General features: G+C 42.8%; 6 protein-coding genes across 13 annotated transcripts in view; 3 read left to right on the top strand and 3 right to left on the bottom strand.

The window, feature by feature from the left end:
* LOC147864329 (splicing factor) overlaps positions 1-2623 on the top strand; it is a 5638-nt gene extending 3015 nt beyond the window's left edge. Inside the window, exon 2 of the mRNA XM_087320075.1 lies at positions 1-2623. This exon is cut by the window's left edge and continues 1545 nt beyond it. Coding sequence (XP_087176201.1) covers positions 1-2316 — 2316 coding nt within the window. The 3' untranslated portion in view covers positions 2317-2623.
* A 1573-nt stretch (positions 2624-4196) lies between these two features.
* Positions 4197-5632, top strand: LOC147864328 (uncharacterized). Its single transcript, XM_087320405.1, has one exon. It carries the CDS (start codon positions 4305-4307, stop codon positions 5202-5204), a length of 900 nt encoding a protein of 299 aa, XP_087176531.1. The 5' UTR covers positions 4197-4304; the 3' UTR covers positions 5205-5632.
* An 8438-nt stretch (positions 5633-14070) lies between these two features.
* On the bottom strand, positions 14071-16809 carry LOC147864327 (uncharacterized). Its single transcript, XM_087320577.1, has one exon. It carries the CDS (start codon positions 16346-16348, stop codon positions 14768-14770), a length of 1581 nt encoding a protein of 526 aa, XP_087176703.1. The 5' UTR covers positions 16349-16809; the 3' UTR covers positions 14071-14767.
* Positions 16810-31341: 14532 nt separating this feature from the next.
* LOC147864326 (uncharacterized) lies at positions 31342-32010 on the top strand. The gene has a single exon (XM_087319745.1). It carries the CDS (start codon positions 31342-31344, stop codon positions 32008-32010), a length of 669 nt encoding a protein of 222 aa, XP_087175871.1.
* A 6423-nt stretch (positions 32011-38433) lies between these two features.
* Positions 38434-41498, bottom strand: LOC147864325 (uncharacterized). The gene is made up of 4 exons (XM_087320581.1): positions 40609-41498; positions 39684-39849; positions 39223-39404; positions 38434-38972 (listed from the first exon to the last, which is right to left on the bottom strand). The coding sequence occupies exons 1-4, from the start codon at positions 41032-41034 to the stop codon at positions 38775-38777; spliced, it is 972 nt and encodes a 323-aa protein (XP_087176707.1). The 5' UTR covers positions 41035-41498; the 3' UTR covers positions 38434-38774.
* Positions 41499-58484: 16986 nt separating this feature from the next.
* LOC147864324 (uncharacterized) lies at positions 58485-59795 on the bottom strand. Of its 8 annotated transcripts, XM_087319232.1 has the most exons (4): positions 59641-59795; positions 59363-59475; positions 59021-59280; positions 58485-58913 (listed from the first exon to the last, which is right to left on the bottom strand). In XM_087319232.1, exons 1-4 carry the CDS (start codon positions 59732-59734, stop codon positions 58862-58864), a joined length of 519 nt encoding a protein of 172 aa, XP_087175358.1. In that variant the 5' UTR covers positions 59735-59795; the 3' UTR covers positions 58485-58861. The 8 variants fall into 8 exon arrangements, 4 of the variants coding, with proteins under 4 accessions (XP_087175358.1, XP_087175355.1, XP_087175356.1 ...); XR_015529756.1 differs by having other exon boundaries at positions 59021-59275; positions 59363-59795; XR_015529759.1 differs by having other exon boundaries at positions 59021-59255; positions 59363-59795.
* Between the last annotated feature and the right edge of the window lie 12294 nt (positions 59796-72089).

Genomic DNA, 72089 nt, shown 5'->3' with positions numbered 1-72089 from the left:
ATTTTGCCGTTGCTCATGTCTCCTACTCTTGAAGATCAAGAAAGGCATCTCCTTGTGAAGGTTATTGATAGGGTGCTTTACAAGCTGGACGAGCTAGTGAGGCCGTTTGTGCACAAGATTCTTGTGGTTATCGAGCCCCTCTTGATTGACGAAGACTACTATGCACGTGTTGAGGGGAGGGAGATTATTTCTAATTTAAGCAAGGCAGCAGGTTTGGCAACAATGATTGCTGCGATGAGGCCCGATATTGATAATATCGATGAGTATGTGCGTAACACTACTGCAAGAGCATTCAGTGTTGTTGCATCGGCCTTGGGAATCCCAGCTCTTTTGCCATTTCTGAAGGCTGTTTGTCAAAGCAAGAAATCATGGCAAGCTCGGCATACTGGTATCAAGATTGTTCAGCAGATTGCTATACTTATGGGTTGTGCTGTTCTTCCACATCTTAAATCATTAGTGGAGATCATTGAGCACGGTCTAAGTGATGAGAATCAAAAAGTGAGGACAATTACAGCCCTTTCACTTGCTGCACTTGCGGAAGCGGCTGCTCCATATGGAATAGAGAGTTTTGACTCTGTTTTGAAGCCTCTTTGGAAAGGTATCCGGTCTCACAGGGGGAAGGTTCTTGCGGCATTCCTGAAGGCAATTGGATTTATTATTCCTCTTATGGATTCAATGTATGCTAGTTATTACACAAAAGAAGTGATGGTGATCCTGATCCGAGAATTTCAGTCCCCAGATGAAGAAATGAAGAAGATAGTCCTTAAAGTGGTGAAGCAGTGTGTGAGCACCGAGGGGGTGGAGGCCGATTACATTAGAACAGAGATTCTGCCCGAGTTCTTCCGCAACTTCTGGGTCAGAAGAATGGCCTTGGATCGTAGGAACTATAGGCAGCTTGTAGACACTACAGTAGAAATTGCCAACAAGGTTGGTGTGGCTGATATTGTTGGGAGAGTTGTGGAGGACTTGAAAGATGAAAGTGAACCTTATAGGCGAATGGTCATGGAGACAATAGAGAAGGTTGTGGCTAATCTTGGGGCCTCGGATATAGATGCACGCCTTGAGGAGCTGCTCATTGATGGGATTTTGTATGCATTCCAGGAGCAAACTAGTGATGATGCCAATGTTATGCTTAATGGATTTGGTGCAGTAGTGAATGCCCTAGGCCAGAGAGTGAAGCCCTACTTGCCTCAGATATGTGGAACAATCAAGTGGCGGCTAAACAATAAGAGTGCAAAGGTTAGACAGCAGGCTGCTGATCTCATTTCTCGTATTGCTGTCGTCATGAAGCAGTGTTCTGAAGAGCAGCTTATGGGTCATTTGGGTGTGGTTTTGTATGAATACTTGGGTGAAGAATATCCTGAAGTTCTCGGATCAATCTTGGGTGCTTTGAAAGCTATTGTAAATGTGATTGGTATGACGAAAATGACTCCCCCTATCAAGGATCTCCTACCTCGCTTGACGCCCATTTTGAAGAACAGACATGAGAAGGTCCAAGAAAACTGCATTGATTTGGTGGGGCGAATTGCTGATCGAGGTGCTGAGTTTGTTCCTGCCAGGGAGTGGATGAGGATATGCTTTGAGCTTTTGGAGATGCTAAAAGCACACAAGAAGGGTATCAGGAGAGCTACTGTGAATACTTTTGGATACATTGCAAAGGCGATCGGCCCACAAGATGTGTTAGCAACATTACTCAACAACTTGAAAGTTCAGGAGCGGCAGAATCGTGTGTGCACAACAGTAGCTATTGCAATAGTGGCTGAGACATGTTCACCCTTCACGGTCCTTCCAGCCCTAATGAATGAATATAGGGTTCCTGAGCTTAATGTGCAAAATGGTGTGCTAAAGTCCCTCTCCTTCTTATTCGAATACATTGGAGAGATGGGCAAAGATTATATCTATGCCGTTACTCCTCTCTTGGAAGATGCACTGATGGATCGAGATCTTGTTCATAGGCAGACGGCAGCATCTGCAGTGAAACACATGGCATTAGGTGTGGCCGGGCTTGGTTGTGAGGATGCGTTAGTTCATCTTCTAAACTATGTTTGGCCCAATATTTTTGAAACCTCTCCTCATGTGATCAATGCAGTGACAGAGGCTATTGAAGGTATGAGAGTGGCTTTGGGTCCAGGAGTAGTGCTGAATTACTGCCTTCAGGGACTATTCCATCCAGCAAGGAAGGTTCGTGAAGTTTATTGGAAGATCTATAACTCTCTATATATTGGTGCTCAAGATAGTTTAGTGGCTTTTTACCCGGTTTTGGAGGATGAAGGTGACAACATATATAGCCGCCCAGAGATAACGATGTTTGTTTAAAGGAGGCTAATACAGGATTGATCTGGTGGTTGTGATTTCCATGTTTCGCAAAATTGACTTAATGGATAACTTTGTTATATGGATTTTTATGTGATCGTTTAGGTATGCTTGATTTGATGACTGACTGTTTGATGTTGACAGCCAGTTGCATTAGCATAGACTTTTGTTCGTTGTAAGCTCACTTTGGAGTTTTCAACTGTTGTTAATCTTGATGTTGTGACCTATAAAGGAGTAACTTGACAAGCTATCATTTTTATGTATGTAAATGATATTGATATGGCAATATACTAATTATAGATAACAGTTACACAGGGGAGATGGGTTTTCATATGGAATAGATAAAGTGATATTGGAGATAGCATTTGTAATTTGTGTGCAACAAAAGATCTGAGTAGCATGTAAATTATAATAGGAAGTTGGGTCTGGATTATAACATAAAACATGAATATAGGACATCCTCTTTCATGATATATTAGTGTGGCATGCATAGTTTCTTTTGAACTCTATTGGAATGCCCGCTTAATAGAGCAAAGTATGGTACTGCAAATTCTATGCTTGATAGTTTCTGCGCAAATAGTAGAGTTAATCAGCAGATATGTGTTAACAAATTGGATTTGATATGCCTGGTGAATTAGATCCGACATTTTAACAAATTGGATGTGCCAATGTTTTAGCCGTCTTTGATAGTCAGCTATAAAGGCTGGTTAAACTTGTATGTAAAGCATAAAGAAGGGAATGACCTCCCTCTTTCGCTTCATTTATCATTCTTACAAGTGTCAATCGCATGTATAGTTTTCAAACCTGGAACTTGGGACACATGAGTTTTGTCGAGTGTTATAATGATGTGCATGTCATATGGTAATTTGTGTCTTTGCTTCTCTATTGTAATTTTAGCACAATTAGACACGTAGATGATAAGTATTGAGATTTGTCACACCTAATTCTTAGAAGTAAGAATTTACTTGTATTATTGTACAAACTTCAATTTGTCGATTGTAATTTTAGTGCGAGTAGACATGTAAGTTGTAAGTGTTGTTAAGATTTGTCACACCTAATTCTTGGAAGATGAATTTAATTGTATTTACTTTAATTTTTCATAATGACTTATTGATGACTTGGAAGATGATGTGAAACCCAATGGAGGAGAGACAAAAATGCATCCTGAAATTAGTCAATTTCTACACTATAGGTTGATTCCACATCTCAAATGTTAGACTCTAGTGCTAAAAGCTCAAGTGCAACATGCATACCTTTGGGTATCAAAAATTTGACTCCAAGGTTCAAAGGTCAAGTGTGAGATACTTAAGATGAATCCTATAGCCCACTTTCCCCTCCCTCTTGCAAGTCTTGTCAATAACCACTTTTTTGGCTCATATAGGATTCAAATCTATGGACTTTCAATGTTGCTAACATAATGCAAGTTAACTAGCATACCAATATATATATCCTTAAGTGTACTTTTCAAGCTTGGTGGTTTAAACTTTACACCGTAGCATTAAAATCATTAAATTGTTTGCATTCCAAGTCCTATTCTCGCCATAACTTGAAGCCCCATCACGTAGATCGCAGTAAGTCACCCATGGACTTTAAGAAGATATCGTTGTCTATCTATCTCCTCGCTCTCTTGACAAGAAACCATCTATCTGTAATTGGAGGAAGATAGGCAAAAACATATAGGGGTGTTTCGGGCGTGAAATATGAAGAGAAAAAACTCGAGTATATCTACCCGACGAATACCATTGAGGCTTTTTGTAGGCGACACCCAGAAGATTCGAACTCAGTTTTTAGTTCGGAAAAGGGCAGGGGTATTTCGGTAGATTTGGAAAAAGCAAGTGAGAGAGGTATATGTGTAATTCTGAGAAACCAGAGAAGAAAGATAACAGAAGAAGAAGATGAAGAAGAAGAAGAAGAATGAAAACAGATTCTGCTGAAGAGACCGCCATAGCCAGCGCCATGGTGGGCGATATGATGTGTACAAGTGCAGCGTTATGAAGAGGAATTGGGTCTTCACCAATCTCTCCCACAAGGTATTATATATCAACAGCCCCCTCAAATCTCTCCTACCTTTGCAGATACAAGATACCTCTCGTTCTGTGCTTTCCTCCTGCCACAAGCATTTCATTCCCAAAGGTAATCCTACGATAAACCCTAGAATGGAAACCCCTCTGTCTTCTTCCACCGAAACTGCCATCCAGGAAGACCCATCCAAAGATGGCCCACAGGCTGAATTATGCTCTAGTGAGAAAACATGTGTTTCTCCACAAGATTTAGGCTCCCCATCGGCGCTATCAGAATGGCTCGCTGCCCGCCTTGCGCACGGATCGGAAATACTTTCCCAATGGGGAAAGGCCCAAGGTACCAAAAGAGTATCTAACCTATGGAAGGAGCTCTTAGAAGGTGAGATCTCATTGGAGGATTCGACCCCACCCAAGCGGACTGTCCACGTGGCATGCGTTAAGATCACTGACAATAATGGCAACATGTTGCTTGAATCGCACCAAGAGATGAGTGACGGTTCGATTCGTCAAAGGAATCGGCCATTATCTGAAAAGATGAAGCCAGGTGAGTCTGTGTACTCTGCCTGTTTACGAGGTATCCGAGAAGAGCTCGGCTCCACACTGGGGTCGGCCGAATGTGTTGAAATGAGAAGGCACACTTACCAGAGGGAGGAGGAAGAAAGAGAGTCATTTACATACCCGGGTTTGATGACTCGTTATGTTTTGCATCATATGGAAGCCGTGATGGAACACCTACCTTCCAATGACTTTGTTACTGAAGAGAATGAATATACTGTAGATAATGTTGGGGACATGTCGAGGTCTTTGGATGATGAGAATGCACTTGTTGGTGTGAGAAGGCACTTTTGGAAATGGATTCCTTCTTCCTAACCTAACAACATGTCCAAATTTGACACGCCCATCTTCGACCCTGGTAATGACAAACTCTGCCTAAAATTTATTGAAATTATTTTATGGAAACATATATGTGTTGATTATCAATACATATATTTGTTGATGTTTGAAGGTACAAATTCTTTTAACTGCAATTGTTTTGTAATTTATAGATGCATGTATCTCGGTTTCAAGATTTAAGAGGTAATTTTCCAAATAATTCTTTAAACCACTATGTTTCTTTCATCAAACATTTATCGCCATCCTTTCTATTCACTTATAATAACACTATGATGGCTTCGTATGATTCACTTTAAACCACTATGTTTCTTTCATCAAACATTTATCGCCATCCTTTCCATTCACTTATAATAATACTATGATGGCTTCTTGTATCAATGATTTCAAGTTTTCAATTGCTATGATTTTTGCTTGTCGGTATCTAATGACTGATCTTCTTAGGGAGGGGTACTTCTTGGTGGTTCTCCTAGAGTTCTTAATGTCCTTAATCCCAAAATGGAACTACAATTTGTAGTTAAGCATAGGGAATACTTGGAATAATGTAACCTGAACAAAATGGTGTTCACTCTTTGCTATAGAGTAGAGTGATATTTTGTTACAGAATGGCTTCAAGCTCAACTCAAGAGTTAAATCTAGAAATTGAGCAACGCAGAATTGAGCATGTATCTATGTGATGGATACCTAACTACCCAGGAAGGCTTCTGAATTAATAGGGTAAGCATTAATGAATCTAAGTTTTTGGTGGGGGTTCTGGGGCGTTGCCGACATCCCAAACAGAAGAAACCCAAAATGCCCTTGATCGATGAAAATAGTCTTTAGACATAAGAATGAGCGAAAATTTCCATGGAGGGAAGTCCTGCCAGATTAGTTAAGACTGCTTGTAGGATCGGATAGAGTCACTGGGAGAAAATCTTTGTTTCAAAACAAAATGGAGAAGATATTCAATACGCTCTCATCATATATGCTGATGTTAGGTATTTGACATGAGTCTCAGAGTGAAGTGCGCGAGGAAACATGTCATCCTGGATGAAAAAGTGTGCACTTCAGGTAGGGTTTCAATAATATCAGAGGATATTGCAGATGAAAACTTCTCAATACTTGAGCACATCTCATTAGAAAGTTCTAGTGTTTTCACTCATCGTGTATTGAAAAATGAAACCTGAATTTCAGTGTTGTAAATCTATTTTTATGATCATGAATGAGGATCTGGACTTCAGACTGAAATTATGAAGAGTTTTTATATTGAGCATGCCATCAAACCCATTATTCGAGACGTGATCATATAACCTGTTTATATGTTTATAGATTTATATAATACAGTAATCATTTGTGGGGACAGTTAAGATCTCTTATATAATGTAAAATGTTTTTGCACTTAATGTTGTCAGGACATTAGGGTCAGAAAAACAATCGATGTGTATCTCATTCATTGGTTAGGTACATAACTTAGCTTTGTGTATATCAGTCAAGCCCATGGTTCCTAGATATTCAACAATGTCAGCTTTCAGTTGGGAGGGTGCATGTTTATATTGATACTCTTTTAATGCCTCAGAATGACCCGCGTGAATTAATGGTGATGGATGCGTATACAATGCATTGCATGGTTAAATTGTATGTGAGAGGTGACAAAGGCATCTTCAAAATGAGCTCTAATCTTGTAATTCAATGATAAAACTATTAATTGATCAAGAAGAATATCATGGTTGTAGGTTTGGGAATCCATTCAAGTGTTACCCATCAAGATTGGCACAATAAGAGAATGTGAATAATATGTCTAGTATGACAGGTTGGAATGAACCTCTATAAAGCAAGATAACAACTTAATCATGGGAAAAGCAAAGGGATCTCTATTGTGTATTGACCAAACTTAAGTGCATTTTATGACAAAATTCTTTCTTTTCTGCTTTTTAATTATGGTCAAATTATGCTTGCACAAAAGAAATGGTCGAGTGATTGGAAATATCCAAAAAAAACCCATTTTAGAATTACAATTGGTGATCGATCCTTTACATCAAGTTAAAACTTGGTGTTCATAGGGCACACATTCTCTCTTCATGAATACGCAATTGTAACCTACTTTTTAATTTCATAGGTTAAACGAAAAAACTAAATTAATATTAGTGTGCCTTTTTTTTACTAGGCATAGTATTGATCTTTTCAAGAACACCATATTAGAGGGGTGTTTGTTCGCATTAGCCCTTTAACCTAGATTATTATGGAAAAGAGAGATTATGATGATAATCGATGATTTTCTTGAGAGGATAGTACCATGATATGGAAGCAGTAAATGTGTTACAAGAGTGTCGATTATTGAGGGTTCCAAATTCAAGTCAAAAGTTATCTTCAATGTTGAAACAATGAGAAAATGGAGTATTTCAAACTTGGGGATGGCATTGGTTAGCTTTGGAGAAGTAAGGACACATCGCTTTATTGAGTTATGGAGGGTGCAAAATAGATCAGTGGCATATGCTTCCTTATTTGTTTTTGCATGTCATAGGAATGTCCTTTAACATGGAGTGCTCAAAAAACACATTCCATCTCTTAAACCAGATGCATGTTTGACGTGAGAAGATGATTTTAATCTTGTTTGTCTTATTCTTATTTTTACTCTCTTAGAAGATCATAAGGTGTACCCCAATGTCATTTACTTTGGCCATGTGCTCATACATTCTCTCATGGTATGAATAATATCATGGAATAGTGTGTTCTATTATGGTGAATGTTTTTGCAAGAAATTTGTATGGCTAGTTGTTATATTCTAGATTGTGTGACCAATAATAACAATTACAAAGGATTGTCTTGTGTTGTTTATTAACATTGGGGCTATGGCATTTAACACAAGTTATGAACCATCAAATGTTTTCATATTGTTTCTCTATGACACTAGAAACTCTTTGTAGAACCTAATAGAGCATTGGACTATGGAAGCCTATGCTACTTTGTGGAAAGCTGTGGAAATTATTAGTAGTAGAAGGTTAAGCAAGGTTGTGGAACACGATGAAATTTATTAAGGTAAGACGCTTCAAGTGAGCAATGAACTTGTATAAAAGGTTGTTTGAGGGAGTTGTCTTCCGACACATCAACATTAGTTATCAAATAGATTTCCTTTCCCTGTATTCTTATCCTTGTCTTGCATGATATTGCATGACACCTAGGTTCCCTCCCTACCTTTTTTGTTTGCCAACAACCATCACAAAAGTCTGAGTTTACATGGGCTATTGTTTCACTATCCAACTATCACATAGAAGTAATGTATGTATATACATCTATCCGTGGATTTTTAACTTAGGTTTCCACAAGTTATAGTGAGCATAATGTTATTGAAATAGTTTGGGATCACGTGACCTAGATGTGGCAAGATTCTTCTTATGGAACAACTACCATTCATGAATTCACTGCATGACACCTAGGTTCCCACCCTACCTTTTTTGTTTGCCAACAACCATCACAAAAGTTTGAGTTTACATGGGCTATTGTTTCACTATCCAACTATCACATAGAAGTAATGTATGTATATACATCTATCCATGGATTTTTTAACTTATGTTTCCACAAGTTATAGTGAGCATAATGTTATTGAAATAATTTGGGATCACGAGACCTAGATGTGGCAAGATTCTTCCTATGGAACAACTACCATTCATGAATTCACTAAAATATTATGATATTTTAATCATTGTAGGGGTGTGATCAATTCTAGGAATCATCATTCCAAATTTAAAATACATTTAAGACGTGCTTCCTTTAGAGAACATGATAGTTATTCACAAATTCACTTTTGTGAATTAATGGAGAAACTATTTACCACAAGCTTGAATACATAAACTGTGTATATGCCCCTATTTGGGTAGAATTTGCACATACTGTCACTACATTGTCCATAGTGATTGTGTAGCCTATGCCTATTTTGTTGGTGGAAATGATATAGACAAAATTGTAACAACTTCCAAAGTTCTATTGATTACAAAGCCAATGTGTTTGATTTTATATAAATGAGTGGGGAGAACTATCATCGAAATCCAGTTATCAAATTCATATGCATAGGGTTGAGGAGGACCATAGATGTGAACAAATAACCATATTCAATAGCAAATACAAGCTTGCTATGATATAAACAGTCGTTGCCTACTTTTCTAAGAACCTAACACATTAATTACATACCCGGGTTTGTAGAAGCATTGTTGAATTATGAGGTTGTGTCACCGGTTACTCTAAGATGACTAAGATATATAAAAACAGAAAGAGATAGACTTGTTTCGTGTGAATTTTAAACCCGATCGTCGTGATCTAACTTCAGCAACATTTTTTCAACGTTTCTAGAAATATAAGAATGCAGCTAATACGATAAGCAAATGCTTTTTCCCACACATAAAAAATAAAACAACGTACATGTAGTTATTACTAGATCAATTGTACATACATGATAATTATACACCAATACATACACACATTATATTATATGTATATTATTTCCATTAATACAACTTCAAGTTGGGCTACTCTTCCATGTTGAACAAGTCATGCTTAAGGAGCTAACATTATATTGGATTTCTGGACAGTGACATTCTTTTATCCTCCAATATCATATTTTTAATCCAGCTCGCCATACTCGTTCTTCCAAATTGTAGTTTGACAAACCCACCAATGTTTGCGCATGAAAATTGAAGACTTTGGCTAGTTAATGTTTATACCTTGTTTTCAAAGTTATGAATGTCAATGTATCCAAGTTTAAGCAACCATCCACGCTTGTCCATAGAATTATTAGATAACAAATATCTTTCAAAAGCTTCACAAAAGTCATCTATCAAAATCGAATGTGTAATTTCTGATGGCTAATTATCAATATAACATGCCAATGTATCTTCCAAATTATATCGATGTTGCTCACATAGGACTACTTATGTAAACATTTATCTTGGCTTTCCAAGTTATAGAATGTCAATGAACCAAAGGTCACACAACCATTCATGCATTTTCATCCAAAATTGTAGAATCACATCTCTAGAGAAAATAAACATTTCCCATTGTGCGATTTAGTATCATATCATATTAAGTATATTTGTCAAGGGTACAAAAGTATCACTATTCTGCATGCATGTTTATGTTCATACAATGATCAATATTTTATAGATCATCGAAGACAACGATGCTCAAAAACTACTCTTCGAAAAGGGTCAAATATTTGACTTCTCTAGTAAAAAAATGAATATCCATGACATGCATTTCATTGTAGAGAATGCAAATTCTATCTTTTGAGATATTTTAGTCAGAGAGCGCTTGGGATGTTGAACTTTTTGCCTCACCTAGTTTTCACGCGAGCCTTTTTGCCTAAATGCTTCACTTTCGAGGGCATGGTCTACACTAACACAAACCTTAAGGCAAAAAGGTACGTCTTATACTTAGCTTTGCCTCATCTTTTTAGCATTGCCTTAAGGCAATCATATTGTTTTTAGCCCTTGGGTGGCGGGGAATGATTTCTAAAACCATATTCATAGGAGAAACGGTTATTGTGCATGATCTAATAGGAACTAACTTTTGAAACAAAACTAGCCTAAAACACCTCAATCTAGACTAAAATCCACAACACCCCGAGTTTGGAAAGCAAACGCTCTACTTAGTAAAATATTATGATCACTTGTGAATATATAAATGATAATCTATTAGGACAAATTAGTTGAGATGTCTAAATCTCTTACATTATGGATGAAGGGCTATAATATCACAATTATGTTTTAATATGAAATGTCTTGAATTTTCCTATTCATCACCTTGTTTGTGATATGACATTTGTTACTTTGTTGCCTTGTTTGGAAAATAAGCTCATCAAAGGGAACACAAAAACACTCACCCCCTCAAGCTCAATAATTAAGTCAAATAGAATGTTTTGAGAAGACTAAAGAACAAAAAGCCCAATGTTAACCAAGTTCCTCATTTGTTTTTAATTTTGTTAGGGGAAGTATTTCACTTACGTAATCAAAAAACTAGAACTCATAGATCAAAACTTAATTAAAACAAATATCATTTCTACCGATCTGATTATAACAAATGCAGTTTGTTATAGAGTCTAAAAATTAACAACTTTGAATAGTGAAAACTACAAAGAGTAAAATGTGTTGATATAATATTGACAACACCAAGTTTGTAAAGTGATTGAAACACCATGTCCCAAAACCTAGTGTTCCACCATAACAAAGCTTAAGACTAGATAGCTATTCTACAATAGCTTTGGAAGTGATCATTATTGTCCCTAGTGTTATAGTTCTATTTCCATAACTATAAAGTTACAAACTTGCCTAGGGTGGCCAACATTTTGCATATTGAGCAAGGATTTTTAATATTCGTAGCCTTTATTCTTCAAAATTGACTCTTAAACGATATATATATGAAATTGAAAGAAATAATTGATAAGGTCTAGGACACTTCAGCTCTTATACATGCCACGTACCACGTGTCTTCATTACTTTGATGAGTTCTAATATCGACAATGTTGTTTAAAAAAGGCTCAACTCTTCGAGAGAATTATTGACTACTTTGATATGGTCATATTTATTAAGCGATATATTTCTTGACACACGATTATCATGCTTGAGCACCAACCTTTTATCAGAGAAACCAATAATGGTTGAAGTCTTTGAAGGAAAATTAGAAACCAAGGTAGACATTGGGTCTATTTTTCAATTCATGACACAACCTCCAAACTCTTTTTGGCAAGGAGTATGGCATTTCTTGTGCATGAAGTTACCGTAACTTTGTTGAGTTTTATATCTCTCCTTGACCAAACAACGGTTTCTTTGCATTATATAGAGCAAGTTGACCATATGCTTATCACTCAAAACATTATCCTACTTACTCCTATTGTACTATGGCCACACTTAAATAAACTTTTTCTATTTCAATCGTGTAAAATAAATTCCGGAAGTGTTTCAATCAAGCGCATTAAAACACATTGGAAATCATTTCATGTCTTAAAAGCATATATCAAAAGATCAATATCTTCTAGGGCCTTCTGTATTAAAGGCTCAATGTCACTTGTTGAGCTTCTTCTAACCCTTTAGTGTCGATAGAAGCAATTTTGTGCTATACATGTCTTTGGATTGTGCTAGTTGTTAAAGAAGAGAAGACAAACATCCTTACAAAATGAGATTGAAACCAAACACTGGGCCAAAAATGCTCATGATTTGTCTAGACCTTTAACATGTTGGTAAATAACTAGATTGGTGTCATAGTTCATCGAGAACACAAAAATCACTAGGATAAACAAGCATTTAGTGACATTAACATATATGTACATTGCCATCGCTTAAATTTCCTCGGTTGACGAAAGACACAATTCAAATACGAAGGGTAATAGGGGGCACCCAATCGTGAACCCAACCAAGCCTTTATGGCCACGTTATTACCATATTTGTACTGAAAACAATCCCCACTTTACTCATTTCATTGTCTTCTTCTGTCTAAGCAATAAAGCATCCATGAAAATGACTAAACAGTTTAAGAACTTATATTTCTATGTAATGCAAGGGTACAAAGATAATAGTATTCCACGATATGATCTTGGAGAGCTTCAACAAATCATGAAATTGACACATGGTGGGTCTTCCTTTTGGGTTCCTCTCAAATGTGTCATGTGATACACATCTCACAACCATAAATACACTCACGAAAATAAACCATAACGACGAACATTAGGATCATTTCGCATAATGCTCAATCTAGAGCATGGTAGCCAACACCTTACAAATTTGACGAGGAACTACATCACACTAATGCATACAAAAGCCTCCACAAGGCAAAGCTTCCAAGATGTGTGATCATCCCCAGGACTTTAAAGTCCTATTTAGGGTTTAGGTTTAAGGGTTTCCAAATGTCTTGACCATGAAGGGTTGACTTTGTGTGTGTCCATGCTATTTGGACAATGCCTCCCTTCTTGGAATGTGTATACATTTTTTGTAACACCTAGTCTATAGCCTCAAGGAGGTTGATAAAAAAAAGGGAAAATTTGCAATACCATAGTTGAACTCATTTACCCTTGATTTGAGCAATGAATCTATCCCCTAAATACATAATTGAACTCATTTAGCCTTTGAATCGAGCAACGAATCTATCCCCTAAATACATAGTTGAACTCATTTAGCCTTTGATTCGAGCAACGAATCTATCCCCTAAATACGATGATTATAAGACTTCTTGTTCATTCATGTGACATACCTAGCCAAAACTATTGACATGTCGTTAAAAACATTCACAACATACACCCCAAAAGGTAGTGATTTTGACACATCTAGCCAAAGATGAGGGCATCCTGAATTGTTTATTTCACAACAATGGTGATTGGTGATAGGCTCTCTCAATCCTAGGGTTAGGTTTAGCTTCAAGGAAATACTCTTGTTGGAGGCTCTATTCATACATGGTGATGGGCGAGCTCAAATGATCATGATTGGTTCCAAACACCAAGAATCCACAAAGTTCCACAAAGGTTTATTTAGGAATCTTGCGACCATTTAGGGTGGGTTTAGGGTTCAAGGTTTAGAGTACAATGCTTAGGTTTTTAGGGCCTAGGGCTTACAACAAGATGTTTACGAAGATGGATCGATCGAAAATGTAACCCTAAAGGTAACCCTAAACCCATATGTATATCCTTGCAAGTGTTTCCTAACTTCCACAAATGCTTCTAAGTTTTCATGATTTCTGGTCTGTCAAAAACACCTCACTCAAGAAAACAAATCACTTACATCTATCTACACTTCTAATGGAATATCGTTTAATCCGCATTTAAACGGGCATATCATGCCGGTAAACTTAAGACATTCAGCTCAAAGCAGATTGTTTTTATCCATGGATATGATACAGATATGGTGAAAGTTTTGAATGATAAGAGTTCCATTGAAGCTTTTTACATACATAGCAAAGCACATTGTAAACATGAAGAATCCATGGAACTTACATGAGTGATTCCATATTCAGACTAAGGGATACATATATGTAGAATATGTATATGTATATATACATATATACATATTTGTGTTAGGATTTAGGTCTTTGCCATATAGTGATCTACCCAGTCCTTCTTGTGATTTGCCCAGTCCTTCTTCTTGTGATTTGATGTGATGGGGAATGTGGATTGATTCATCTGATTAGAATCGGCTCATTCATCTGATTAGAATCCGCTCTGTCGCCACCTCCTACTCTAGCCAGTTTTGATTTAGATTACAAAGATGATATAAATTAATGAACATGGCTCTCTGATTGCTAGAAATCTCCAGAGAGAAGGGAATCAAAATGGATAATCTGAATGCTGAGCTGTGAAAATCTGCATAGAGAAAGGAATCAAAATGGATAATCTGAATGCTGAGCAGTAGAAATCTCCAGAGAGAGAGGAATCAATATGAATAATCTGAGTGCTGAGCAGTAGGAATCTCCAGAGAGAGAGGAATCAATATGAATAATCTGAGTGCTGAGCAGTAGGAATCTCCAGAGAGAAAGGAATCAAAATGAATAATCTGAGTGCTGAGCGGTAATAATCTCCAGAGAGAAAGGAATCAAAATGAATAATCTGAATGTGGCATGGAGATGAATCGGTGATCGAAAGATGATCTCCTATGTGAGTGTCCATTGCGGTATTCTTTGAGTTGGAATCGATGGCGGAAAGGCGAGGGAGTAGAGGGTCGCGACAGAGGAGGGATCATGAAAATGGGTTCATCTGCAGCATGCATTAATGGAGAATCATCAGAATTGGTGGAGGTGCGGAGGAGGAGGAGGTCGGATGGCTTCGAAGAATTAGAATCAGAAGAAGGAAAGTTGAGGTTTCCATTGATCCTGTTGGAAATAGGGTTTGGGTGGTCCTCCGCCATGTCCATGTCAATGAGGCAGAAGGGAAGGGGCCCTGAGATTGGGTGAACTCTGCTGGTATGGCTAACCATAGGGCTTTGATGAGGTGCAGAGAAGCAAGGTGGGGCCAGCGATGAATTGTCAGAGATGGCGGAGCCGCTGGAGGAGGTAGTAGAGGAGAAGGAGGAAGTGGAAGATGAGCTCGATAAGTCTTCGGAGAGGCTCGTTCCGTTGCTTCCATGGCTGCCTGACAGTGGCGAGGAAGATTCGAAGTCCACTGCGACATAAGGAGATGAAGCAGAAGATGAAGAAGAAGAAGCAGAAGAATCAGAAGATGAAGATGAAGATGAAGATGAAGATGAAGGAAGAAATGTGGCGATGGTGGATTCCTGCAGAGATGCATACATCGGATCCTGACATTGATGAAACTCTGCAGACTCTGGTTGCATCTGCAGAAGATTTGATGGAGGGGGAGAGGGATGATTAGACAGAAGAATTAAAGGGGAAGGTGAGCCCATGGGAGTGGCGAATGGATCAGACGGTGGAGAAGAAGGCGAAGAAGAAGGCGAAGAAGAAGAAGAAGAAGAAGCAGAAGCAGGAGGTGTCAGATATGGCGATAAAAACGTCGGAGATGATGGTATCAGAAACATGTTCAGCTCGCCCGAAGAAGCTTCTGAGCTCGCCATGCTTCTTCCAGATCTCTGCTCTTCTCCTCCTTCAGACATGGCGTCTTCTTCTTCTTCTTCTTCTTCTTCTACCTTCTCTTCTTGGAGCTCCATATCCTCCTCCGTCTCCTCAGTTATGGTGAACAGGAGGCGGAGAGATCCCCATAGCTTCAAAATATCCTCTACTTCTTCGTCTTCTTCTGCTTCTGCTCCTGCTCCTGCTCCTGCTCCGCCATAGATGCTTTCGACATCACCGTTAAGCACCAGTTTTGGTCCTTTTGATGCGCGCCTTTCCTTCACCATAGCTTCTGACACCATTGCAGAGCTTAACTTCATGCTACTTTCCTTTTCTGCTGATACGCAGTCTACTTCATCGCCATCGCCATCGCCATCTCCATCTCCTCCTCCTCCTCCTCTGACGACATAGCAGAGATTCTTGGACAAGGCATGGATATTCAGAGCTCCCTTTGAGCTCGATTTAACGCCATTGACCTCACCTAATCCGACACTCTGTATGCTCTTCCTGCTCCTCTTTCTCGCCAGGCAAAGATTGATAGCCACGATTAGGAGCAGAAACGCACCGAATGCGACGCAGAGCACCATCCAGACAGGTCCCAACCCCGCCATGGTTTCTTTGGGCTTCTGATAAATGCAGTACTACTCTTATGTGCTTACACCAGTCAGAACATCAAAGAGGAGAGGAGATTAGCTATGGCGAGGATGAAGCTTTTGGATTTCCCTCAAAAATCCCCGAGTTTTGATGCTACAGAATCAAAATTTCCGAGTTTGGACAACAGAGACAGGGAATAACTGGATCATTTCGTGCTCGGACTCGCCCAACAATTCGCCACATCAAGCAAAAATACATACATTCTTTGATTCCGCGAACCATTCAAGCATCCATCGATTCTCTGCTCCCATAGATACAGAATGAGATTGGAGGGGCTAATTGCAGGCTAGGCGGATCAATCAATCGAATGTGCGTTTTATAAATTCCTTGCTATCATTGGCTCTCAGAATGCATTGGCACACAGAGAGATTAGGAAAGCCTGCATGAGAAAGATTTGTGAGGAGTATAGTAAGTAGGCTTAGGGGTTTCATGAATGGGCAGAAATGCAGACTGAATTACTTACTGTCAGAGATGATTGGGCTGCACACACAGAGAGACAGAGACACAGAGAGAGAGAGGGGCGAGGAACGTGTGTTGATGATAGAAACCCTGATTTCTTAAGAAAGATAAAGAGTAGTGTCTGTTTATACATACATACATACATACATACATACATCCACACACACAGACTCATACATACATAGCTCACATACATACAAACATACATACATACATACATGCATGAGCATGCATGCATGCATACATACATACATACCCACAAACATACATACATACATACATGCTCACAAACATACAATTACATACATACATGCATGAGCATGCATGCATACATACATATATGCTCACAAACATACATACCTACATACATGCATGAGCATGCATACATACATACCTACATACCCACAAACATACATACATACATACATAGTATGAACCATACGTACAATAGTTTTGTTCGAGCATGTTTCAATCATTCCACGAAGTATGGTAAAATACCATACTTTTTGTATTCATTATTTATATGTAATTTTTTTTGAAAGGTAAGAAAATTAAGGTAAAAAGTGTAAAAAAAACACATAACGAATGTTTTGATAACAAACTCATTCGTTTGCATTCGTATGAAACCGAATGTTTGCCAATGCATTAGAGTATATTAAAAGTACTATGTAGACATACATACATACATACTTGGCTGGACATAGTTCATACTTTGAAGGGTCAAATGGGATGTTATGTTTGGAGATTCTTATGCTAAGACTGCTGGACGTGGTGAGTTTCTTAGCATGTGGACAAGTACCCCAATCATGACCTCCAAGAATGACACTCCTTATTGGCACTTTCAACCTCTGAAATGGTTGTTTCCTCCGCTGATCACATAGACTTTGAAATATTGTAAATTGTTTATACTAATGGAAGGATATCTTTTATAATAATAAAAAGCATACATATATACATGCATGCATGCATACATACAAAAAACATACATACATACATATGTATGCACATACGTACATGATGGTTCTCTCTCTCTCTCTCTCTCTCGGATTACATAACATCATTTTTCGGCTCGAGTCATCCCATCCATCCCCCACCCTTCCTTCCATTCCCTCTTGTCGTCGGCCATTTCGTTTTGAGCCCCCACTCTCGATCCCTACCTTGTGTAAGAAATGGCAAAGCAATTGTTCTTGGTATATCTTTATAATACATTCTGTTGTCTTCAATTATGACTCCTTGAGTCCACATCCCGATTGTTCTTTTGTGTGTCCGAACAAGACGAACATGCCCCTCCTCCCCCAATGCCTACCCTCGATCGATCCTTCCCATTGTTTCATTATTTGCTGGCATTCCTTTCCACACTTGCACTCGATCTTGACTTCTTGAAAAGATACTCGTAGTTGCTCCTTGCTCGTGATATAGTATGTACTTAGATTGAGGGTGGCTAGAGTGTCAAGAGGGAATGCCAAAACATGTTACTTGGCATGTATGTAGTTGTGCGTGCACATTAACACCAACCAATTAAATCACTTTACAAATTAATGTGAAATGGGGAGAGACTTGAGAGTTGACACAACACAATTAATGAGCAACAAAAACTTACTTCAGTGAGACTCCCCCCTCTTCTCGAGGTGTTACGTAGTGTTTATGTATCTCTAAGGTGCTAGAGGAGAGAGCGTGCCTCATCACTTGCAACATATTTTCGTTCCCTTTAAATGCTTTGTACCTCTTAAATGCACTTTACATCATTGTATATTTGGTAATCTTATGGGATGATAAGTTCCCTAATTACCAGGATGGTGGCCCTATCGCAAATGAACTAATAAAAACAAAAGAATTTAACAGAAATGTGCTTGTGCCATTAATATTCACTATGAGGGAGAAATCATGATTGTCAAGAACGCATTCATTGCAGTAGGGTCAAACAGTTCTCAAGAGTAACACAACCGATGGATGTATTTAACTAGGCCAAGCCCATTTGTTGTATATTGGGTAGTGGTCTTACTTCGTCATTGGAGGGTGGACCTCTCATCCAAGAACAAAAACAACTTTAGAAGTCTGGCTATATTAGCCATAGATAGCTCAATGTACCAACTTGCTTTTGTTTGATTGTACCCCATACTTGTAATCTTCAGCCAATGGCCCGTGATGCGAAACCATCTCCAATGAAAGGAAGTTATTGTTTTTTTAATGATGTTTTAAAAAATGATAATATTGTTAATACTATTCCATAATATGTATGAGGGGATGTTGGACCTCCAACCTCAACTATAACAACATATGTGACTACCACTAGGATAGTTCACTTACCTTTAATAAGTATAATTAACAAGATCTTATGGTAATATAACAACACAAAACTATTAAGAAAAAAAATGCACAAGACTATGGGTTACAACCATGGTTTGGGGCATTAGTAACCCATGAATTTCTATACATAGAAACTATGGGAAAAAAATTGAATCTATTCAAGGTCTAATTGGAATCTATTCAAGATCTAATTGGATGAGAGACACTATATAAATGTACCATTTCAATATAAAGGGAATCATATATTTTCTATCAAAGAAAGAAAACTCAAGGATAAACCATACTAGGGTTTAACAAGTATGCAAAGGTCAAAGAGCACCACGTTCTCAAAGCCAACATTGCAAGACCTTCTTATTGATTGATAGGTTACTTGTTTTCCATCATGAATCTCTTATTGTGTAAACCTACGTATGAGATTTCGGGTTTGACAATAAAACTATGCCCACCTAACAGAAGGCCTCACGCTTGTCCATGCATATGGCACTATTTTCATGACATCGTAACATCTAGGTAAACAAGGAGTTCACGTTGTTGCATAAAAGCACGTGCGTGTCTTACTCAAGCGGGACAACCAGTGTCTTGGACCTGTGAGGATGTGACAACGTGTTTAGAAAAGCCTCTAAATCCTCTTCGTAAGTTCCCTTGGGAGATTGTCCTTTTTTTAGTGTGTTGTAGTTCAAACCTACTTTATGTGGCAAATGTTCAGAGGCTAATGTTCGAAGGTGAAAAAAGGAGGCTCTCAAGGTGATCATTAGAGGGAGGCGAAGGCTCTCGAGATGAATGAAGAGAGGCAAAGGCTCATCCACCGGCAACCTCTCATCCCTCCTCACACATTCTCCCATAGAAACACACACATGACATAAGGGTAATTAACACACGATTAGCATCAATCACACAAGACTAACACTAAAACACTTAATTAACACTAAAACACAAGAGTGGCTCCAAATATACATTTATATAGAGAAAATATCTTTTTCTTAAAATGAAATGGGTTCACCAAATATTGCCACGAAAGCGGAGGCTTTGACAAGGATTAAAAGCTTAACAAGAATGACGATGGTAGGCTTTGAGCTTTTGGTGAAGATGAGTCAAGTGAATTATCGAGACTCTGATCACTACCTCAATGGAGTAGTGTTCCTGAGTCACATCGTGCTTCCTTCAATTATCAATGCGTGAGCTAGTTGAATCATTTCTCGAAGTCATCAATGCGTGGTGATCTCAGTAGTGATGAAAACAATAGCTCTCAAGGCGAAAATAAGAGATTCAAGAAGACTAACTCTCCAAGTGAGAGAAAGAAGTCAAGAAAAAGAAGGCCTCCAAAATATTGAATGTGGAACTCCAAAGTGCGAAAACGAAGAACGCCCAACCAAAGAAGCCCTAATCCCTAATCCCTCTCCCCCCTTCCTTTAGAGATAAGGAGAGAACCCACTTACTATATTAAATGCTTGGTCTCCCGATTTCCATCCGAAGAACACCCACAAAAATCAAAGAAGCCTTAAGGAAGGGATAGATAGATAGATATATAGATAGATAGATTATATTATCTTCTTCGGAGGTCAAATATGACCTATGAGACCAAAAATATTACATTTCACGTGATACGTGTGAAAGTGAGTAGTGACTCTTGATGTTCAAGAACTTTACCAATGGATGTTGCAATCGAGAGTGCACATTGTGGTTGTGAGAGGAATTCATGCAAGGATTGGGCTCGGTCGAAGAGATGTGAAATCATGGTCGAATATGATCAAAGGCAGAGCATTGTATCAAAGTGTGATACTCAGACTCGTGAACTTGTTTAGAGCAAAGTGTGCATAGCTGACCACTCTCATCACTTGTGCCCCAACGCCCTGTCTCACATCGCAATGCATGTGAGCTAAGTCGCATGGAAGCAATGGTTCGAATGGCAGATAACAATATGGGCTCTAACACGTATCGATGTGTACGGTTTCCCCGTTCTGCAAAGAATATGGTTTTGTAGTTAGGTGCAACATGTGTAGTATAATGTGTGAAACGTGAGCCTCCACATTTGTCCCATGTCATGATACATTGGTGTTGTAGAAAGGCCTCATTTATAGAGGAATCTAGTGATGCATCATGAAGCAAGTGTCTCGCATCCCATCCACCAAATCATTTTTCTATATCTTTTATCCAACTGTTTTACGCACCCAGTCTACGCATTGGGTTACACACCCGTTTATGCACACAATGTTGAGCTTGTCTCTCAACACTCCCCCTCAAGCTCAACTTGAGGTTCCATCTGCTTTTCCGGATCTTCGCTCCGGCCTCTCCTGGCTTCACACCTCGCTCGCGCTCCTCAACCCGTTGGATTCGGCGCGCTTCGACCCTTTCAGTCGGCTTGTCTGCTCATGTGGCCCTTCTCAGCTCCCTTGTTGTCACAGTGTTGGCACCTCTTTCCCTGAACTTTCCTTTGCTTGGCCCTCAGTTGATTCGTAATGTCTGAATCGAACATTTCGATTGAATTTGTCACTGCTGATTCAATTTCACTTTCGCCCGAATTGGCTATCTCCAATTCGTCTTCTGTTTTCAGGCCCTTGACTACATCAGACCATGTCTTTTTCTTGGCCTTTACGCCCTTCTTGGCTATATTTCCCCTTTGTTCAGTTGTCTTCGGCTCTTCCTTGCGATTACAACCCCTGTTTTCTTCTTCGTCTTCTTCAGCCGACCCGAAATCGAATTCTTCATCCGATTTGGCATCACGATCACTACCGCTCCTTTCACGTTCACGCTCCTGTTCCTGTCTCCCCCTCAAGTTTGGCATGTCAAGTTGACGCAAACCCAACTCATCCCAGAAATGATGCAACTTGTCGAGACCAAGGGTCTTGGTGAAGATGTCGGCAATTTGCTGACCCATGGGGCTTCACCAAAAAGGACACGTTCGCGGACAAAATGGTAGTGCACCTTAATGTGCTTGGTCTAGGCGTGGAATGCAGGATTTTTCGCAAGGTGGATACTATTGAGGTTGTCGCAATAGATCATCGTCGGATCGGACACCTCCACATGCAAATCCCGTAATAGCAGTTTCAGCCAAATGACTTTGCTCATAGGTAGTGATAGTCGCCCCTCGATATTCGGCCTCCGTGCTCAATAACGCTTCCACGCAATCGCCGCACTGCCCAATGAGAATGCGTATCTAGATGTGGATCTACGATCGTGGGCATTTCCGGCCCAATCGGCATTCGAGTGTCATGATATGGCAAGACTCGGGGATAGTGTCATGATATGGCAAGACTCGAACCCATGACCTTATGTTATATGGTCGAGCTCTTGACCATTATACCATCTATTGTAATACATAGGATATTATTTTCATTTAAGTTTGATTATAGGAAATTAATGTATATTCCAGATTTCTCTAGAACATTCTAGAAGCTTCAAGACTCCTCTTGAGAACACTATAAAAGGAGGCACAAGGCATTATGTTGAACGAAATCGGTTCAACGCCAGTGTTAAGCCTCATAGCTATTCTGTACTTACTCTTCATATAATATATTATCTGTTATCATCATCATCTCTCTCTCTCTCTCTCTCTCTCTCTCTCTCCTCTCCTCTTCTCTCTCCCTCTCTTGGGAGTCTTACGCAGTCGTGTCCTCTTAGTACTAATAGTACTTCCCTTCTCTAGTACTAATTCTCTCTCTATTTTAGTACTATTCGTGACTGTTTGAACCGATATGCCTCTAGTCTTCTTTTCGGTTTCCCTCATCCTCTTACCCCTTTTTTTTCCAATACTATGGCTACTGTTAGCGCCCAAGAATATCAATATGTTTTCTTCGAGCTACAGGGTCTAAAAGAAAAATGTGTTGCCTTGGAACAAGAAAACCAATGATTGTTAGGGGATCTTCAACAAATCTCTCTAGAAAAACAACAAACGCAGCAACAATATGGGGATTTGCAACAACAACATGGGGAGTTAGTGTTATGTGTACAACAACTCGAAGCAACCATCGTAGTGTTGCAACAACAAGGATCAAGTCCCCAAGGATTTCATAAAGAGCCCAAGGTTGGACTTGCTGTGAAATTCGATGGAATGCGATTGCAATTCAAGGGATTTCTTAATCAGGTACGCTTAGTCATTCAAAGGCATCCTTCCCGATACCCCACTGATGTAATGTCCCGAATCGGCCTAATAGGCACGTTGCTTAGCGGCTCAGTCTTGGCATGCTTCGCTCCGCTTCTAGAAAAACAATTGCCCTTGCTTAATAACTTTGAAGACTTTATTATCGAGTTAAAAACTTGCTTGGGAGAGACTGACAGCATTAGGACGACGATCAACAAAATCCGACGATTGCGTCAAGGTGATCGTCCAGCCTCTGCCTATGCGGCAGATTTCCGTCTACTTGCCTCAGATATCCCCTGGGATGATCAGGCACTAATGGAGCAGTTTCGCTATGGCCTGCGAAACGATGTCAAAGATTTACTCTTAACCTTCCTCGAAGAACCAAAGTCTCTTATAGAGGCAATTAGTCGAGCGGTCCGATGCGACAACCGCCTTTTCGAACGACGTTCTGAATGTCAATTACAAATATCACGCCCTAGGCTGGAGCCCACATATGCCTCAGTCGTGGCTAAACCATTTGCACGAGACGTATCTCAAGCAAATACTCCGACACCAATGGAGATCGACACCATGCGTCGACGTGGCCCGTTATCGGAAGAAGAAAAACAACGACGACGTGCAAATCGATTATGTCTTTATTGCGGTGGGCCAGGGCATATCACAATCAACTGTCCCCATAGGCCAAGAAGACAGGTAAATCAAATCGTAGCCTATACTAAACCTGAATCAATTCTTCCCTTAGTACTAATAGTCCAAGTATCTCAAACAAATTTGAAATCCTTAGTCAATTAGAAGAAGAGTTAAACGACTGAGTTCAGCCAAAATAGGAGCCGTTTGGTTGGACAGCCCTAGATCAATACAACCCATTAGTGGTTCCATTCCCTCCAAGCAAGTTAGCAATGTGTTCTTAGCCCAAGTCAGGGTTAGTACTAAAAGTACTCCTCCAGTACATGTCCTAGCACTTTTAGATTCCGGAGCCAATTCCTGTTTCATGGATCGAAATTTTGCCCAAGCTTCTTAAATATCCTTAAGAAAACTTACTTGCCCCGCATCTGTAGTAGTCATTGATGGTCGTCCCATTGCTTCCGGGAATATTGTAGAAGAGTCAGAACCCATTTAGGTTGTCCTAGGTAGTTTTGTGTGCGTGGTATCATTTAATATAATTAGTAGTCCAGAGCATCCCATTGTCCTGGGATTACATTGGTTTGAATTACAGAATCCAGACATAGATTGGAGAACAAGAGAAGTCCAATATCGACAACCCCAAGAATCTATTCATCGAGTTTCGATCATTTCACTCCATCAATTACGCGAAGAAGGACACAAGGAGGCAATGTTTCTGTTTGCAATATCAGTACATCCTTCCAATAATATTAAGAAGGAATCCTTAGTGCAACTTCTGGCGAAATATCATCCTTATGCTGATGTATTTGACAAGGTAAAAGCCGGTACTCTTCCTCATCATCGTCCCTACGATTGTCCCATCGATTTACAACCAGGAACAAACCCACCATGGGGACAAATTTACAACTTGTCACCAACCGAGTTAGAAGTCCTTCGAGCCTACATAGAGGAGAACTTGGCAAGCGGGTTTATTCGTCATTCGAAATCTCCGGCCAGTGCACCCATCTTCTTTGTCAAGAAGAAAGATGGATCACTTCGTCTTGTCGTTGATTACCGCGGCTTGAATAAGGTCACCATCAGGAATAGGTATGCACTTCCTCTTATGTCAAGTCTTTTAGAGCGAGTAAATGGTGCCAAGTTTTTTACAAAAATCGATCTACGAGGAGCGTATAACCTCGTGCAGATCCGACTAGGAGACGAATGGAAGACCGCCTTTCGCACGCGGTATGGGCATTTTGAGTATACTGTTATGCCATTCGGTCTAACCAATGCGCCCGCAGTCTTCCAGCACATGGAAAATGATATAGTCAGAGACCTCTTGGATATTTGTTTGATCATCTATCTAGATGTTCTATTGAGTTATTCGAAGACCCAAGAAGAGCATGATTCTCATGTACAATTAGTACTAAAACAACTCTGAGAGAATGGTCTTTATGCCAAACTAGAAAAATGTAGCTCCTCAAAGGGTATCTCCATGGATCCAGCTAAAGTCAAAACTGTGCTAGAGTGGGAAACTCCACGTTTGTTACGAGATGTACAATGTTTCCTAGGTTTTGCTAACTTCTACCGCAAGTTTATTCAAGATTACTCGAAGATTATTTTACCTCTCACACAGCTTACGAAGAAGGGACATGCATTTCTTTGGTCCAATGAAGCGGACATGGCTTTTAGGCATCTTAAGAAAGCCTTTACATCAGCTCCTATTCTAGCTCATGTGGATACAAACAAACCATTCATCATGGAGGCTGACGCATCAGATTTCGCCCTCAGTAGCATCCTTTCTCAACAAGGAGATAAAGAAGAGTTACATCCTGTGGCTTTCCATTCGCGCAAATTTGATGCCGCGGAAATCAACTACGAGATACATGACAAGGAGTTATTAGCCATCGTGGATTCATTTGTGCAATGGAGGCAATTCTTGGAGGGCTCTGCACATCAGGTCATCGTCTTTAATGATCACAAAAATCTTTCTTATTTCCAGAACGCTCGTGTACTAAATCGATGGCAAGCTTGGTGGGCCCAATTCCTCACGCGTTTTAACTTCAAAATCACATATCGACTGGGGAAGCAGCAAGGAAAAGCAAATGCACTATCGCGGCGTTCATATCTTGCACCTCGTCTTGGTGATCCAGCGTTTGATAATCAAAAGCAGGTAATCTTGGGACCAACACGTTTGCACACAACGCGGATTTTTCACACTCCATTAGATTCCTAGATTATCGATGCCATACGTGCTAACTTGAAGACGGACAATTTTGCTCAAGCCATTCTAGCACACATTGATACCTCTCGGGCACAGCACCCTGTTCCCAGTCTCAACAACCAGGTATGGACTACCGACAATTCGAATATCATGATGGTTTATTATTCTTTAAAAAGCTCATATATGTTCTCGATTGCTCCTGTCGCCTTCAAATCGTCCAAAATTGTCACGACACCGATACAACGGGACATTTCGGTATTATGAAGACGTTGGATCTAGTTCAACGATCTTCTTGGTGGCCCCATATGCGACGTTTTGTCGACGACTACGTTCGGACCTATGATTCTTGCTACCGAGCAAAGATGCCACGACATCATCCATATGGCTTGTTAGAACCCTTACCGATTCCAAGTAAGCCGTGGCAGTCTATTTGTATTGATTTTATCACAGATTTGCCGGTCTCGAAGGGTTTTGATGCTATCTTAACCATCGTTGATCGATATACTAAGATGGCACATTCTGTGCTGTGTACTAAGACCATCACTAGTGAGGAAACTACCGCCCTTGTCATGCGTGAGGTATTTCGGCATCATGGCCTCCCATATAGTATCATCAGTGACCAAGGACCTCAATTCGTCTCCAAATTTTGGAAGCATCTCTTCAAGATGCTCAAGGTCTCTTGTAACCTCTCCTCTAGCTACCATCCCCAGACTGATGGGCTGGCGGAACGAACAAATCAAACGTTGGAACAGTACCTCCGGTGTTTTCTGAGTTATCAGTAGGATGATTGGGCTGATATTCTCCACTTTGCGGAGTTTTCTTATAATAACGCTATTCACTCCTCGACTCGGGTCTCCCCATTTTATGCTTATACTAGTTCTCATCCTCGTTGGTCTGTGATCGACACCTCGGAGCTACCTACCAATCCTCGTGCCGAGGATCATTTGGAGAGGCTACGCAAGATCTAGATGGATCTCTCTACTCATCTCCGTCATGCTCAACACACACAGAAGACTTATGTGGATCTTCATCGGCTTCCTTCCTCTTTTGCCATCGGAGATCGAGTATGGCTCTTACGTCATCACATCAAGACTACTCGATCGTGCGACAAGTTGGATTATCGACGACTCGGTCCGTTCCGTATTACCGGTAAGGTTAATGATGTCACATTCCGCCTTGATCTTCCTCCGCATCATCAGATACATCCGGTCTTCCATAGTTCCCTTCTTGAACCTTATAAAGCAAACACTATTCCCGATCATATTACACCACCACCACCCCCGCTTGAGTTAGACGCCGGCCCGGAGTATGAAGTTGCTGCTGTCCTCGACTCCAAATTTGTTCGCAACAAACTTTATTATTTGGTCGATTAGATGTCGGCCCGGAGTATGAAGTTGTTGCCGTCCTCGACTCCAAATTTGTTCGCAACAAACTTTATTATTTGGTCGATTGGCTTGGCTATAGTCTGAGCGAACGTACTTGGGAACCCATCGAGCACGTCGCCAATGCTCAGGATCTTCTTGCTGATTTCCATCGACAGTATCGGGACAAACCCGATCCTCAATCAGCGCTGACTCATTACACTCGTCGTCTTAAGGGGGGGATAGTGTCATGATATGGCAAGACTCGAACCCATGACCTTATGTTACATGGGTCGAGCTCATAGCCATTTTGAACTTACTCTTCATATAATATAGTATCTGTTATCATCATCATCTCTCTCTCTCTCTCTCTCTCTCTCTCTCTCTCTCTCTCTCTCTCTCTCTCTCTCTCTCTCTCTCTCTCTCTCTCTCTCTCTCTCTCTCTCTCTCCTCTCTCAGGAGTCTTATGCAGTCGCGTCCTCTTAGTACTAATAGTACTTCCCTTCTCCAGTACTAATTCTCTCTCTGTTTTAGTACTATTCCTGACACCGTGTAGCCAACTAATTGTTCGGCTACGCTTGCCAGATATAGCAATGCCATGTTCTTAGTGCCATTGACATATCGCAATATCCTTTGTGCGCATTGAAAGTGTTCGGCCGTGGGCTGCGACATAAAATGATTGATCAAGCCGACCGGGTAACTGAGATTCGGCCGAGTGGTTGTCAAATAGATTAGGCTTCCGACGATCTATCCGAACCGTGTCGGGTCGTATGTCTTTCCCGAATCTCGGCGAAGCTTTACGTTTCTATCCAGAGGGGTCGAGATGGGCTTACAATCTGCCATCCCGAACCTAAAGAGCATATTCAGCGCATAGTGACATTGGCTGATCAATATGCCTTCGAGGGTGCGGATCACATCGATCCCGAGGAAGTAATGAAGGTCGCCAATATCCTTCATTTCGAACGATGCCACAAGCTGAGACTTTACGTGGCCGATTTCTTCTAGGTCGGCACCGGCGATGACCAAATCATCAACATAAAGTAAAAGACAAAGTGATCCATGTCGACCTTGCCGAACGAACAACGAAGAGTCTGATCTGGACATCGTAAGCCCCATTCTACCCAATCGTTTCGTAATCTTCGCGTTCCAAGCTTGCGGGGCTTGCTTAAGTCCGTATAACACCTTCTTGTATCGGCAGACTGCCAAAGTGTTCTGTTCGGATAGAAATCCAGGAGGTTGTACCATGTACACATGTTCCTCAAGATCACCTTGCAAGAACGCATTCTTTACATCCATCTGATGTAGATGCCACCCCTTCGCCGCAGCTACAGCTAGCAGAACTCGCACGATAGTCATCTTCGCGACTGGTGCGAAGGTCTCGTTGTAATCTACGTCGTGCTTCTAGGCGTAGCCATTCGCAACCAACCGAGCCTTATATCGGTTGACCGAGCCGTCGGTGTTGTATTTCACCTTAAACACCCATTTGCATCCAATTGGCTTAACACTTTTAGGTGCGTCAACCAGGTCCCAAGTCTCGTTGTCCGATAATGTGCGTATCTCTTCCTCCATTGCAACACGCCAGTTTGCGTCTTCCGTCGCTTCTGCATAGCTCTTCGTCTCACACACTTCTGCAACTCGTGTCATGTACGCGTAATGGTGTGCCATGTATTCATTGTACTCGTATTGTTTTATGGGGTTCTTTAGGCGGGTAGATTGGCGTAATTCGTGATTACCCGATTTCATGACCTTTTCGTAGATTTCGACCTCTTCCACGGAGGTTCCTTCTCGATTGGCCCGAAGTTAGATTCGCTTCGATTTGACTCGACACTACCGAAATGATATTCCGACACTTTCTTCTTCCCTTTTTCTTTACGCATAAACAGTCTCCTCGGTTCTTTATGGGGGGACAACATGATTGAGTCTCCACTACTCGCCGACTCTTCATTTGGTTGGCCATCTTGGCCCAACCCTTCATTCGGCCCGTTTAGTTGAGATGAGATCAGACTCTTTGTCAGAACTCCGATTTCCTCATCATGCGGAGGCAGCTCGGTCTCACTAATCTCTTCTTCAGAATTCGGAATGGAGTCATGAGGTATTGGAGGTGAAGGCAAGTACCACGAAGCGGACTCATCGAACACGACATCTCGGCTTACACGAACTTCCTTTGTTCGGGGGTTATAGCACTTATACCCCTTCTGTTTGTCTGAATAGCAGACCAAGATACACTTCTCGGCTTTGGTGTCCAACTTCCTCCTCTTCTCCTTCGACACATGCACATACGCAATGCTACTGAAAATCCTCAAGTGTGCCAGGTTCAGCTTCTTCCTGAAATACAACTCATGTGGTGACACTCCCCCATTAGCAGAAATTTGATTCTGTAAATAAACAACCATCCTCACTGCTTCAGCCTAGTAAAACTTCTGCATATGCTTCTCTTCAAGCATTGCCCTAGCGAATTCTTTGATTGTCCGATTCTTCCGTTAGGCTACGCCATTTTGCCTCGGCATATATCTACACGAGAATTCACGTCGAATTCCCTCCTTTTGTAGATAACTCGTGAATTGGTTGGAGAAGTACTCCTTCCCGCCATCAGACCGTAGGCATTTGATCTTACGCCTTGTTTCCCTTTTTGCAAGATTCTTTACCTTCAAGAAAGATGCAAAGCTTCGCTCTTCTTCGCAATCGTACATGCCTAGGTATGCCGAGTGAAGTCATCGATGAAGGTTACGAAGTAACGGCTACCACTGAAACTCACGTTCTGTGCCGGTCCCCACACATCCGAATGGATCAAATCCAACGGATTTCGACTACGATTACGCTCATTGGGGAATGGAAGTCGGTGCTGCTTCCCGAGTTGGCAGGCTTCGCAGACTTGGCCATTACGGCCCTGAAATTTCGGCAATCCTAAAACAATATTCTTTGTCTGCATTTCACGAAGTCGTGGGAAGTTAACGTGGCCGAACCGCTTGTGCCATAGGTCGATGTCCGACTCGACCTTCTATTCTTTCGTGAACAACGCGGTTCCGGCTTGATTGGTGTCGAGGATGAACATCCTCCCCTCACGGCGCCCTTGCGCGATAACTTGGCCTTCCACTTCGATGTAGCACCCGAGGTGCGTGAATCGAATTTGCATCCCCTAGTTGACGATCTGACCGACCAACACCAGGTTCTTGGTTATTGTAGGGACGTGCAAGACGTTCATGAGTTTCCCTTTCTACCTAATGTGGCTGAGGGGAACTTCGCTGACATGTTTGATGGTATGTGGAGTCTCGTCTCCAGTTTCGACCACTCCTTGCTTTTCCGTTTTCTCCAAGTACGAGAACCATTCCTCATGACTCGTCATATGATTCGACGCTCCGGAATCAACATACCGCACCTCGCTCGATTTCGAGGTGTTCATGGCCATCAAATTGGCCTTGTGCTTCAGTACGAAGGCTGGGCTCGATCCATTTCCGACTCATTCGAGGCCCTCGGCGTAGTGCGATTTCTGACAGCTTCCTGCGTCTCTACCACTCGATCCGGCTTTGTCTGAATCAGCTCTCTTCTTCCAACACTTGCTCTCTCTGTGGCCTTTCTTACCACAGTACCAGCAATTCATTGCAACCTTCTCTTGCTGGCTTCCGGCGCCGCTATGACTCCTGGTGCTTCCGGCATTTCGATTATGCCACATGTTCTGCTCTTTTCGGCCGCCTCCATTGCGCGCTGATCCACCTCGTGATAGCAAGAGAGGATCTCACCAACCAAGTAGAAGGACGGGCGCTAAGGAATAAAACAACTTCGGCGGTTTGTAAGTTTCTCCTTGAAGATGTTATTTGTCGATACGGATGTGTCGGCAAAATAGTAGCCGATAGGGGAGAATTAGATGCGAATGAAGCTAAAGAGTTCTTTTCAAGAATAGGCGTCAAATTATCGCTCACCATGGCGTACAACCCGGACGCAAATGGGAAGGTGGAACGAGGACATAGTCCAATTGTAAAAGCTCTAGCAAAGGCTTGCGATGGCAAGATGGCAAATTGGCCACGATCACTACCTTATGCATTGTGGGCAGATAGAACTACACATAGCACGACTACGGGATATATGCCCGTCGAACTCATATTAGGACAAAAACCAGTAATGCCTATTGAGCAAAGTGTTGCTTCGTGGACGTCTTTGCCATGGCAAGAGGAAATGAGTCGGGAAGACTTGCTAGCCATGAGGATTCAACAACTAGAACGGAGGCCCGAAGATGTCGAATTGGCAATAGAACGGTTGCACCAAGCTCGATTGAAGAACAAGGAGAATTTTGATAGAAAGCATCATCTTCGACAAAGAAAAATTGAAGGAGATTGGGTTCTTGTCTATGATAGTAGTCTCGATAATCAATATAGCACTACTCGAAAGTTCGCGAAACGATGGTTTGGCCCGTATATGGTCAAGAAAATAGAAAACAATGCAACCTATTTTTTAGCGGAGTTAGATGGAACTCGACTTGCTTTGCCAATAGCAAGGAAGAGGATCAAGATCTTTAAGAGAAGAGAGGCCCCAAATCTTGAGATTGATGCTCTAGATGATGTATCCTTGAACATCGAGGTTGAAGAAGAGTAATTAAAAAAAAAAAGGAACCTCACCACAATTGGCACATACTGGTGGATGTGCAGGTTTGGTGGGGGTGAATGTCGTGTGGTTTTTCACACACAATATGAAAACTAGTAAAATAATTATTTAAGATTAGCTTAATGTATTCATATAGATAGGTGTCTTCAAGAGTTTCATAGCGTATTTTATTACGCATGAAACGAATAAACAAGTATCAAGCTATGTGAGTGTGAAGTTTGAAGAAGAAGAAAGAAAAGACAAAACTGTGAGATATCCCATATAGATAGGACAACATTGGAACCCAGAATATATAACGGAAACCAAAACATATTCATTTTATCAATGTGTGGAACACAGAATGTTCAAGGTGACTTGGGCTACATTGTGTGGTGTGCACGCTTCGGGCGTACGCACGTATGCATGGTCGTGTTAACGCTTCGGGCGTATGCACGTATGTACGTATGCACGGTCGTGTTAACGCTTCGGGCATATGCGCATGTGCATGGCCATGTGGACGTCTTCGGATGTACGCGCGTGTGCAAGTTTCGTGCGGACGAGCGCGTGGACGCGTGTGTGGGCACGCGCGCACGCGTGGATGCGTACACTACGGCGCGGTTGAGACTTTTGCGCGTGGATGCGTACACGGTGCGGGTTGGACGCGCGCGCGCGCGGATGCGTACACTACGGCGTGGTCGGGACACGCGCATGCGTGGATGCGTACACTACTACGTGGTCGGGACTTTTGCGCACGGACGCGTCTACGGTTTGGTTGCGACGCATGTACGGATTGCGCACGGGTTAAATTTTATGGATGATTGTGTCATTTGGCCGAATTATACGGACAATCGCATGTAACCAAAAGCGAAGGCCATGCAACTAAAAGTAAAAGGCATGCATCTAAAAATGGAAGCTTGCAACTAAAAATAGAAGCCATCCAACTAAAAGTGGTCATGCAAAGTAATATTGGGGAGGAGGATCAACGAGGAGCTCGATATATGTCCCATTTTTTCCCTCCTAGTTTTTTTTCTTTCTTTTTCCCCCCCTCTTCCTTCTTCTTCCCTCCGTGTTTTCGAGAAACAATTTATCTCACATATTGATATCAAACTCCTAGCTTTGGGGACTCGATCTTTCTTGTCAAAAATTATCTCTCGTATTCATATCGGACCACTCCTTGCATGGTTGTTGGCTCCTTTCTTTGAAAAATTAATCTCTCATTTCCATACCCAACCCATTGTAACACGATTTTGAAATTATAAAGAATCGATTTTCTTTTGCAATAGACGAATGATTTGTCTCTCCCACTTGTCTTATGCTTAAAACTTGCTTGTGTTGTACATGTTGCACTAAATCCTTCTAGTCCAGAACCACGGCGGTTTCGTCTCATGATCCGCACATAGTGACGGATTTTCACGACAGCGTCCCCACCGAAGAGCGAACAACGACCACCAAGGAAACCACCCCAATGTACAGATGATGACGAAGTTAACCGATACTTAGACGATAACCCGAAGATCATACCGCTGTTAGAAATCGATGTCATTGAAGTAGTTAGCCCATCGGTGTCCAGGAGGGACACTGAGGCAAAGGACACCTTACAGGAGCCGAACCTAAAATCCATGGATGAATTACGACATGCCCAAGATGACCTCGAGTAGGAAATGGAGATCTCCCAACATGTTAAGGCCTCGACACTGCAAGAAATCAATTTGGGGACAATCGAGGATCCTCGGCCGATTAAAATCGCCAAGGAAGCTCACGTAGACCGAGATATTGGCGATGGTGGATTTATTAAGAGAGTATAAAGATGTCTTCACATGGTCATACAGTGACATGCAGGGCCTCAAACCTTGGTACTACTAACACCAAATTCACTTGAATAAAGATGTCAAACCGGTTTAACAAGGTGGTACCACATGAACCCCAACTACGTGGCCAGGGTGAAGGAGGAAATTGACAAGTTGTTGCGCGTAGGTTTTATTCAACCAGTTAAGCAAGCCACATGGTTTAGTCAAATTTTTATCGTGCTAAAGAAGAAAAACCGAGTCTGCGTCGACTACTAGAAACTCAATGTTGCCACCATCACCGATGCTTTTCCCTTGCCTTTTACCCATGGCATATGGAACGTAGTCGCAAGCCACGAAATGTATAGCTTCCTGGATGGGTTCAGTGGGTACAACCAAATAGGAATGCGCTCAGATAACCAGGAAAAGACAACCTTCATCACTAAATGGGGAGTTTTTGTGGTTGTCGTAACGATGTTCAGCCTGAAAACGACGTCGACAACATTTTAGCGGATCATTATGAAAATATCCGACAATTACATCCTTGCATTCATATAGGTCTTTTTAGATGATTTTTCTGTGTACGACCGACGTCTGGAACATCTCAAACACCTCCGCCTTTGCTTAGTTCGATGTCGAATAACATGACTCAACTTGAATCCTGCAAAATGTGCATTCAACGTCACCATCCGAGCACAGTAGGGCACATTGTTAGTCGTGAGGGAATCACGGACGATCTTGATAAAGTGAAACCTATCCTCAATGCACCCGCACCTAAAAATATGAAAACCTTATGCCAATTTCTAGGACAAATTCGGTGGCATAGCCGAATGCTCCGCTACTTGGCAGAATTTGCGACACTCTTACATACGGTAGACTAAGTTCACTGCATGCCGTTTCGGTGAACCTCTACCAAGGACAAGGCATAACACGCCTTGAAAATAATGGTGTCCTAGGCACCCATCGTCCCTAGGCACCTATCGTCCAACCACCGGATTGGACGCAACCCTTCCACGTTTTCGTTGACACCTCTGATATGGCAATTGGCAGCGTGTTGATGCAGCACTAGTACCGACTAGTCTATTATGCAAGCCATCGTCTCTCGGCAGCAGTAATGAATTATTGGACAACCAAGAGAGGCCCTCGGGATTATCTATAGTGTAACCAAGTTTTGGCATTACCTACTCGGCCGCAAATTTACTTTTCATGTCAATCACTCGAGGCTCCTATACCAAGTCACGAAACAATCACTTACGAGCAGATTGGCCAGATAGATGCTCTTATTATAAGAATTTGAATTTGACATTCATCACAGGCCAAGGGTCCAACACGTCGTTGCCGACTATCTAAGTCGACTCGAGTCTAGGGAAACAATTGACGACGTACAAGACTACTTCCCGGATGGGTTAATTCTTTGAATAGACTCGGCCAATCCCGATTATCCGTATTAGGACCCTGAGGACAAGTGGATTGAGGACATGACATATTTCCTCACCTCGGGCCTATCACCTGTCAACATGCCACTTGATGAAAGGAAGCGATTGGCCATCCAAACTGGCAGTTCTGCTTACTCCACGACACATTGTACCATAAGGGCGTACATGGCATCTAGCGATGTGCGGTTTGATGGTTTGAAATAGACGTGATCCTTTGCGAAGCACATTACGGCATTGCAAGTGGGCATTATGCTAGAGAGGCAACAACCCGAAAGGTATGGAAGAGTGGCTTTTGGAGGCCAACAATGCAAAAGGACGCGGTGAAGTTCTGTCAGCAATGTGACTTATGCCAATGGGGTAGCCGACAAAACAAGCACGAATGCCTCATCAACCTATCCTACCACTCAAACCTTTTCAAAAGTGGGGTCTCGGTTTTGTGGGCCCATTCCAACCGGGTATGGCACGAATGGGAAATCGTTACATCATTGTTGTGACGGATTACTGCACCAAGTGGGTCGAAGCCAAAGCACTGAGGGATAACACAGTTGCATCTACGACCAAATTCATCGATGAAAACATTTGTGCAGTTATGGGTGTTCGATCGAATTGATAAGTGACCAGGGGAGCCACTTCCTCAACAACTTGGTACACGACCTCATGAATCACTATGTCGTGGTTCATAAGAAGAGCACACCCTACTACCCCCAAGCGAATGGTCTAGCCGAATTGACCACCAAGACCCTACAAACCATCCTAAAGAAAATCGTGAACGAGAATGGAATGGATTGGGATTAGAAATTGCAAAGTGCTATTTGGGAATATCGCATGACATACAAAACAAGCATAAATTCGACCCCGTTTTGATTGGCGTTCGGATTGGAGGTAGTCATGCCAATTGAATTTCAAGTGCCGAATTTGCGGGTTCAGACAATTGAGTGATTACCGGAAGCCGAGTCTGAATAGAGACATTTAGAGCAATTACTCAGCTCGAGGAAGCATGAATCACAAGCTTGAACAAACTCGAACAGAACCAACATCGATAGAAAGCCTTTGTCAATTGGCACCAAAAAGGTAATGAGCAATCCTTTGGCATTGGCAAAGAAGTATTTTGGTCTTTCAGACACGGTTCCGACAAATGTTGGGGACATTACGGTTTCGATGGACCAGGACATATTAGATCGGTACTTTTAGCTGGAGAAGTAATGTTGAAATGGGTCAATGGGTTCAGATTGAAACCCTATCTCTGGCCCACACCCCTAAATCCATTCATAAACAAAAATCGAGACAATGAGTTGACAAAAGTAGGTAAAAAAGGGGATGATGGTACCATCCCGCCACAATCATGATAGGGACCCCACCTACCCTAACTTGTAAATTAGGTGTAATTATGAAAAGACAAAACCCCACCAAGAAGTATTTAACTGCATGAGCATGCACAGTTACACTCAAGAAAGCAAGTACAAGTTCTTTCCCGATGTGTGGCATTTACACAACGTAATGGCAAAAAGGATTCTGAATGTAGGGCACACATCCACACCTCAGGAAAAGCAATGTCTACAAAAACCGTCTTTGCATAGGGATAGATTCATTTTGAGTGAAGAAGAAGTAGCAGAAGCACAAACTCTCCAAGTTCTCTGACAAAGTTCTTCACCCCCTGCATCTCCCAACGCAGAAGAAGCCAACATCATGCCAATCGACATCTCTTACGAGCTTCACACCTGGCTAAGGAGGCATGGCCTAGGTGGTTACCTCAAAGTTGTTAATGCGCCTCCTCACCTAGAAACTCACAAGGTTAGTATGAGGATCAATGCCGACCGCCTCACCAACGACCAACTTCGTACAACACTCAACCTGAAACATGGCGGCCATCATGATATGGAGGTTCCACCTCCAAATTTCCTTGAAGCATATTTTGGGGTGTACTCCACCTCGGCCAAGGCATACTAAAAGTAGGCAGGACCAAATGAGTTCTTCTAGGAACTCGCAAAATTCCTACTCGAAGTAGCCAGTGTCCACCCCACCACATACGCCATGCCCAAGAAGAAGGTAGGTTTCATCACAATGGCATATCAAGGGGAGAGAATTGATTGGGGCTCTGTGAAAGGAGAGGCTCTCTACATAGGGATCTTGGCACTACAAGCGGGAAAGAAGTTGTTGGCCATAGTCGTTCACTATCTCTCGGTGCTCTACCTACCTCACCTGGCCATCGACTCCAAGAAGCCCTTGGCACTATCCACCCCGCCTATTGAGACTAAATGCTAGCGGGCATTGCAGTTTACACAGGAGGAGTGGCAAGAACCAACCCCCGCGACGATTGTACCAACAAGTGTCAACTCACTTTCCAATCAGTTAGCCACAGTTTGCTTTTGTACCATTCAGCTCGTCCTGGTAATCATGAAGTTGACCATATTTGCATTGAAGCCACTCTTAGGCATTTCTTCTATCGAAGACTCCTTCGTTGACACTTCGTGTCGGGTTCACCAATTTTTTATCGCAAAGTTCGTGATCAATGCATCGAACCATCAAGGTTATGAACAAGGAGTTTGTAATGAAAATGAGAGAGACAAGCACCAACGAGATGGAGATAATGTATCATTCAAAAAGTAAAGAGTAATTGATAAAAATAAGCTTTATTAAATTGAGAATACAAGATTTTACAAAAATTACAATAGTCAATTGTAAAATCACCTTATCTATGCCAAACTCCGACTCAACCCTTGACTTCGATCATGAGACATGAGGTACTTTCCAAATGAGCTAACTTAATACCTTGATAAATGTATTTTTCTTCTCAACCACTTGATTAATTGATTCCTTCATGACTACATGCTTCCCATGCATGTGATGTATGTAAGAATGCATGCAATGCATGTGATGTATAACCACCAAGTGGCATACATGTGATGCATGACACAATCACCACATATGGAATATACATAAGATGCAATTATAATAATGAGACATAAAGAAAACCTTATCATAATGGTTTGTATTCGATTCGATGCTTGACACAAGTTTTAGTTTCGAGCCTCACAAATCTCACTCAATATAATATTTGAATTCGTTTTTATATCATGATACAATTGCTTCATAGCACCATCCCACCTCTTCCCTACACATGAAACTGATTTATGACCGTCCTACCTCCTCCCTATACATCAACCTGGTATGAGACATAGATGTGTAGATGTTATTATGGCCAACAAGATAGAGAGTACAATCAATAAAAACTTATTTTCCTTGAAAATTTGTTTTATCTTACATGGTATTGATACACAACTCGATTGTAATTTGAGTTTGACACCATAAGTTGGTACAAAGCCTCGAGTATCATCACATTCTTTCATACGAGCATATAATGCATTTCCTGAGTGCTTTTCAACATTGCATCTTTCCTCTTCTCAGTCGTACCTTCGGCTTTTCAAAAAGCCGAATTTGATTTGAGGTTTTACATTATGTAATAAAAAATGCTTCCAAGAATTAAGTCAAAAATCAACAATAAAGTAAAAGAAACTTTGGATCCTTCGCATAGATTTGAAGTGGATTTTGCCATTCTTTAGTCTTCCAAAGGGCAAGGTGAGACACTCTGGGTTCCATGTAGATGGTGATGGTATTCATGCTCTAAATCCATCACAGATCGAACATATCGAAACGGCCTACTAATCCCATGTGTTGCCCCAACAGTAATGGATGTGTCCAAGTACACATCCAATTCCAAATCTCCTTCACTTTCTAATACAAAACCTCCTTGCACCTGAACAGATGGACCTCATCAATATATATATATATATGTATATATGTATGTATATATATTTACTCATTATCCTTCATAATTGTGAAAACTAGTAACCAAAATAACTACATTTGATGTACACAGTAAATGGAGAAACAAACAAAAACCTACCTTCGTTATATGAAGATAAACTGAAAAAGACTACATTTGATGTACTGCAATAACCAAACGAAAGACAACCTTTGATGTATGAAATAACAGAAAAAACTACCTTCCTTGGAGATGTGGCAGGATGCTTTTGATTATGATTAGCAACCGGATCACTGATTAGCCTTTTAACTTCTTTTTCGATAGATTCAAGCCTAGCAAGCTTCCCGTCATCTTTAAATAGCTGACCTATTACCTTAACACCCTTTTCAGGCTCAGATTCATTCTCCATGCGGAGATAAACCTCTGCCATACATAGAAGCATGGCCATCAATAAGCAACATTCAGATTCCAAACTAAACTAAAAGATCCAGGATTAGAATTTAGAGGGGGAATAAAATTAGTGGCTCTTTATCATTGAATAGCAATTTTGAAACTTTCGAAAGGCAAGCCTCATTTTCTATCCTAATGTTTAGGGTGTCATAACACATCAATTCATCCAATCATTAATATTAAGGGAATCCTGAAGTTCCTGACCATTTATGTCTTTTTTGTGTTCTCTTGTTTTTTCAGTTTTTTATGTACCTGACAAGCAACCCAATATCCAACCAAGTGTAACTTTTTTTTTCAGTGTAGCTGTCTCTTCCTCCAGCTTCGCCTTTTCCATTTCATACTTGAGATGCCTCCTATTGTGTGCTTGCTCTCTCAACCTAAATTGTTCTTTGAACTCAACAAGTTGGTCTTCTAACCCCTGTAACGTAGTAACATTTTATTGCCAGGATCAAAACGAAAGAATGTAAATTTTCCCAAAATGCAAGTTTTTGAGAAACATCTTCCTTCTGAGACAAGGACTCCACTACAATTATCTTGAGCTACTTATATGACAAGTAAGTTAATATACCATTTATGTCTTTTTCTCTTCTAATGCACACCTAGCTTCATTAATATCTGCATCAAAACTAATAGTATCGGAATTAAAAACTTCGTTTTTCATTAATGTCTGCATATGCCTACATTCATCCTCTCCTCCACGAAGTGCATCAATTTCATTCTATTTTGAATGATAAATATTCTAGTCTCTCTGCCTTCACAGCAGCAAATATTTATGTCTTTCACATATTTGGGCCATTACCACAGTGGTAAGCGCTGCTTTTAATAACCCATAGATTTGGGTCCAGATCTCCTTCTTTTTATCCTATAAGGGTTGTACCCTGCTGAGAAGCAATGTCTAATCTAACCCATAGATGAGACAACAATATCGTCTTAATTTCTTGCTCGATGTCATGGGCCATTCTAGCCCCTAAAAGACATTCATATATCTTCATTCTTTCTTATTGGTACCATAGTTCATATTTGACATCTGAAGACAATAGTGAAACGTATCCATCTGTGATCAGATGCTGCACATATACCAAGGAAGACCACAAAATCTTATCTCCTTATAGACCCAGACATACATTTATATATCTATGTACTATCTACATATACAGTCATCTATCTAATCATATACCTTAGACCGTTCCCGTTCATTTTGAAGGAGTTCTTGGGCAGCTCGAACATCAAGCTTGAGATTACGAATGGTTTCAACATGGGCATACCGTTTACGATCCTCATGTGCAATCGCCTTCTGGGCTCGACCAAGTTGATCAAGTGTATGATGAAGCTTCTCTTCAAGAACCCTTCTCTCCGCCTTGAGCGTAGCTTCACGTTGAGCAAAGTCTTCTTCAAGAGCTTTCTTATCGGCTTTCAGACGTCCTTCTCGATGTTCGAAGCTAACCTTCTGTTGCTCTAGTTGAGCTTCGAGACTGTTAACATAGTCTAGAAGAGCCACACTTTCGCGTTCAAATCCGTCAATGATGTCAGGCCTAATTGATGCGTCTTCAGAATTTCCTTCTTGTGAGTCACAAAAAGATCCTCCCCCAGTTTGCCCCATCATCCACTATGTGCTTCGTTACTTCTCTTTCTTAGGGTTTCGTGGCCCTTTGTTTTAGGGTTTTTGTGCACTTTTTCTGTGTGGGGAAGGGGGGGGATTATTACACTGCTAGTCCCCCTTGCTTCAGGGGTTTTTCCCGATGTTTTAGGATCATTTCCCATGTTTCGGGGCTTCCCCCCATGTTCCTGCCTCCTCACTGCGAGGATTTCTTCTCCAGCTTTAGTGTTTCATCTCCTGTATCTCTGTATCTTTGGTGATCGGGTTTACTCTCCTGAGTATGCCTTTTGTCGTGTGAATTTGTGTGTATGTGTGTGTTGCTCTCTGTTTTGCAGGCTCTCCAACATAATTTAGGGTTCGAGAGCAGGCAAATCTGCGCAGTTTTAATGGATTGCTGACACTCCTGTTCACGGAGCAGGCAGCCTGATCTGCTCTCGTTTTTAGGGTTTCCTGTTTTCTGCTTTTCTGTGTTTTCCTCTTCTCAGTAGTTGTTGCGGGCAAGGCAGGGAAAGTGTGTGTGTGTGTGTGTTAGCGGCGTTTCAGCCCTCGCCTACATACATACATACATACATACATACATACATACATACATACATACATGCTCGTGTCTATACATACATACATACATACATACATGCTCGTGTCTATTCTGCATCAAATCATAAAGAGGGCTGGTGAGGGAATCGCGGTTGTATGTATGTATGTATGTACGAACGACGTGTCTATTATGACACAAATCATAAAGAGGGCTGGTGAGGGAATCACGGCCACAGACGATGCAGGTTGCTCAGAGAAGGCGCGTGCAATCTGCATCGTCGAATTTCGATAATGAAGAAGGCGCGAAAAATAAAGTTGTGCAGAGGTCGCCCAACCGCCTCTGTTGCACATATTGGCAACCGCCTCCTAGCTCGACTTGCGCCTCTTTGCATTTTTCCTGTGTGTGCCTTGCAAGTGTTTGGGGAGCTGCCAATAAGATCTTGTGAAATGTTGATTGATGCTCCCCTTTTTGCACCAATTGCTTGCTTACGCCCTATGGATCCACGGTCTTCTTCTTTGGTTGGTTTCGATGCACCTAGGTGATACACCAGCGTCTGACCTATTTCTTCAATGGACTCCATACATGCCAAAATTGTTGCACGGTCGAGGGACCCACATAGATGTGGCATGTGCCTCTCAATAATCATCCTGATGCCGAGTATATGCTTACATTTACTCGTAGGGTCTTGGCAATCACAATATGAACATTGGAGCGATACATTATACCATACATTCGGTTTTGTCAAGCTCAATATTTTAAACCAATATCGGGGCTCGTCCACAATATGCATTGTCACATCATTAGTTTCATACCTCTCTAGTAGCCTTTCGGCCTCTTTAAGTCTTGTTGTTTGATCCCTACAATTTGCACGTGGTGCAAATCTACCACTCTCACATATTTCTTGTCGTTGCTTGTACCATTCAATAACAGTACCCCCGATGCAAGTGCCAGTTTGACTGTCCCCGATTAAAACATGCACAAGATCAGTAATTGATCGGTTTATCCTCCCTCTTAAGGCAGTATATTTGATAAACTGCCAATGTCTCTCCACGAGATTGGTAGTGTCAACATGTCCGTAGTTGAACATTCTACCAAATTTGGGCCACAGTTTCCTCCACACACATGTCAAGCCACACCATCCTCCTTCTATATATTGCCAAACACCTAGCTTGTTTGCATATTCTACCTTTAACTCATCACATTGGGCATTGAATGTGGATTCCGTAATGCATTGCATGAGTTGGCACATCCGATTATAAAGATGGTTTCTCTCAGTTGCACTTACCTTTGGCAACAAATTGTCCAACCATGCTTTTTTTGCGTGGAAGTGACACAACAAAAGTCGACAATGTGTTTGCGACCTTTGCCCATTTGTAACTATCCAAGATAATCGGTTTGTTGCAACCACATTACTTATGGCATCATATGATGTCCAACTTTTATCGATGACTTGATTATAAGAACTTGATTAAGACAGAGAATGTGATTAATTGCTTCGGATTAAGATAGAGAATGTGATTAATTGAATCTGATCTTAAAAGGTAATTAACTGGAGATGGAATCAACTTTGATTAAAATGACAGTGAAGGGTTTAATATGACTTAAAATGTGATTAATTTACATGTTAATATGACCGTTTTTTTGGCCGTTTAGGTAACAGGTTGGGCGACCTGGATTATGAGGTTTGGGCAACCTGGTTGGGTGATCATATCAACATAGAATAAATTTTAAGAGGTTTGGGCAACCTAGTTGGGTTACCATATTAAAAGAGAATTAATTGTAAGAGGTTTGGGCAACCTGGTTGGGTGACCATATCAAAAGAGAATTAATTTTAAGAGGTTTGGGCAACCTGGTTGGGTGACCATATCAAAAGAGAATTAATTTTAAGAGGTTTGGGCAACCTGGTTGGGTGACCATATCAAAAGAGAATTAATTTTAAGAGGTTTGGGCAACCTGGTTGGGTGACCATATCAAAAGAGAATTAATTTTAAGAGGTTTGGGTAACCTGGTTGGGTGACCATATCAAAAGAGAATTAATTTAAAGATGTTTGGGCAACTTGGTTTCTCCGTTGAATGAAAAATCGTAGTTCATTAAAGAAATAAAAAAAGTCCTTTTTTTAGACATATGCGAGGAAGGTTCTAGGAACGTTGCTAAAGTCAATTGAAAGTCTTTTAGGAACTAGGAGCTGTGTGAAATTAGAATTTACTAATAAGATAGAGAAAGGATTAAGTAGATGATTGGTTAAAACGTCAAATCTATTGGAGATCACAACTTGAGAAACTTTTAAAACAGCAAATCAACTTTAGATCACAACTTAGTGTTAGGAAATCAACGGTTTCGAAAACCTTCACCGCTCGGCCACAACCGAGGAAACACGGATCAATGCAGCAGTAAATCGAAAACACAGAGAGAGACTCGAATGCACAGGGTTTAGCGTGGAAAACCCTAGACGGGAAAAACCACGGGAGTGCAAGACTCCAACTATCACTATACGCAGGGAAAGTACAATGGCGAGCTGCAAGGCGACGACCTTGAGCTCGCTGTCCTCGCCACAGGCGGCGGTATTACACAGAGGCGTCGACCTCTTCCTTCCTCTCTCTCTCCCTTTCTCTCGGCTGCTCTCACTTCGCTCCCTCTAAGTGGAAAACAGAAAAATAAGCAACAACACAAAGACTGTTTGCCCTAAGTCATATTTATACACATATGACTTCCAGGCTATTTACAAAAATATAGCCTCAAGGGCCCTTGGCAAACATATTCACAAATATGTCCCCGCATCCGGATCTCTCTCCGGGTACATTCGTCATCCGGCTCCGTAGCCGGGGTCTTCATCATCCGGCTCCGTAACCGGGGTCTTCATCATCCGGCTCCGGAACCGGGTCTTCATTCACGATTCCCGGACATCCGACCATCCCATCCGGAGGGACCGTAATCCCAACAAACTCCCCCTTCACTTCGGCATGGGATGTCTTTCCAGTCCGACCCTCTTCCGGCACGCTTCCAGCTTGTCGGGTGTGAGCACTTTGGTCAGCATATCTGACCCGTTCTCGTCCGTGTGGATCTTCGTCAACACGAACTCCTGGTCTTCTATCCTTTCCCGGATCCAGTGATATCTTCGCTGGATGTGCTTCGTCCGGGAGTGATAGGCCGCGTTCTTCGCAAGGTGGATGGCACTCTGACTGTCGCAGTAGAGTCGGTACTCCTCCTGCCGGATACCGAGCTCTCTAATGAAGTCCTTCATCCATATTATTTCCTTGCCGGCTTCAACAGCCGCCATGTACTCCGCCTCCGTGGTTGACAACGCAACCGTCTTCTGCAGCCTCGACTGCCACGAAACAGCTCCCCCTGCATACGTCATCACATACCCTGATGTGGACCGGCTGGTATCTGCATCAACCGACATATCCGAATCGGTAAAGCCGTCGAGTTCGGGCTTACCGGAGCCGAATCGGAGGCACACGTTTGCTGTGCCCTTCAGGTATCGGAGTATCCACTTGGCCGCGTTCCAGTGCTCTTTGCCGGGATTGCTCATGTACCGGCTCACCACTCCGACTGCATATCCTATGTCCGGTCTTGTACACACCATTGCGTACATCAAGCTTCCGACGGCAGAGGCATATGGTACTTTCATCATGTCCTCCTTCTCAGCCTTTGTCTTGGGGCTTTGCTTGCTGGACAACTTGCAGTTTGCCGGGAGGGTTGAACCGACCGGTCTTGCTTCCGACATGTTGAACCGGTGAAGCACCTTTGTCACGTACTTCTCCTGTGACAGCCACAACTGCTTCTTCTTCCGGTCCCGGATGATGTGCATCCCTAGTATTTGCCTTGCCGGACCCAGGTCCTTCATTGAGAAGGTTCGGTGAAGCGCCTTCTTCAGCATCCGTATCTTGACCTGGTCCCGTCCGACGATCAACATGTCGTCCACGTACAGGAGGAGTATTAGAAAGTCTCCTCCTTCGAACTTCTTCACAAACACGCAGTGATCGGACTGCGTTTTGTGGTACCCTTCGTCGGTCATGAAAGAGTCGAACTTCCGGTACCATTGCCGGGGAGCCTGCTTCAGTCCGTAAAGGCTCTTCTTCAACCGGCATACCAGGTGCTCCTTCCCTTTCTTCTCGAATCCTTCCGGTTGCTGCATGTAGATCTCTTCTTCGAGGTCACCGTGAAGGAATGCCGTCTTCACGTCCATCTGTTCTACCTCGAGGTCCATGCTTGCCGCTATGCTCAGCACCGTCCGGATGGAGGTCATCTTCACTACCGGGGCAAATATCTCGTTGAAGTCGACGCCCTTCTTCTGCTGGAACCCCTTCACCACGATCCTGGCTTTGTATCTCGGGGGGTTTCCGGCATCTCCCGGTTTCAGCTTGAACACCCACTTGTTTCGAAGTGCCCGCTTTCCTTTCGGCAACTCCACAAGTTCATATGTGTGGTTCTCATGCAGGGAATCCATCTCCTCCTGCATGGCACTTAACCACCTGTGGCTATGGGTGTCAAGCTTTGCTTCTTCAAAACTCTCCGGCTCCCCCTCGTCGGTTAGCAGCACGTGCTCTGGTTCCGGACATCTCCGGGGGGCCCTTCTCTCTCTTAGAGGATATCTCCGTTCCGGAGCTTCGGTAACCGGCTCCTCCGTTTCCTCTTCATCCGAATCCATTTCGGGATCGGGGCCGGTTCCGGTATCAGTTTCATCTTCCTCGGCCGGTTCTGTTTCTTCACCGTCTTCGGCCGGATCCTCGAGTGCTAACCGGTCCCTTGCCGGTCGGGACTGCTCCTCGTAGAGTTGATCCTCACCGGTCGACTTGGAGCTCTTCATCTTCTTCTCCGACTCCCAGTCGGCGAGTGTCTTGTCCTCCATGAAGATGATATCACGACTCCGGAATATCTTTTTGTCGACCGGGTCCCATACTCGGTAGCCGAACACGTCATCGCCGTAACCGAGGAATATGCATGGCCGGGTCTTTGGATCTAGCTTTCCTCTCCGGTCCTTTGCCACATGCACATATGCGAGACACCCGAACACCTTCAGATGGCGGTAGGATACTTCCTTACCGGTCCACACTCTCTGTGGCGTGTCTCCGTCCAAAGGTACTGAGGGTGATCTATTTATCACGTATGTCGCCGTCGACATTGCCTCAGCCCAAAACCCCTTGGGTAATTTCGCATGCGCCAGCATACTCCGGACCCTCTCCATTATAGTCCGGTTCATCCTCTCGGCCAGCCCATTCAGTTCCGGCGTCTTCGGCACAGTAAACTCGAGCTGGATTCCCATCGAACGGCAATACTCCTCAAATTGCCCTCGGTATTCTCCTCCGTTATCTGCTCGTAGTGCTTTCAGCTTCTTGCCGGATTCTCTTTCCACTCTCGCGTGGAGTTCTTTGAAGACGGACAATACTTGGTCCTTTGTCTTCAACGGTGCCGTCCACAGCTTCCGGCTATGGTCATCTATGAATGTTACGAGGTACTGGGCTCCGCCATGTGACTTCGTTTCTACCTGACACACATCAGTGTGCACCAACTCCAATGGTGCGCTACGTCTCGTCGGTGGCCTTGAGTGGAAGGAGGTTCGGTTCTGGTTACCGGCCAGGCAATCAGTGCACTTCTCCAGGTGCACATGCTTCACTGGAATGAGGTTTTCTTCTGCAAGCCTCTTCATCCCCTTCTCACTCATGTGGCACAGTCTCTTGTGCCACAGCTCACCGGCAGTGTCGGCTGCCACGTTCAACTCTTCCGGACACAACCAGGCATTCATAAGGTACAGTATGTTGACTTTCCGGGCCCGAGCCACTATCAGGCTCCCCTTGCTGAACTTCATTACGCCGTTCCGGATGCTACCTGTGTAGCCTTCATCGTCTAGCCTCCCGGCCGAAATCAGGTTCAATCGAACCTCCAGAACGTGTCGGACATCCTTCAGCAACATTTTGCATCCGGTCGAGGTTGTCAACCACACGTCTCCTATGCCGGCAATCCGGCACGTACCTTCATTTCCCATCCGAACACAGCCATGCTCACCGGCTGTGTAGGATGAGAAGTATCTTCTTTCCGGGGTCAGGTGGAACGACGCTCCGGAATCGACCACCCAGGTGGTCTCATCGCCGGCAATGTTTAGTTCACCTTCTTCGGTGATGAGCATGATCTCCTCTTCACTTGCCGCGAGTGCCGTCGTTCCTTTCCGGTCCTGCCCTCGCCGATCCGAACCATTCCGGTCCGTAGCTCCCCGGTAAACACCGTTCCGTTCTGAAGACTTCTTCGAATCGGTGTCGTCGGCTCCGTTGTCTTTTCGGTAATGCCGACAATTCTTCCGGAAGTGCCCCGGCTTCCCACAGTGGAAGCATGTGGGCCTTCCTCTTGACTGCGAACGGGTCCCTGACTTCTGCCGTCTTTGCGGACTCCGGTTCCGTTGTCTTCCCCGATCCGATTCGGTAAGCAGCATCTTCGGATCGGAGGCCGGTTCTTTATCTCTCCGACGCGCTTCTTCGTTCAAAATACTTGTCTTTACCGTTTGTAGGGACAAGTTATCTTCGGTGCAGGAGGTGCTGAGAGTCACCACCAAGTTCTCCCAGCTTTCCGGCAATGTACACATCAGGATGATGGCTTGCATTGCATCCTCCAACGGGAATTTGATCGCCGCAAGCTGGTTCACGAATCCCATGAACGTGCTTATGTGTTCCACCATACTCTCGCCGTCCCGGTACTTGAGGTTCACTATCTTCCTCATCAGGGAGGTCCGGTTCAACGCATTCTTCCTCTCGTAGAGGCCCGACAGCTTCCGCCACATCTCATATGCGTTGGTGTCGTTCGCCACATGTTGTAGAACGCTCACGTCGACGTATTGCCGAATGGTTGCAACGGCTTTCCGGTTCAGAAGCCTCCATTCCGTCTCAAGTACCCCCTTGGGTATTTCCGACCTGTCGATTGGTTCATACAGGTCCCGAACAATGAGCAGATCCTCCATCTTTATCTTCCAGTCGGCGTAGTTCTGCGCATTCAGCACCATCATCCCCGGCTGCCCGCTGCTGCCGCCTTCCATTTTCTGCACTGCCGTCGCTCTGATACCAGATTGTTAGGAAATCAACGGTTTCGAAAACCTTCACCGCTCGGCCACAACCGAGGAAACACGGATCAATGCAGCAGTAAATCGAAAACACAGAGAGAGACTCGAATGCACAGGGTTTAGCGTGGAAAACCCTAGACGGGAAAAACCACGGGAGTGCAAGACTCCAACTATCACTATACGCAGGGAAAGTACAATGGCGAGCTGCAAGGCGACGACCTTGAGCTCGCTGTCCTCGCCACAGGCGGCGGTATTACACAGAGGCGTCGACCTCTTCCTTCCTCTCTCTCTCCCTTTCTCTCGGCTGCTCTCACTTCGCTCCCTCTAAGTGGAAAACAGAAAAATAAGCAACAACACAAAGACTGTTTGCCCTAAGTCATATTTATACACATATGACTTCCAGGCTATTTACAAAAATATAGCCTCAAGGGCCCTTGGCAAACATATTCACAAATATGTCCCCGCATCCGGATCTCTCTCCGGGTACATTCGTCATCCGGCTCCGTAGCCGGGGTCTTCATCATCCGGCTCCGGAACCGGGTCTTCATTCCCGATTCCCGGACATCCGACCATCCCATCCGGAGGGACCATAATCCCAACACTTAGATTGGTTGAAAACAACAAATCACCTTTAGATCACAACTTGTGATTGGTTTAAAACAACAAATCAACTTGAGATAAACACTTGTTGTAAACAACATTTCCATTAATAAGTAATCGCGATATACAATGAGTCGATTCTCGCTATACAAAATTTGTGTGGATTCCAAAATATAGTTATAACATAAGCTCTATAGCAAAATGTGTGCTGAAAACAACATTCACAAAATTTACAATATGGAGCCACCGGTCGCAGGTGCAAATCCTAGTATCCTTCGTGCCCACTCATCCATATGATTCCGAAGTGAATCCACTTCGTGTTTGGTGAACCACATCTCTGTGCCCTGTCACCAAATATGTATAAGAACACATCTATACACAATCCACATGAATAAGGCATTGCAATTACACTTACAAAAGTCGGAGATATCCATCCTTGTAAGAACTCCCCCACCAACATTTGGATAGTCTTCATGACGTAAAAGCCACAATCCCAACAATTTGGCTGAGTTGGGATGTGCAATACGTGATGTTGACCCTCGGGCACAATGGTGTGGTCTAACGGTTCAGATGAAATTTCCCGAATCGCCAACTCTGCCATTCTCCACACGTTGTCAGTCGCTGCGTTGTTCAATGGATCGCAGAAGACTACTTTGCTAGTTAGCTTAGAAACTTTCTGTTGCATCTTTGTCCACAACACCCAATGCCCGTCAAGCACAATCGGAATGAACATATAATCACATTCAGCCACCTTCCTAAGGATGGCTTGCCCCTTCATCGTCTGTTGGTGTAGCGTCACCCACAGTGGGTCGACGACGGTGAAGCGTTCTGTCACCTCGAGTGGCAACGAATACTCCATCCACAACGTGAATAAGGTCATAGTCCACGTCGATGCCATTTCACGACACTTGCACATGGTCTCAAGATATGACTCGGTAACGTCAAGGGCCAAATCGAGACGTTGGCAGGTCAGCTGGTACCTGAATGCATAGAAATATCCCCGCCTTTTTACACTGTTTCACCACAATAAGACACATGTTATTATCTGAATTCTACCAATAAACCCTCCAACACATATATGAAATGAAAACCTTGCTCATACTTACATAAGAATCCAAACCGGATGATATCTTCTTCGTCAACATTTCCAAACGCTCATCCTTTTTGGAGTCGTATGTGGCCATCTCATTGTCCATAAATTGCGCCACGAACTCTGCCTCTGTGTCAAGACGGAGTTCAGACGGAATAGAGTGGTACCTCGAAACAACCCTAACCTTCAACTTCTGGATATATGTTTGCCGATTTTTGTTGTACTTGATTTCGGGGTCCACGAATCTTCTAAGTGATCTCTGATGCTCATAGTTATTAAAGCATACCCCTGGAATACCCTCCTCCTCCTCTATACGCATCCCTCGTGGTAGGACTATGTCTATTCCATGTTCCCTGCGTAAATGTGATTCCATGTCACTTTTTTTGCGATACCACCTTGGCGAGAGACGGCAATACTCAATATAGATACACGCACGGGCCTTGTTCCTATTTGCATCTCTTCCAACCTTATACAACGAGTCTGGGTGAGGAGCATCTGTTCCTTCTGTATATGTTACATATTTAAGATTGACATAAAGATTGGCATATTGGAACGACACCAAATCCACATACCATTTGGAGGAGCATCTTGGTCAAATGTTGCCATGGCCTGTATGGGCTCGATCTGAGGCGTATGTGTTTGATCCATTCTGTCCCCACTCGTACACATGTCGACTGACGAACTTCGCCAATGTCTTCTAACGAAGACCCTTTAACAAATCACGAGTCAACATACATGCATCAAACCCTAAACTAGTATTAGGGGAGATTGGTTCGTGACATACCTCTCTTGAGTTGGATATATGTCACTGTTATCGAAATCCCACCAATCTTTGTACTTGGACTTGGAAGCCATCTACCACCATTCAAGTAATCAAACATTTTTTGAATTTAATACTCAAACACACACAATATTAAGTTTAAGCAAGCAAATCATTAAACCCTAAACCCGAAACCCTAATCCCTCACTTCCAAATCTCCCCATATGTTATATCCTACTTATCATGTTGCAATAATTAGATTAAGCAGGAATGAGACTCAAATCCCAATGTCTAAGTTGTAAGAATTGATTGTTTAAATTGATTGTTTCAACCTCATATTTAATCAAGAGACATGAAGTTTTGGGGACTTAAGGGAGATGTGAGTTCTTAGAATGCCAAAGATTGTTAAGTACCTACCATTTAGGAAAAGAAACACAAAGACATTGACACTAGAATGCATAGGAAGCTCAAAAGGAATATTAGAAAAAGGGAAATAGAATAAATCTCACCCAAAACTAGAAGGTAGATGGCTTTTGTAATGTTGGTAGCCCAACCTCATCGTATAGAAGTCCACCCCCAAGCTATAATCAAGACATAGCCAACCTACCACCAACATTCCATACCAACAGATATTGGGATGACTAATACCTTGCAACAGATAACATTATTCATTTGCCCATGATTAGTTTGATCTATGATAGAAACACTATCCCTATGAATATCACTAGAGATATTGATGTCACATTGTTGTGTAGTGAGAATCTTAGCAAAGAGAGAAGTTTTTGGGCATGTTTATCTGAATTCTAAAGGGTACCCCTAGTAAAATGGAAGGAATCATGAGGGGAATATGAGAACCTCTGTCCCAAAAGAACAATATCTCTGAGTGGTTGGATATGGATAAGGAAACAACTCTTTAGATTTTTTTTAATTTTTTAATTTTGGCTCTATTAGATTTCTTTGTGGGTTCATCCTCCTCTCAGTATCCATCCTCAATCTTCACAACTCTAGAAATTTTTGGTGCCTGTATCAGGGTATGTTGGTTTCCTTGGCTTTTCTCTTGTTTTTCTCTCTTTTTGTTCTTTCTGTTTATAGGAATATGTCATCATTCCATGGAAGGTTTTGCTTCTCTGTTTCAAAAATGCTCTAGGTCTTGAAATTTCATTTCTGGGTTCTAGGGCTCATGGAGCTCTTCATGGTTGAGTTTAAGATGCACACAATTTATGAGGGTAGTATACATGTAAGTGATGATTGGAGAAAATGCTCAGCTTACATGATGACGAATAAGCAGTTCAGAAGAGGAGGAATATAATGATGATGGTGGTGACCATCCCTGTATGTAAGGATTGTGTGCAAAACAACAGATGAAGGTTAAATGATTTAGTAAATGTGGTTTGTCCTAAGAGGAAAAGTCAGAAGATTAGAATGAGAATGCTTTTGGTAAAACGTGGATGATCTAAGAAAGAGAAAATGAATGTAAAATGAGACATCTTCAGTAAATATTGGTTGATTAAGAAGAAGAAATGAAGATGAAGATGTGTTGCAGTGAATGTGGTTGATGTGACCTCTAAGAAAAAAAGATGAGGATGGAACAATGGCAATGAAAAATTGGTTGATGTAACGTCTAAGAAGAAAGGATTATTACGATGGAAAAATGGCAATTAATGAAAGTGTGTTTGGAAATCTGGCTTACTTAACTTCTCATAAAAAAAAGAGGGAAAATGGAAAATGGCAATGCTTTAGTGCCATTGTTACACATTATTGATGACTAAAAAAATGAAGAAAAGAAAAGATGACGATGAGATTGTTACACATTGTTGATGACTAAAAAAATGTGATGATAATGATATGAATGACTTCAGGGTTAAATCAATGCCATTCTGAATCAACCAAGGATTGAGACAGTTTAAACATGGCACAGAGTTGTCTCTGGGGATTGACAATAAAAGAGAGTTAATTGAATCAAAGCCAGAGTCTCTAGTGTTGGTAAACTAGAGAGAGTACATGATTAAAGAAGTAAGAAGGTTTATGAAGAGGGGGTAAGGCTATTGATGATGGTATGGAACCATGATTATGATGATGAGTGAATGTGTAATTGATAGAACATAAGAAAGTTTTCCTTCCGTTATGTAGAGGTTGTTTGCATGCCGCTCAGCGAAAAGTGTTACACATTCTCGAAGAAGATTAAAAAAATGTGGTAATTGATGTGGATGATCTTAGGGGGAAGATTGAAATACCCCTTTTTGAATCAATCAAACCAAGGATTGAGACAATTCAAATGTAGCTTCGTGATTATTATTACTATTTTTTCCATTTGTTTTGGGGGGATAATAGTGATGGCATATCCATGTTTTGTATCTTAACTATGCAGTTAAAAGACTCAGGATGCAATATCGAATACTGCTACCTTATTCAATGCATAGATTTCATGTCTGAGGTAGAGCCTTCTACATGATTTTAGTAATGAATCCTTATCCTTGTAATCCCTCAACAAGAAACAAAATCCCTCAACTACTCCAAACCCTAATCCCTCAACTATTTCTACCACATGTAAAAAAAACAGAAAAAGTGATGTGATAGGGTTTAGTACATACCTGGGAATAGTGATGGAGGAGATTGATTGTTGTGTATGTTGATTGCAGGCCGCCTGACGCCCAACTCTTTCCCGACAAAAGAAACCTGTCAATCTTGTTTGAAAAAATGAGAGATAATGACAGGTTTTAGGCTTTTATAGTCATCGGTTGGGCGACCTACATCTTTTATTGGGTTGGTTGGGTGACCAACTCAATATAAACCCTAAAGAAGTTGGGCAACCTGCTTCAACTGGTCACCCAACCGCTTTAAAAATAAACGGTTGGGCGACCTACATCTTTTATTGGGTTGGTTGGATGACCAACTCAATATAAACCCTAAAGCAGTTGGGCAACCTACTTAAACTGGTCACCCAACCGCTTTAAAAATAAACGGTTGGGCGACCTACATCTTTTATTGAGTTGGTTGGGTGACCAACTCAATATAAGCCCTAAAGCAGTTGGGCAACCTGCTTAAACTGGTCACCCAACGGTTGGGCGACCTCTGCACAACTTTATTTTTCGCGCCTTCTTCATTATCGAAATTCGACGATGCAGATTGCACGCGCCTTCTCTGAGCAACCTGCACCATTTGTGGTCGTGATTCCCTCACCAGCCCTCTTTATGATTTGTGTCATAATAGACACGTCGTTCGTACGTACGTACGTACATACATACATACATACATACATACATACATACATACATACATACATACCCTACATACATACATACAAGCCTAATTATTATTTGGTGAGGTAATCGCGGACACCTAACCCAGGTCTAACCTAACCCGGGTACACAAACCTAACCCGGGTGCATGCACCTAACCCAGGTACCCGATTAAAATTTCTGAAGAGATCATAGTTAAAAAAAGATGCTAAGATTACTCAAAAATATCAAGCCTAATTTTTATAATACAAAATTGCACGATTTTACATATAATATAATAATCACATGATGTAATGTAATAAAAACTATGAGATCAAGGCTCTTGTTCAAAGCATGGCAAGATACACCCACAATTTTTGCACCAATTTGCATTGGAGTCTCTTGAAGTCAATGTCAAACCATCACAATGCAAACACTGAACCTTCTCAGTGTCACATATTGGCAACCGCCTCTTAGCATGACGAGCACCTCTTTGTAGTCTGCCAGTGTGCGTTTTGGTCATGTCTGGGGAGCTGCCAATAAGTTCTTGTGAAATGTTGGGCATGGCTCCTCTTTTCACACCAATTTGTTGCTTTTGACTTATTGAACCTCCCGATGCCATATTGGTTGTTGTTGATGCACCCATAGATAAGAGCAACTCCTTTCGAAAATCTACCATGAGTTGCCGACAACGCTCAAGAGCCGCACTATTCATTGCTCCCCATCCTTGCTCGAGAAGTTGAAGTGCTTCCATAGGTTGATGTGCTTCTAACTTTATTTCTTCCCTTTCGTCAATTTCTAAATTCATCTCAACTTTTGCTTCTTGTGTCGACTTTAGTTCTCTATCCATTGTGGCATCATCCATTCACATTTGGGTTGCATGATCTATAAATGGTAATGATCCACATAGTGATGGCATATGTCTCTCAACGATCATCCGAATCGCAAGAAAATGCTTACATTTACTTGCAAAGTCTTGACAATCACAATATGAACATTGGAGTGAGACATTGTACCATACAGTGGGAGTGGTCATGCTCAATATTCGAAACCAATATCGGGCCTCGTCCACAATAAATACCAAGTTGTTATTGGTCACATATCTTTCTAGTATCCTCTCGGCCTCTTTAAGTCTTGACCTTTGATCATTACAATTTGCACGGGGTTGGAATCTACCACTCTCACATATCTCTTGTCGTTGCATGCACCATTCTACCACGGTCCCACCGATGCAAGTGCCAGAGACACTGTCCCCAATTAAAACATGCACAAGATCAGTAATAGAACGGTTTATTCTTCCTCTCAAAGCAGTGTACTTGAGAAATTGCCAATGTCTCTCCACAAGATTGGTAGTGTCAACATGTTTGTCCACACCATCCACCTTCAATATGTTGCCAAACCCCGGGTTTGTTTGAGTATTCTTGCCTTACCTCCTCACACATAACATTGAAGGATGATTCGCTAATGCAATGCATGAGTTGGCACATCCTTTGATAGAGGGGGTTTCTTTCGGCGGCACTCACTTTGGGCAATAAGTTGTCAACCCATGACTTTTTTGCATGGAACTGACACAATAAAAGACGACAACGTGTTTGTGAGCATTCACCATTTGTGACAATCCAAGATTCACGGTCTTGAGCAATTACATTAGATATGGCATTATATGATGTCCAAGATTTATCAATGACTATTGCATTTGGCCTTGTCCTAGGCATCCTAGCAAATATGACTTTCAAGCAAGTTTCTAATGCCACTTGCTCATGATTTGAGCCCTTATCAGAACTACAAATCATATACCATAGTGGGATCCCTATTCCCATGGCATTTGGTGCAATCGCTGCATATAATGGGAGCCTAAATTGATTAGTTTTAAATGTGGAGTCGATTGCCCAAGAGTTGTTTTGTGACAATCGCTCACACATTTCCAACATCCATTTATCTTGAAGTATCAAGATAAATGGTTGTCGAGCTGGAGACCCATTTGGACCAGGCAAGTAGGGTTGCACATGTGCCACTTTGCCTAGATCTCGAAGTGCATAGGCATCTTGCATCATCAATGACCAATCAACTTGCGACAATGCACTACCTATTTTTAATGTATTGGCCATGTTATGTACCTCCTTTGGTATCATAAAGAATCTAAAAGTGACAAGTTCTAATGGAGTAGCCTTGGACTTGTGATATGCTTCTTTTCGCATGCTCATCCGTGCAACATGCCTCGCACAACGAACATAAAAAAGATCATCTTTACAACATTCTATTACATTAGGATGGACCCGCAAGTGGTACACGTCAGGTCTCGTTCCTGGGACATGACTTGAATGGCATCTGTATACATAAATGCTCACGATCCCATGTTTATCCCCTTCATTCACTCTTACATTCAAATGAAAACTACACCCAGAACGCTTTGAACCCTTGCGCAAGCGAGAGCATCCGACCACTCGTTGAGGCACACCTGCGCGATGACAATCATATCTAGTCACATGCTTGCCTTTTAGGACTCCTCTCCGCAAGCATGTATGATACTTGATTTGAATCTCTGCCAAAGTATCATCTAACTTACTAGCTTCTATCTCTATCACTTCAGTGGGCATTGTAGTCTTATCATATTTACTTACACTTGTGCCTAACATGTCAATAGAATTCACCTTTTGTATTATCTGACATTCACATTGGTCAATTAGTGCTTTTACGTATGAACTAGCTATTCCATGATTGCGAAGATCCATGGCCAATGTTTCTTCAACTCTTTAAGAGTTTGTGAGAGTGGGTAATGGGATGTCCCCCCAATGCGTGTGTGCAATATGATAGACCACCATTGCTCTACATATGATACCCTTAGATGTGGCGACAACTTCAAGTAGAGTTCATGCTCATTTTTTAGCATGAGTTGAGTCTTCATGCGCCTCCAGGTTAAGATCGTGAGAGGTGCTCCCTTTGAGGTCTCTTTTAAAGATTCTATCGTAACCTTTATGTTTCCTAATAAATCATTAACCATTAATTTATACGTACCTTCATTAAACACAAAATACCTTGGCGAACAAAACATGAAGGGATCCAAGTCGTCCTCGATGTCGACATCGTCAGACCCTTGACCATCAATTGATTCATTGAAGTTTCTGAATCTGAGAACGAATCCTCCAATTCAAATTCTGAGTCAAATAGAAATTGTGTTTCATCCATTAACCCACATGAATCATCCATGATCACAAGTTTGGAATGAGAGCAAAGTGTTAACAATAACAATGTGTAATTGAGAGCAATATGATAATGTGAGTAGTATGATAATGTGGAGCAATATGATAATGAGGGCAATAATATGATCCTAATCAGAGCAATTATAATCTTCTGATTCAAATCATGTGATTATGGTAGCCCTAATAGAGTTAATTACTTCTGTATCGGCATTATATAATCCTCTGATGGAGGTGACCGTTTTCTAAACGTTGAACCAGAATCAACATAGCAAGATTGAATCTGGCCCCGGGTTAGGTGGAAGGATTCAGTAAGTTGATCCCGGGTTAGGTGCAGACAAATACTTTTTCCCTAGGTTAGGTAGACATACATTACTTTCCCGGGTTAGGTGCAAATATTACTTTCCGGGTTACTTTCCGGGTTACGTGATAATGTACAACATATATACCATATATATCTAACATCAATTTTCAAGTTCCATATATACTAAATTATTGACAGATATCCGTTTGCCCAATTATGACATAATATTGAAAGAATCAACACGTCTGATTCATTGTTTATAGCGTTATACGCACAAACAAAAGTTACTACAATATGCACAAGAATTTATCAAAAAGTGTGGCTTTGTATTGACATGTAAAATACAATATATTGTGGGCAAAATTACATGCCGAAATTTACAATACCTACAAGGCATTCATATTGTCCAAAATTGCAAGACAATTTACTTTAATACCGAGAGTACCTACAAGTTTGTTTACACATGCCATATGGCTTTAACAAATGGACAAATATTACGTCTCTGAGATACAAGTGTGGCTATTACAATAAACCCAATTACAATACTGAGGGGTATAATAAACATGTACAAGCCATATAGAGGATGGTAGAAAACAGGATCAGGTTACAAGTTCAGAAACCCAAAACACGTCGTGCCCTCTTAGCAATTGTAACGCATAGAAGGTAGACGTCATCATCGTCGTACCAATGCGACGGTATGATTTTATGGTCTGCGACGGTGCTTGTGACTATGGTTATAGCCCTTTTTGCCAAACTCTTCAATTCCCTATTAGCTGGATTATTCATTGGGTCAATAAATACAACTGGACTTGTTACCTTGTCTGCATGTAAATCGGTTGGAGCATGTCGCATCTTTACCCAGAGGACCCAATGCCCTTCATGCACTATGGGTATGAATACAAAATCACATTCTGGCACTTGTCCAAGGATGTCGTTGGCCTTATTGGTTTGCTTGTATAGTTGGACCCAAAGTGGATCAACTATCCAATATAGGTCGGATATGTGTTGTGGTTGGGTGTATTCCATCCACATATGGAAGACATTCATGGACCATGTCGATGCCATCTCTCCGTGGGTTCACGTTGATTGCAATTCGCGTTCCCCGATGTAAATAGACAAATTCAGCCTTCTACAAAAAAGTTGGAATATGTTTTGCATCATAATATTACAAAATGAGAATACCCTTCGAATGTTGATTGTTAGGACACTAAATCATCGATTGTACAACCAAAATACTTGGTGAATGTCTTTCCATTTGTCATGGATAAGGATCTTATGACTTCCCCGTATGCAATCTGAACGTAGCCGACATCTTCATAATCCTCCTCTGACTCAGATGGAATATGTACCCATAAGGTCGGGTCCAACTTTGGCCGTCTCACTGGGATTTTGGCTCTACGCAGCGGGTATGCTTCCAAGTTAAATTGTGTCTTATGCCCACCGCTAGTTGAGATGTTCCAATCTTCTTTGTCTATTTGCACCTTTTGAGCCCTACACTATAAGGTATCAAATTGGCAACATATTATTAGTTTGATGAGTATTATTAAAAATACCCTAAATCCAAAATAAAATACTTACATAAAAATCGTAACCTTTTGCAATCTTAGCTTTAATCTTCTCTATCCGCTTCTCTTTTGTAGAATCATATTTCTCGATCTCGTGGCGTGTAAAGTTTTGTACAAATTCAGCCTCTGTGCAGGATCGGAGATCATTATGGATTGCATTGTATTCCGTGAGTGCTTTTTGCTTTATTGTTCTTAAGTGGGACAGACAAGCTCTATTATATTTTTGATCAACATTAAAAAAGTGATTGATTGATCTCTCTCGTTCGTAGTTGCTGAAGTATCTAGGACTACCTTCCAATGCTTCCTCCTCTTCCACTATCTTCAACCCTCTTGGAAGCACGGTCCTAACGCCATGTTCCTTCAATAAATGTGCCTCCAGATCCATTTTCTTGTGAAACCATCGTGGGTTTTCCTAGCACGACTTTGCAACTATGCATACTCGACATTTGATCGTGGGTTTTCCTCTTATGAGTTCTAGAAACACTTCTTGAGACAAAGTACATATTATAAGTCAACAATAATTGGCTAGATATGAACCAACTCATCCTTGATCCTTGATGTATTGACCAAAATATTACTTGACGGTCTTGATTTGTTGTACACTGTATGAAAATTGGGGCCCTTAATTACGTAGCCTAAAGAGGATAGAATTAAGAGAATAACTCTTTAAAAGTAGTGTTAGCAGAATATCATAGGAGGTTAAGAAAAATGCGAATGAAAATACATATATGGGTGTGTAAGGATCAGTGCACATGGAGGAGCTACAATATTAGCCGAGAGCTATGATATTATTAGCCATGAGGTGTCACATGTATTAAGCACTTGTTAACTCATATAGAATAGAGCCTTTTGTGTGTTTAGAGAATTTGATGGCAATTACCAACATGAGAATTTGATGCCAATCCATCCATCTAAGGCCTTTGAAAATGTCACATGACAAAAAAAAATGGATTTGAAAACATCATAGGGCTATGACAAAAAAATCTGTTCCTCGTCCATAGCCAAGCAACTCTATAAAATGACCATCCAAAAGCAAAATATACCATCTGTTCTAATTTTTTAGAATAATAATTTATAACTAGTTATATAATCAGCCACATATATTTGCTAGTAGATATACGATTTAGAAATAAATAGCATACCAAATGCATAAGAGATGGGGCATAGTTCTTAATGGTGGGAAAGACATATGATAATCAATGTTTTTCAATTTTTCAACTAAGATGAAAGATAATATAATCTGTTCCTCATCCATAGCCAAGCAACTCTATAAAATGACCATCCAAAAGCAAAATATACCATATGTTCTAAATTTTTAGAATAATAATTTATAACTAGTTATATAATCAGCCACATACATTTGCTAGTAGATATACGATTTAGAAATAAATAGCATACCAAATGCATAAGAGATGGGGCATAGTTCTTAATGGTGGGAAAGACATATGATGATCAATGTTTTTTAATTTTTCAACTAAGATGAAAGATCATATGCACAGAGTCTTGGATGCCTAATAACGATAGAGAGGTAAAGAGAGAAAAGAGGGAAAGAATGTACCTTACCGTGTATCCAGTAGCTATTCTGATGTAGGTGGGGGGGGTAGCTTTTGGTTCTAATGCACTTGTAGATGCAGGTGTAGGTTACAAATTTTGAAAATTTGAGGAAAAAGAATTTATGTAGGGTTTTAATCATGTTGGAGTTGTGCCTGGGTTAGGTTCAAAGGACTGGGTTAGGACAATTGGATTATAAGGCTCGGGTTAGGTGAAAGGACTCCGGGTTGGGATTATAGGATCATAAGGCCCGGGTTAGGTGAAGACTCCGGGTTAGGCTTAGATAATTACATTCCCCGGGTTAGGTAATCAAATGGCATCGTCACTGCTCGGGTTAGATGTGACAGGGGCTCGTCAGACCTGGGTTAGGTTTTAAGCGCGCGCTTTTTATAGATAGAGATCGAACGGTGTAGATCGCATGCGCCATTCAAAACGTGTTCTGCACCATCCATGTCCGAGATTTCCTCACCAAGCCTAATTATTATTTGGTAGCAAATAGAAACGTCGCATACATATACATACATACATACATACATAACACACATTTTACACATAACAATACATTTTACACACAACATGCAAGATGTTTTCCTATTTTCTACCAAATACATAAATAATAAAGAGAGGCCAAAGTGAGGAAATCATGCATTTTGAAAGGCACGTGCGATTTGCACCGTTCCGATCTCTATCCGCAAAAACTGCTTCCCTAGAAACTCACCCTACTTGGTTCTGATGAGCCTCCATCACTTCTAATCCACTCACTGGCATTTTCCAACCCAGACATTTCAATTTCTAACCCGGCCACATCCTACCATGACATTACCTAACCCCCGAACTATGCCAATCTAACTCGGGTAGCGTAATTTTCTAAACCTAACCGAGACTCTGCAAACCTAACCCGGACCTTCTTACCTAACCCAGGCATCATGGTATACCTAACCCGGGCATAACAATAATGTTGTTCAAACCCTAAACATTTACATTTTTTCGCCTATTTTTAAGTTTTTGAAACCTGATACACCTGCACTCAACCACCTGCACCCACGCCCACACTTACACCTATACTTGAACCTCCACCTCCACCTGGTAAATACTTTCTTCTTTTGCTTATCTGCATTTATCTCTGTTTAGGGATGTAGGGTGTTATGAGTGCTTGGTGTGCTTCTATGGCTTTCTGACCCAATTGAGGGCTTTCTAACCCAATTGAGCTTCGACTAGAACTCTTCACACACCTGTATATGTGCGTGTGCATATCTAGTACCACCATTATCAATGAGATATGTTGCATTTCCTTCTTGATGATGGTTGTTGTAGTACATACATGGATTTTGAAGCGATCTTCTTGGTCATATAGTACTGAATCTGACGTATCCTTAGCTATGGTCTAGTGACTCAAATGTTCTCAATTTTATGTCTTCTTGGCTACTCAATCATATGTCTTGTTGGTTGTGGTTGGATTGTCTTGTCATAATAAACTTGGTACAAAGGACGTCATGATCCACAACAACATTATTACTTGTTGTGTGTTAGAAATATGTCCCTCCTATGGGAGGAGTCGATTGATCGGGTTGAGTAAGAGCCCACTATCGAAGACATGAAAGAGTTGACTGAGAGAGTCAACATGGTGCGAGTCGACAATAGATGATCCAAGTCGAAGACAAGACCGACTAGTTGGGCCGACTAGTTGGGCCGACCAGATAGTCGACGACAAGGCCGACTAGTCGGGCCAACCAAACAATCGACAAAGGAGTTATTTAGTCGAATCGACTAGTCTATCAATTGGTTGATTAGCGATTGTTACTTATTTGTAAATTTCCCATACTATGTATGAGTATAAATACACCTACGGCAAACAATATGTATGTAGAATAGAACACAATGAAGGTTGTATACAGAGAGAGAGAGAGAGAGAGAGAGAGAGAGCTCGTGCGTAGACACAGTTAGAGAGCTACTTTGTGTCTAAACCCTAAGGTGAATACTCTGTTGTGTAGAGGTTGTAATCTGTTTTCCTTCTCTTGTATACCCACTATTATAGTGAAGATCTGTTCTCCCGTGGGTATTCCCTGGTTTAGGGTTTCCACGTAAAACCTATGTTGTCTGTATATTGTGCATTTGTTGTTTTTCTATTCTAAGTTGTGTATTTTTGCATATCTTTCTCATAGATCTGTGATCTCATCTCGACAAACTGGTATAAGAGCACGAGGTTAAAGATGGAATGAGGTGTGAGCGGCTTCATAGGAATGATGGTCCTGAACTCACACAACTACACAAACCGGAAGATCAAGATGGAAAGTCTTCTCATAGTCAAAGATCTATATGAGCCCATCTATAGAGAGGAAACGTTGGGAGACAGGTCCCTCCGTATGGGAAGGGAGAAGAACAGTGCCGACGAACAATCTTGGCCGAGGCCAAAACCGGAAGAGGAGTACCCGGCTACAGAGAGCCGGATGGTGCAGATACGGAGTGCCAACGAACAATCTCGGTCGAGGCTGATAGGCCGAGGCCGAAACCGGAAGAGGAGTACTCGGCTACGGAGAGCCGGATGGTGCAGACCCGGTGAGAACCGGATGAAGAGACATATTCGTAAATATGTTTCTGAGAGTCCATCAAGGCTATATTTGTAAATAGCCGAAAAGTCATATTAGTATAAATATGACTTAGGGCAAACCTTTTTTAGTTGTTGTTGACTATTGTTGTAGTTGTTATTTTTCTTGTTGGTGCAAGAAAAGAGAGAGTGCATAATTGTACAGAGAGAGAGAGAGAGAAAGAGGTCGCTGCCTCTGTTGTAACCGCCGCCTGTGGCGAAGATCGTGAGCACGAGGTCGTTGCCTCCGTGAACTCACTGTTTGTAAATTCCAATATAGTGATAGTTTGCAGCCTGTGGGCTGCCGTGGTTTTTCCCTCAGTTTGGGTTTTCCACGTAAGCATCCTGTCTATCTTCCTCTTCTTTGTGTCGTGTTTTATTTCCCGTTTTCTGTGTATCATTCTAAGCTCGGTTGTGGCCGAGCGTTGTGCATAAGGAGCGTTGAGTTTTCGTCAGGAAATACCCATGGGGATATTAGAGTCTGAATAGAAACTCCTCAATGAGAAGGCAGTGGCTACCCTCAGACATTGCATAGATGTCAGTGTCCTTCAACATGTGGCGAATGACACAAATGCTTACAAGATGTGGCAGAAGTTGTCAGGGCTATAGGAGAGGAAGAATGCCCTAAAAAAAGCATCCTTGATGAGGAAGATCATACATTTGAAGTATAGAGATAGAGAAAGCATAGTGAAGCACATAAACACATTCATGGGGTATGTAAATCAACTTATTGTAGCCAAGTTCCCCCTTGATGATGCTATGCTGGCCCTACTACTATTGTGTACCCTGCCGGACAATTGGGAAAACCTGGTGGTGACTCTTACCACCTTGTGTAGAAAACAAAACTTCTCCTTGCAAGTGGTAAAGACAAGCATCTTGAACGAGGAGACAAGAAGGAAGGACACGATGTCTTGTCCCAAACGCCAAATCCAAGTCCAGAGAAATGCTGACGTGTTTTTATTGTGGAAAGCTTGGACATTTCAAGAAGGACTGTCGACACCTCAAGAAGGATAAAGGTGCTTCAAAGAATGTCGAACCCGAAAAGGTTTCTGAGGAGAAGGTGTTGGGATTTCGGTCCCTCCGGATGGGATGTCCGGAGATGAATGACGGCAAGCCCGGAGGCTGTTACGGAACCGGAGGATGAAGAGTACCCGGCATGAAGCCGGATGAAGACCCCGGCTACGGAGCCGGATGATGAAGACCCTGGCTACGGAGCCGGATGATGAATGTACCCGGAGAGAGATCCGGATGCGGGGACATATTTGTGAATATGTTTGCCAAGGGCCCTTGAGGCTATATTTGTAAATAGCCCGAAAAGTCATATGTGTATAAATATGACTTAGAGCAAACAGTTTAGTGTTGTTGCTTATTTTTTTCTGTTTTCACTTAGAGAGAGTGAAGAGAGCAGCCGCGAGAGAGAGAGAGAGAGACGAAGAGGTCGTTGCCTCTGTGTATTACCGCCGCCTGTGGCGAAGACAGTGAGCTCAAGGTTGTTGCCTTGAAGCTTCACCATTGTACATCCCTGTTCATAGTGATAGTTGGAGTTTGAGGACTCCCGTGGTTTTTCCCATTTAGGGTTTTCCACGTAAAATATCCTGTGTACTCTTCTCTCTAAAGTCTTCGTGTACTTTGTATTTCCTATTTTCTGTGAGTTGATCCTATTCCTCGGTTGTGGCCGAGCACCGTTTGCAACAAAGTGGTATCAGAGCGAGGTTAACACAGAAAATGGAAGGCGGCAGCAGTGGGCAGCTGGGGATGATGGTGCTGAATGCGCAGAACTACGCCGACTGGAAGATAAAGATGGAGGACCTGCTCATTGTTCGGGACCTGTATGAACCGATCGACAGGTCGGAAATACCCAAGGGGGTACTTGAGACGGAATGGAGGCTTCTGAACCGGAAAGCCGTTGCAACCATTCGGCAATACGTTGACGTGAGCGTTCTACAACACGTGGCGAACGACACCAACGCATATGAGATGTGGAGGAAGCTGTCGGGCCTCTACGAGAGGAAGAATGCGTTGAACCGGACCTCCCTGATGAGAAAGATAGTGAACCTCAAGTACCGGGACGGCGAGAGTATGGTGGAACACGTAAGCACGTTCATGGGATTCGTGAACCAGCTTGCGGCGATCAAGTTCCCGTTGGAGGATGCAATGCAAGCCATCATCCTGATGTGTACATTGCCGGACAGCTGGGAGAACTTGGTGGTGACTCTCAGCACCTCCTGCACCGAAGATAACTTGTCCCTACAAACGGTAAAGACAAGTATTTTGAACGAAGAAGCGCGTCGGAGAGATAAAGAACCGGCCTCCGACTCGAAGGCGCTGCTTACCGAATCGGAACGGGGAAGACAATGGAACCGGAGTCCGCAAAGACGGGAGAAGTCGGGGACCCGGTCGCAGTCAAGAGGAAGACCCACATGTTTCCACTGTGGGAAGCCGGGGCACTTCTGGAAGAATTGCCGGCATTACCGAAAAGACAACGGAGCCGACGACACCGATTCGAAGAAGTCACCGGAGAGAAACGGTGCATACCGGGGAGCCACGGACCGGAGAGGTCTGGATCGGCGAGGGCAGGACCGGAAAGGAACGACGACACTCGCGGCAAGTGAAGAAGAGATAATGCTCATTACCGAAGAGAGGGAGCTGAACCTTGCCGGTGAAGAGATGACCTGGGTGGTCGATTCCGGAGCGTCGTTCCACCTGACCCCGGAGAAGAAATACTTCTCATCCTACACAGCCGGTGAGCATGGCTGTGTCCGGATGGGAAATGAAGGTACATGCCGGATTGCCGGCATAGGATGTAAGATGCTGCTGAAGGATGTCCGACACGTTCCGGAGGTTCGACTGAACCTGATTTCGGCCGGGAGGCTAGATGATGAAGGCTACACGGGTAGCATCCGGAACGGTGTCATGAAGTTCAGCAAAGGGAGCCTGATAGTGGCTCGGGTCCGGAAAGGCAACACATTGTACCTTATGAATGCCCGGTTATGTCCGGAAGAGCTGAATGTGGCAGCCGACACTGCCGGTGAGCTGTGGCACAAGAGACTGTGCCACATGAGTGAGAAGGGGATGAAGAGGCTTGCAGAAGACAACCTTATTCCAGTGAAGCATGTGCACCTGGAGAAGTGCACCGATTGCCTGGCCGGTAAGCAGAACCGAACCTCCTTCCACTCAAGACCACCGATGAGACGTAGTGTACCATTGGAGTTGGTACACACTGATGTGTGTCAGGTAGAAACGAAGTCACATGGCGGAGCCCAGTACTTCGTAACATTCATAGATGACCATAGCCGGAAGCTGTGGACGGCACCGTTGAAGACAAAGGACCAAGTATTGTCTGTCTTCAAAGAACTCCACGCGAGAGTGGAAAGGGAATCCGGCAAGAAGCTGAAAGCGATACGAGCGGATAACGGAGGGGAATACCGGGGGCAGTTCCAGGAGTACTGTCGCTCGAAGGGAATCCGGCTCGAGTTTACTGTGCCGAAGACGCCGGAACTGAACGGGCTGGCCGAGAGGATGAACCGGACCATAATGGAGAGGGTCCGGAGTATGCTGGCGCATGCGAAATTACCCAAGGGGTTCTGGGCTGAGGCAATGTCGACGGCGACATACGTGATAAACAGATCACCCTCAGTACCTTTGGACGGAGACACGCCGCAGAGAGTGTGGACCGGTAGGGAAGTATCCTACCGGCATCTGAAGGTGTTCAGGTGTCTCGCATACGTGCATGTGGCAAAGGACCGGAGAGGAAAGCTAGATCCAAAGACCCGGCCATGCATATTCCTCGGTTACGGCGATGACGAGTTCGGCTACCGAGTATGGGACCCGGTCGACAAGAAGATATTCAGGAGTCGAGATATCATCTTCATGGAGGACAAGACACTCGCCGACTGGGAGTCGGAGAAGAAGATGAAGAGCTCCAAGTCGACCGGTGAGAATCAACTCTACGAGGAGCAGTCCCGACCGGCAAGGGACCGGTTAGCACTCGAGGATCCGGCCGAAGACGGTGAAGAAACAGAACCGGCCGAGGAAGATGAAACAGATACCGGAACCGGCCCCGATCCCGAAATGGATTCGGATGGAGAAGAATCGGAAGAACCGGTTACCGAAGCTCCGGAACGGAGATATCCTCTAAGAGAGAGAAGGGCCCCTCGGAGATTTCCGGAACCAGAGCACGTGCTGCTAACCGACGAGGGGGAGCCGGAGAGCTTTGAAGAAGCAAAGCATGACACCCAGAGCCGCAGGTGGTTGAGTGCCATGCAGGACGAGATGGATTCCCTGCATGAGAACCACACATATGAACTTGTGGAGTTGCCAAAAGGAAAGCGGGCACTTCGAAACAAGTGGGTGTTCAAGCTGAAACCGGGAGATGCCGGAAACCCCCCGAGATACAAAGCCAGGATCGTGGTGAAGGGGTTTCAGCAGAAGAAGGGCGTCGACTTCGACGAGATATTTGCCCCGGTAGTGAAGATGACCTCCATCCGGACGGTGCTGAGCATAGCGGCAAGCATGGACCTCGAGGTAGAACAGATGGACGTGAAGACGGCATTCCTTCACGGTGACCTCGAGGAAGAGATCTACATGCAGCAACCGGAAGGATTCGAGAAGAAAGGGAAGGAGCACCTGGTATGCCGGTTGAAGAAGAGCCTTTACGGACTGAAGCAGGCTCCCCGGCAATGGTACCGGAAGTTCGACTCCTTCATGACCGAGGAAGGGTACCTCAAAACGCAGTCCGACCACTGCGTGTTTGTGAAGAAGTTCGAAGGAGGAGACTCTCTAATACTCCTCCTGTACGTGGACGACATGTTGATCGTCGGACGGGACCAGGTCAAGATACGGATGCTGAAGAAGGCTCTTCACCGAACCTTCTCAATGAAGGACCTGGGTCCGGCGAGGCAAATACTAGGGATGCACATCATCCGGGACCGGAAGAAGAAGCAGTTGTGGCTGTCACAGGAGAAGTACGTGACAAAGGTGCTTCACCGGTTCAACATGTCGGAAGCAAGACCGGTCGGGTCAACCCTCTCGGCAAACTGCAAGTTGTCCAGCAAGCAAAGCCCCAAGACAAAGGCTGAGAAGGAGGACATGATGAAAGTACCATATGCCTCTGCCGTCGGAAGCTTGATGTACGCAATGGTGTGTACAAGACCGGACATAGGATATGCAGTTGGAGTGGTGAGCCGGTATATGAGTAATCCCGGCAAAGAGCACTGGAACGCGGTCAAGTGGATACTCCGATACCTGAAGGGCACGGCAAACATGTGCCTCCGATTCGGCTCCGGTAAGCCCGAACTCGACGGCTTTACCGATTCGGATATGTCGGCTGATGCAGATACCAGCCGGTCCACATCAGGGTATGTGATGACGTATGCAGGGGGAGCTGTTTCGTGGCAGTCGAGGCTGCAGAAGACGGTTGCGTTGTCAACCACGGAGGCGGAGTACATGGCGGCTGTTGAAGCCTGTAAGGAAATAATATGGATGAAGGACTTCATTAGAGAGCTCGGTATCCGGCAGGAGGAGTACCGGCTCTACTGCGATAGTCAGAGTGCCATCCACCTTGCGAAGAACGCGGCCTACCATTCCCGGACGAAACACATCCAGCGTAGATATCACTGGATCCGGGAAAGGATAGAAGACAAGGAGTTCGTGCTGACGAAGATCCACACGGACGAGAACGGGTCGGATATGCTGACCAAGGTGCTCACACCCGACAAGCTGGAAGCATGCCGGAAGAGGATCGGGTTGGAGAGACATCCCATGCCGAAGTGAAGGGGGAGTTTGTTGGGATTTCGGTCCCTCCGGATGGGATGTCCGGAGATGAATGACGGCAAGCCCGGAGGCTGTTACGGAACCGGAGGATGAAGAGTACCCGGCATGAAGCCGGATGAAGACCCCGGCTACGGAGCCGGATGATGAAGACCCCGGCTACGGAGCCGGATGATGAAGACCCCGGCTACGGAGCCGGATGATGAATGTACCCGGAGAGAGATCCGGATGCGGGGACATATTTGTGAATATGTTTGCCAAGGGCCCTTGAGGCTATATTTGTAAATAGCCCGAAAAGTCATATGTGTATAAATATGACTTAGGGCAAACAGTTTAGTGTTGTTGCTTATTTTTTTCTGTTTTCACTTAGAGAGAGTGAAGAGAGCAGCCGCGAGAGAGAGAGAGAGAGACGAAGAGGTCGTTGCCTCTGTGTATTACCGCCGCCTGTGGCGAAGACAGTGAGCTCAAGGTTGTTGCCTTGAAGCTTCACCATTGTACATCCCTGTTCATAGTGATAGTTGGAGTTTGAGGACTCCCGTGGTTTTTCCCATTTAGGGTTTTCCACGTAAAATATCCTGTGTACTCTTCTCTCTAAAGTCTTCGTGTACTTTGTATTTCCTATTTTCTGTGAGTTGATCCTATTCCTCGGTTGTGGCCGAGCACCGTTTGCAACAGAAGGGCACATTAGCCATAGCTAGAAGTGAAGAGCATATCTTGTTTATTTGTGACCATGAATGTGAAGAGTGATGCCAAACCCGAAAAGGTTTCTAAGGAGAAGGGCACATCAGCCATAGCCAAAAGTGAAGAGCAAATCTTGTTTATTTGTGACCATTCAAGTGAAAATCTTGCAAGTGAAGAGTGCACTTGGGTGATTGACTCCGGTGCATCTTTCCCTATAACTCCCTCGAGAGAGTGTTTCTCGACTTACACAATCGGGGATCATGGCTATGTGAAGATGGGAGATAACGGGGAATGCAAGATAGTCGGTGTTCGAAATGTATGTCTGACAACGTCGACCGGTTCTCGGCTGATCTTGAAGGATGTCCAACACGTGTCTGATATCAAGTTGAATATGATATTGATAGGATGGATGGATGACGAAGGCTATAATGGTAGTTTTTGAAATGGCAAGTGGAAGTTTAGTCAAGGAAACCTCATAGTGGCCTGAGCACAGAAATAGGGCACTCTATATGTTATGCAAGAAAAGTTCTGCAAGTCGGAATCAAACGTAGCAACCGACTCGAATGGAAAGATATGGCATAAGTGTTACGGCCATGACCATATCCCGTGGTAAGTTTTACCGTAGTATTCTATACACGTGGATAAAGTGTGAGGGTTAAACGAGAGTGTAAAGAAGGAAATGATTACTTTTAATCCTTGGGATAGGGACAACCTATTAGGCCAAGTGTGAATTTGCTTGGATGTTATGCAAGCCCTACTACTATTGTCTACCCTGTCAGACAATTGGGAGAACCTGGTGATGACTCTCAGCACCTCGTGTCAAGAAGAAAACTTGTCCTTGCAAGTGGTAAAGACAAGCATCTTGAACGAAGAGACAAGAAGGAAGGACACGGGTGTCTTGTCCCAGGCAGATGCGAATGTGACACAACATTCGGACAGAGGAAGGAACCAACAAAGAAGGAACAAATCCTATGCCAGATCCAAGTCCAGAGGAATGCTGACGTGTTTTTATTGTGGAAAGCCTGAACATTTCCAAAAGGACCGTCGACACCTCAAGCAGGATAAAGGTGCTTCAAAGGATGCCGAACCCAAAAAGGTTTTTGAGGAGAAGGTCACATCAGCCATAGCCAGAAGTGAAGAGGAGATCTTGTTTATTTGTGACCATGCAAGTGAAAATCTTGCAAGTGAAGACTGCACTTGGTTGATCGACTCCGGTGCATCCTTCCCTATTGTAAAGAATCAATGAAGATTCTTGTGTAGCGGAAGAGATGTGTATTATGTGTATGTGTGAGAGGAATTAGAGGAGAGATGAGAGAACACTAGATAGATAGAAAAAATAATACTCAAGAAGGTGTATATTTCACAAGTAGAATAAGAATTACAAAATGTAGCATAATAACTCAGTCACAACAGACTTAGTATGAAGTATGAGGAGGGTGCTTTATATAGAGTCACCCTCTCTCTTCATTAACTTGTAACAACCACTCTCTCTCTTGGGGAATGTGAAGACCCATAGTCATGGGGAATATGTAACTCACTAGTTATGTGTCATAGAATATGATTCTATGAGACATAGTGAATGTGTAGAGAGTAGTGGTGTGACTCTTGACCTTTGAGTAATCATGGATTCTCAAAAGGTGTGTTCACACGTTGCACTATGTTGAGCTTGATTCTCAACACGCCCCCTCAAGCTCAACTCGGGTCGGTTCCTTTTGATTGATGTCCTCTTTGGCTGGTATCTGGTTCAAACGATCTCCGGTGTCCGCTTCAGCTCGTACCCGGTTCGGACGGTATCCAATTCTCGCTTGTACTCCCCCGCTTGGCAAGTCAGGGATCGTCAATCCGAGGTCTGACATGAATTGCCGAAGCTTGTCAGCTCCTAAGGCTTCGTGTTGATGTGTTGAAGGTCGACATCTCCGGCCTGTACACGCTCTCAAATGAAGTGATAGTGCACTTCGATGTGCTTTGTGTGCGTGTGGAACACCGGGTTCCGAGCCAGATATATACTACTCAAGTTGTCACAGTAAATGGGAGTCGGATCCTTGATGGGGATACCCAAATCCTTCAAAATCCTCTTGAGCCATACGGCTTCACATGCAGCTACGGCTGCGCCCCTGTATTCAGCCTCCGTGCTCGAAAGTGCGACGATAGGGTG

Source organism: Azolla caroliniana, unplaced genomic scaffold (genome assembly GCF_043228905.1).
Source record: "Azolla caroliniana isolate FFs.n. ecotype wild unplaced genomic scaffold, voAzoCaro1.0.p SCAF_5, whole genome shotgun sequence".
Lineage (NCBI taxonomy): Eukaryota > Viridiplantae > Streptophyta > Polypodiopsida > Salviniales > Salviniaceae > Azolla > Azolla caroliniana.
Note: the sequence above shows the minus strand (reverse complement) of the source record. Positions and strands in the feature narration are given on the sequence as shown.

What these genes read in the sequence shown, in the direction of transcription:
- LOC147864328 (XM_087320405.1), top strand. Translation starts at nt 4,305, where the DNA reads ATGAAGAGGAATTGGGTCTTCACCAATCTCTCCCACAAGGTATTATAT.
- LOC147864327 (XM_087320577.1), bottom strand. Translation starts at nt 16,348, where the DNA reads ATGGCGGGGTTGGGACCTGTCTGGATGGTGCTCTGCGTCGCATTCGGT.
- LOC147864326 (XM_087319745.1), top strand. Translation starts at nt 31,342, where the DNA reads ATGGCGTACAACCCGGACGCAAATGGGAAGGTGGAACGAGGACATAGT.
- LOC147864325 (XM_087320581.1), bottom strand. Translation starts at nt 41,034, where the DNA reads ATGATGGGGCAAACTGGGGGAGGATCTTTTTGTGACTCACAAGAAGGA. An exon ending in GATATTGGGTTGCTTGTCAG is followed by an intron (nt 39,405 to 39,683) that starts GTACATAAAAAA and finishes TATGTATGGCAG; the next exon opens with AGGTTTATCTCCGCATGGAG. An exon ending in CTGCCACATCTCCAAGGAAG is followed by an intron (nt 38,973 to 39,222) that starts GTAGTTTTTTCT and finishes CCATCTGTTCAG; the next exon opens with GTGCAAGGAGGTTTTGTATT.
- LOC147864324 (XM_087319229.1), bottom strand. Translation starts at nt 59,734, where the DNA reads ATGGATCTGGAGGCACATTTATTGAAGGAACATGGCGTTAGGACCGTG. An exon ending in CAAAAGGTTACGATTTTTAT is followed by an intron (nt 59,281 to 59,362) that starts GTAAGTATTTTA and finishes GATACCTTATAG; the next exon opens with TGTAGGGCTCAAAAGGTGCA. An exon ending in AATGGAAAGACATTCACCAA is followed by an intron (nt 58,914 to 59,020) that starts GTATTTTGGTTG and finishes ACTTTTTTGTAG; the next exon opens with AAGGCTGAATTTGTCTATTT.